At 34.5% G+C, this 60,948-nt stretch overlaps 1 protein-coding gene and 2 pseudogenes across 1 annotated transcript; all 3 read left to right on the top strand.

The window, feature by feature from the left end:
* The first annotated feature begins 1,413 nt into the window (after positions 1–1,413).
* On the top strand, positions 1,414–3,286 carry LOC131939080 (uncharacterized). The gene is made up of 3 exons (XM_059297311.1): positions 1,414–1,706; positions 1,803–2,067; positions 3,283–3,286. Exons 1-3 carry the CDS (start codon positions 1,610–1,612, stop codon positions 3,284–3,286), a joined length of 366 nt encoding a protein of 121 aa, XP_059153294.1. The 5' UTR covers positions 1,414–1,609.
* A 25,034-nt stretch (positions 3,287–28,320) lies between these two features.
* LOC131939032 (tRNA methyltransferase 10 homolog A-like) lies at positions 28,321–29,430 on the top strand (annotated as a pseudogene).
* Positions 29,431–43,256: 13,826 nt separating this feature from the next.
* Positions 43,257–44,115, top strand: LOC131939033 (large ribosomal subunit protein uL15m-like; annotated as a pseudogene).
* The last annotated feature ends 16,833 nt before the right edge of the window (positions 44,116–60,948 follow it).

Raw genomic sequence — 60,948 nt, 5'->3', positions numbered from 1 at the left:
TAATAAACAAAAAAAAAAGTTATTTCACAACCCCACCCCCTCCTTGAACAATTCCCCCCCCCCCCACTTCTCAACCGGACCCCTGTCATTTGCATTTGACCTTCACCCCCTTTACTGTTATGCCTTTCAATTTTGTAAAATCACATACATCACATCATGTAAATATTTATTATGTAGGCCTACATTTGCAAAACCTTTCGTTTTCGTTTGATGTTCGAAATGATGTAAAGAATTTGATGTTGATGTACTTGTTTTAAATTGCAAATAAAAGTATTTAAAAAAAAAATAAAAAAAAGTAAAATCTGTGGATCGCAAAAAAAAAAAAAAAAAAAAAAAAAAAAAAAAAAAATTATAACAATAATACATTCGTATAAGCTTTTATTCTAATATTCTCAGCCACTACCCCCCCCCCCTTCACTTGGGCAGGGTTTGTCATATACACCGCATATGAATGACACACGACAAACACATAATACATTACAAGACACAAGAAGGAAATGATAAGTACTAGTAATTCACGACACGGTATATAATTCAAACTTATTATTGATATATTCGAGTACACTATTTCCAAATTATAAGACGCTTCTCAATTGCTTGTATTAAATCTATTAAGAGGTCATCCAACCAGTAATGGCGATCTCAAAAGATTAAAATGTTACAACCTCCCCCCCCCCCCCGCTCAGTCCTCACCCAGTCCACACGTGTCACGTGTCATCAACCAACACCACCCCGCACATCTGATGCTAACGTCCACAAAAAACTTGTTAGACCACTTAAAAATTACTTATGATTAACTAATTCGTAACAGACTGTATTTGGTGAATTATGTTTGGAGTGAAACGTGTGTGATAGTTGAATACCTGGCCATCGGGAGTGAATGTTATGTATAACTTTAAAATCATGTTATTTTTATTGTATTTTTGTGATGTACATGTTTATTCATGTTCATATAAGAGGGTGTGTGAGAGTGGCCTCCCCTCGTAAGTGGTGTGCCAGCGAGAAAAAGACGTGTGTAAGCAGTGTGTGATATCGTCAGCAGAGCGTAACCTGAGTTTGTCTTAAGAAGGAGGAGTGTTTTGTAGTTGAAGGTTATCTATGTTTCTCGGTTGTACTAAAAAGATTATATTTTATTGTGATCAATGAACGTTGGACTTTGTTTTTAATTGTGTTATGGCTAGTTCCCAACATTAAATAGCCCACTGACCATAACAAGTGAGGGCTTAAGTCCGGGATTTGAAACAACAAGATTTTTGACAAGTTTTTACCCCTAGACAAAAAGGACAATGTCTAGTATCAACAGCAGCGTCACAACCGACTAGAAACTTTCTAGTATTAACGGCATCGTTACAGCCGACTAGAAAACATCTAGTATTAACGGCATCGTTACAGCCGACTGGAAAGTGTCTAGTATCAACGGCAGTGTCACAACCGACGGGAAAATTTCTAGTATTAACGGCATCGTTACAGCCGACTAGAAACTATCTCGTATCAACGGCATCGTTACAGCCGACTAGAAAACATCTAGTATTAACGGCAGCAGTCATCGCCGACGTGAAAAGACTTCGTATCAACAGCCACAAAACTTGTGAACAGTGCTGCAGACATCATGGCCATAAATAATGACATTAAAAATACAGTGATAAAGCTAGGAGAGAAGTTGAGAGAACTTGCTAGCTACAAAGTGGACTACATTAGCATAGCAAGTAAGTTATCAAATTTTAGAGCTACAATATTAGCATCTCAGTCCTTGATCACATCAGAAGCAAATCATTGCGTCGCCACCAACATGAAAGCTCTAGCTACTGTCCCACTTACAGAAGACCTAATCAACCAGAGACGCAATCTAGGCAACAAGTCAACAGAGTGGAGAACTAGGTCAAGGGCAGCTGAGCAGAAGGTAACTTTAATCCAGTATCAAGTTCATAGTCTTTTTAAAGATACTAATGAGACTTTAATTATAGTTAAAGACTGTGATGTCAAGATAGCAGGATCGAAACAAAAATGTTTGGACGCCAGAGCTGAGCAGAAGAGCCAGAGCCAAGGTCAGAGCCAGTGCCAGAGCCAGTGCCAGTGCCAGAGCCAGTGCCAGAGCCAAAGTCAGAGCCAGAGCCCGTGCCAGAGCCAAAACCAGAGCCAGAGCCAAAACCAGAGCCAGAGCCAGAGCCAAAACCAGAGCCAGAGCCAAAACCAGAGCCAGAGCCAGAGCCAAAACCAGAGCCAGAGCCAAAACCAGAGCCAGAGCCGAAACCAGAGCCAGAGCCAGAGCCGGAGCCAAAACCAGAGCCAAAGCCAAAACCAGAGCCAAAGCCAGAGCCAAAACCAAAGCCAGAGCGAGAGCCAAAGCCAGAGCGAGATCCAGATCGACATCCAGAGCCAGAATACTGTACCAAAATTAGAGTGGTGTACGAACTTGTGTTATCTGAATAGCTTCTAGTTTTCATTGTCATCATTGACTAGATTTATTTCAACATATCTAACTTCATAAAACGAAAGGAAAGTAACATTGTTCTGATGTATTGTAATTCAATTCAAATGCTTTATTGATGACAAATGTTTTTTAAAAACCTTGTTGACTTATAGACTAGACGTATAAAGCTATAAGTAGTTAATTCATGCTTACGTCCAACATTTTATTGTAGAGATATAATTTTTACCCGCCATCATTTATTTATAGGGAGATTTAAAGCATGTAAAAGGTCAGATAAATATTGTATTAAAATTTTTACTGTACATGTTAAGTAGTTGTGCAGGATAGACCTTAGAAATGCTGTTTAATTTTAGTAAAAATAAGAAACCTCTTTTTTTTAGGGGGGAGGTGTGACGTGGCCTAGATGTTCATAGCGAAAGCGTGTAGGCACGGAGAGATTGGGTGTGAGAGTCGCCTCCCCTGACAAGTGTGTGAACTCTAGTGTGTAGGCAGTGTGTGGTTTCGTCAACTTAGGGTAGCATGTAGTCAGTGTTTTCGTGAATGTTCACTGTTTCTCTGTTGTATTTGGAAAATTATATTGGATTATTACATTTGAACTGTGTTTTAAATTGTGTTATACCTTGTTCCACTATGAAATGGAAAGCTAAGCATAACAATGTATAAGATAAACATGTATTATGTTAGTTCCCCAACTTTCTTTGGAACCCCAACATGACTCAATCATTGACTTCCAACTAGCAGAGCAGATACATAATAAACAACAGATAGTTTTATTTCTAATCAAACAAGAAAATCAGGAATACGTGTAACGGCATTTTTATTTATTTATCTTTTTTTTTAAATTTTATCAGATGATGAGCTACACGTTTTTTTAAACTTCCCTAGACATGGGTAGCTACACGGGGAAATGTATGGCTGAGGTTGTGTACAACTACCTTTATAATGTGGAGAAAATATGTTTTAGTGAGTGTTGGATGCTATTGCTGCCAGTGTCATTATTCTCTAAATCAGGAATCTCCAAACTTTTCAGACCGAGGGACGCATTGACTATCAAATATCAGTTCGGGGGCCAGAGTTTCTTCGGTGTCATGGAGCGGCCCCCCTTCCCCCCTTCAAAAAAAAAAAAAACAACCTCCACTGCCCCGCCCCCCCCCCCACCCCACTAAAATGTATAATGTATATAGAAATATATACGAATTTCACAATGTTTTCACCAATGTCTGCAACACTGTATGCAAAGGTATTTGCGCCCAAAGCTACATTTTCAAAATGTTTTGAATTTTCTGGGCAAAGTTCCTCAGCCACCTCTAACAAACATTTTTTTCCGTGGACAAAAAGATCTCCGCTGGCCGGATGAGAGGACCTCGCAGGCCGCATCCGGCCCGCGGGCTGTAGTTTGGAGACCCCTGCTCTACATGATAGCTAATTATTTTAATAGAATATACTTTATTATCAGAATCTTAAAGTTCTAAACTGAAAGATAAAAACATGTTGATTAAAATACACATTGACCAACAACTGTGGTTTAAACAATATAATGAACTCTTTCTGTGCATCGATTCAGTTCTGTCAAATTAGTAGACACAACTTAATAACGTGCTTTAATTTATATTGTATTTCTTTAAAAATTAAAAGTCTTGAAGTAGAAAATGTTGAAGAATTTAAAAAAAAATATATTATCTTTGCCTCACAATATTGTTTGGTTAATTTTCTAATTACGAGCAATTGCAAAATACATACAAACATACACAGTATTTGAAATTGTACATTAAACAAATATTGCTCACAATATTTTACTTAACTTTGTAGCTATGTTTCATTTAAATGGTACTTGATAACTGACAGTATCATTTAATGAGGTTGAAAAAAATTACTCTAATGTGTCCGTCCAAACAAATATATTTTCCCTTACACTAAAATGTGATCCCACAAATTGAAACCGAACATTTCATTTTACAAAAAAAAAAAGAAAAATATACTTAAAGGAAATAACACTGACATGCGATAAGTAACTAAATTATCCGACCAAATCGGTTGTCTTTGAAAAATTTATAACGCTTGGCCACTGTTTTGTAATTAATTTATTCACCTCGTATTTTAAGAAACATTAAAGAACAATGAAAACCCTGATTGAGTATATTAACAAATTATTTAGTTAATTTACATTTGGGCAATTATCAGCTCTTTTTAGCATATAAAAAGAAAATGTATTGCTATAAATATTTGTTAAAGTTTTTTTTTAAGTTATTGCCCTTGATCTGTTTTTGGAATAAGACCTGTAGTATTTTGGAAACATTACTTTTTATTGCAATTTTAAAATTACAAAACTCTAACCTAATTGCGTATCTACTTAATATATATAGGAATATTTTCACTGAATGCAAAACGGTATCAGATTTATCACGTTAGTAATCCACGTCATTTCTACTGTTATGTTTTAACTAGGAATGCCGCCCAGCTTCGCTTAGGCTTTCAAAAACATTGAGAATTTGAATGCTTAATTAATTCGCCCGAGTGTCAGTCTACGACCTCAGAAGTTATGAAGAGGCTCCTACGTGGACACATTTTTGTCGATTTATAGCTCTTATAAGGCGCCGGTCAGTCGAGGTCTGTTTTGACCCCCTCATCGTAGACCTTTAGGCCAACCGGCACCGGCCCCCGTGTTCTGTCACCCCAAGGCAAGATCCTGCAAAATTTGAAGCGCCTGCGGCGCCGGGAAGTGCCCGATGTCGGGCACCCGACAACTTTGCTTCATATATTATAGAGATTAGCAAATTGCATAGATAAACAAAGATTTCCAAAGTAGTTCCTTTCTTTATAGTCTAAAATAGGAAGATTCACATATATATAAAAAAAAAATAGGTTTGTCTTGATGTGTCTCGATCCGGCACCACCTGTGTGGTATCAAGTACACTATCATCTCAGCAAATTATGTACCTTTTAAATTATGGAGAATAAAAGACGTGTTTGAAAAAATAATTTACACGAATATGCCTATTTTTTCAAATTATTTTTTTTACCCAAAATGGACACAAGCGAGAAAAGTCTCAAAGGTATTTGAGAGGTGCATAAATTAATTTAAAATTCTTGCACGGCGTAGTTACAATTAATATGGTTATAAAATCCTGTCTGTCTGGTTTTTTTTGGACTTTACTAAAGATTGGACGTATTTGATGTTTTTAATATTTTCGGTAACTAAATAAAAATTTAAAAAAAAGCAAAAACAATTTGGTTTTCACGTGTAATGGCGACATAAACAATGGCATCCTGCTATTGGATAAGCCGACAAAATTTTTATTGTACACATTGTAAGCTAAAAATAGAAAACTAGGTCATGGGGTTTTAAATTTGCATTGTTATTTAAAAACGTGATCTGCAAAGTTTTGTAAACAAATAGTTATCGATCACTAAGTTACTGTACAGCCAATCAATATTTGTCTTACGAAAGTGAAACATCCGGTTATAACTTAGGCTTGATGAAAATAAATAGAAATGTAGCCTTAAACTCAACAAATTATTTTCTAGTTCTCTGGATTTGCAACTTTTATAGCATTTATTCTAAAAATATAAAATTTCTAAATTAATTTTAGGCTTAAGTTTTTATTTTTTATTTTTTTTTTACGGTCTAAATCTAAAAAGCACGTTTTTATTCCATGTCAACAACACTATGGAAGGAATCTCGTCAACTCGCTTGTCTCCATTAGCCAGTTTCATTGCTAAACAAACAAAGATTTCTATAAAATATTTAAGTCCCGAAAAAGTTTATTATAGAAATTTATTTTTGGAATAGATTCTACAGTAGATAGAGTCTAAATCTAGATCTAGAATAGATCTTAGCGACGTAGCGTCTACGTCAAGTTTTTGCGTAGTTCTAGATCTAGTCTAGATCTAGAATCCAAATAGATAAAATAATTTTTTTAAGTTTAGGCCGAGAATATCGTATTGTATAGTCTACATTTCATAGCGTACATAGCTCTAAATCATATATGAATGAAATAGTTCATTTCTTTTTTTCTAAACTCGGAAGATGACGTCAACAGTTTCTTTTTTGTGTTTGCATTTATATTTTAATTTTAAAATGATCACACAATGATACATCACATATTCAACTACGTCAGGATAATCAAAGGCTTTTGTTTCAGGAAGAACATAGATTTTAAACAACTATATTTACAAATCGCAAGTTAAACAATGATAAAGTAAAATTAGATTTTTTGCATTATTTTCATGCAATGTAAAAATGTTTTTTTTTTAAAATATAAGCCAAGCAGTGATCATCATTTAATCTTGCTACATTCCTATTAATAAAAATGTTAAAGAAAAGTGTTTATTTTATAAGATGAATAGCAAAATTTTAGTGCATAAAAACACATAATAAAAGTAGTGATGCTGAGTTAGAATAAATCAACACCAAAACAGATTCCATGTACAAATTTAAACTCTACAAGCTAAAGATTCTACCCAAAAGGATGACAAGAGGGTTTTCTTGACAAACTTATCGTCATGGTACTAAATTTATGTTACATTTTTCAGAAAACTACCTCCAACTCTCATTTGCAGTATAAATTTTAATTAACAATTATTACATCGAAAAAGTCACGAATTTTTTAATACTACCACATGTGGTTGTAAAGGAACTTTTCTTAAGTCTTGTCCTGTCTTAGTGGCCAGCATCTGGTCATTGATAAATTGGGATAAAATTGGTATACTTGCTCTTGGATCATTTGCTGGTAGTTTGGGACATTTTATTTGATTTCTCCATGTCTCAGCCTTAGGCAGTAGAAAATCAATCTTCTCTGCTCTTTTTAAACTAAAATTGTTATTCAACATTCGAATACGCCTTTATTTTTTATTTTTCTTCTTTAAATAAAATTGTGGTTATACATATTTTAAAACATCTAACATATTCTTTTCAACAAAAGTCCGTATAAAGTTCTCGATATATCGCTGTAGATTCTGATTTGATGTCCGGCGAAAATATTTTGCGGACAGAGAGAGAGAGAGAGAGAGAGAGAGAGAGAGAGAGAGAGAGAGAGAGAGAGAGAGAGAGAGAGAGAGAGAGAGAGAGAGAGAGAGAAGTGCGCACTGGGGGTTTTATATATTAGGATTGTATTGAAATCCTACAAGTACCAGGCCAGAGACGCGGAAAGTCCTTACATAATCTCTTAGGAAGTTGATAACATATTACATTAATACAATTGTGTTTTAAAAACACGTTTAAATCATGTATATGTTTAATATATCTTATACTCAAAATGTTGTAATGCGTCTTCAAAGTGCTTCAATGGTGCCTTAAATGTGTTTTAAAAGTGTTTTACACACCGATTTCAAGTTTTTTTATAAATGCACTAAAAAGAAGAAAATAATACAGTTTTTATATAATATAATAAATCTGCGGTTACTTTATATATAAAAAAATTACTTCCTTTAAATATATTAAGGCACTACTATTTATATCATTATAATTAAAAGCGTGGGCCGCTTGTTGAAATTGTTATTATTATAGCGACCCACGTGATCTAGACAGACAGACAGACAGATGAAGCGAGTGTAATTAAAGCTTGTAAAACCAGTGTTAGTTATATAAATTGTGTCTGTGTTAGGGCCCTTATTGTATGCAACTTGCATTGGCCAATCATGTATCTGTCGCCCATCCACCCATCAATCGCGCCTAATAAATTACGCTGTTTATGATTTGAGTAAATTTTAAAAACCATATAACCTTTGAAACATACCCTGCGCCTCCTGCTGATGTATCTATCACCCATCCACCCATCACCCCGCACCTACCACTAATGTATCTATCACCCATCCACCCATCACCCCACACCTACCACTCATGTATCTATCACCCATCCACCCATCACCCCACACCTACCACTCATCTTTCTATCACCCATCCACCCATCACCCCGCACCTACCACTCATCTTTCTATCACCCATCCACCCATCACCCCACCCCTACCACTCATGTATCTATCACCCATCCACCCATCACCCCGCACCTACCACTCATCTTTCTATCACCCATCCACCCATCACCCCACCCCTACCACTTATGTATCTATCACCCATCCAACCATCCCGCACCTACCACCCATATACCATCTGATGTCAGTACAGTCCTGATGAGATTACACTGATGTAACATTATGAACGGAAATCTTGTTTAATAAGAGACGTATACAATCTATGGGTCTTTAGTTTTACTTGCAAATACTCTAGCAAGACATGCGCACTAGCCAATCGTGAATGTTGTTATAAGACTAATATATTCTGACAGACTGAAGTTAAATTTAGGCCTACACATAGCGTGTCGTCGGCGTTATAGAAAGCCGAATACATATGTTGTAGTTGATGCGAACATAGTTTCATGGGGGAATATTTATACCAGTGTCCGATAATAGAATCTTCTTTAAAAACGTTGCATGTAACCCTAACCCCAACCCTAGTCCCACCATACGAATAACCCTAATATCCATGTCAGCGTGTGATTGGATAATTATGTCACGTGGTTCGCCCAATCTGTCAAAACGATTTCACGGTCAGTGTAAGCAAAGAAAGTGCTTATGTCGGTAAATGAAATAAACGTGCATTCGCCGCTCAAAATTAATTTTGTTTTTGCTGCTATTTAATGATATACTTACTTTTGAGAAAAGCTGAAAGCTGACTTACTAATTGTAAATCTATATTATTTATCCCAGTTACATAGCGAATAAAAACTTTAGTAAGGTCTATATATCCACCATATATACTCACATTATTGTTTGTGATGTGTTACTAAAAATAGATCTAATAACTGCACTAGACTATAAGAATAAACAGACAGGAGTAACACATGAAACACATAAGACAGAAACACATCTAGTACAAAACAAATCCAACACGGGTCTAATCCCATACGTTTAAAGCGATTAAGGAAGTTTCGAATCCGCTAAATTCACACAATTCTGTACAGGCTGTAAATTCCACAGCTCTACCATACGTTGTGGTGCGAGAATGTTTATATTTACTGTTTGTATATGTGTATGGGCATTTACTTTCTTTTGTGATGGCTGACAGTTTATTATGAAATAAAGCAACACTGACACTGTTCCAAGTTCAATAATATAATGTTTTTATTTTAATTTTATTATAATTTCTAACTCTACTGATATATACTTATACATTACTAATTCCTAAAATCTATTTTATTCTTATTTGCTTAAATCCGATACATTGTCCTTTTTTGAAAATACTCTAAAATGTATTAACTGTATACTCAATCAGGCTAGATTTGTGTAATGTTTATAATGCAGTAAAAATGAATGTGTCAAGATAACTACCGTCTTATTCCTAGATAAATTAAACAAGAGTTATCATTTATTTTTATTTTTAAATTCCAAAAAAGTGCCGATCATTGCAAGAAAAAAGAATCAAAATAAATTATTACGAAAGGGGAAAGGCTTAGCTTTATGTTTATACGTGTCTTAAAATAATCGATGACTAAACAATCACAAAAACAGTGCGAAGGTTTATGCTTGTATAAAAAACAAGCGATTAGTTTGGTTGAATTGATATGATAGTAGATACATTTTTAAAATATTGAATAATTTAGTTCTTATGACAAAAAATCACTCTCATGAAGGTCTCTTGTAACGGTCATTACAAGTATTTTGACCAATATGTCTTTTTGGGAGTATCATACATAACCTGTTGTCTACACTCGACACATAACCTGTTGTCGACACTCGACACATAACCTGTTGTCTACACTCGACACATAACCTGTTGTCTACACTCGACACATAACCTGTTGTCTACACTCTACACATAACCTGTTGTCTACACTCGACACATAACCTGTTGTTTACACTCGACACATAACCTGTTGTCTACACTCGACACATAACCTGTTGTCTACACTCAACACATAACCTGTTGTCTACACTCGACACATAACATGTTGACTACACTCAACACATAACCTGTTGTCTACACTCGACACATAACCTGTTGTCTACACTCGACACATAACCTGTTGTCTACACTCGACACATAACCTGTTGTCTATACTCGACACATAACATGTTGTCTACACTCGACACATAACCTGTTGTCTACACTCGACACATAACCTGTTGTCTACACTCGACACATAACCTGTTGTCTACACTCGACACATAACCTGTTGCCTACACTCGACACATAACCTGTTGTCTACACTCGACACATAACCTGTTCAGACATAAGTCATCATTATACACCCTTGGGGGGGGGGAGTAACATGTTGATGTGAGGGGTCATATTTCAGTGTACTGTGTCAAATGTAATTTTTAGTATCATTGTGTGAGTTCACATTTTAGTGTGATGGGAAATATATTAATAGAGGGCCCGCATTTTAGACATAATGTGTTGAAATGTGTTGATTTTCTGCGTTTGACAATTTTTTATCACAAACTACTACATTGTTTACTTCTGACTATTGCTTTAAACATGCATTAATACAACTGGATATATGAATCAATGTGCTATCTCCAAATTGCACCCTGCCCCTGCGAAATTGAAACGTTTTTTTTTTCCAGTAACCTCCCCAGGAGTATTCTCAACAACTCCCCAAAGATTCATGGCGATCGAATGAACGTTGTAGGAATGCATAAACAACAAAAACAGTCTGACAAAATATATTACGAGGATTTCGTCAATGTTTTGTCGATCCTATGTTCTTATACCCTTGAACTTGTTTTCTAAAACATAGTTATTTAAATGTAAACAATGTCTGAGATTAGATCATATTTATCGGGACACAGGTTTACCTACACTACCATTCTCCGTATATCAACGTTAATCAGTCACAGCCTAACTGTCGGCGGCATAGAGGGGCGCTCTCATGAGACCCTGGGGGGAAGGGGGCGCCGCGTACAGAACATGGCTCTGTTTTCTTGTCAATATTGAAGGATTATCCTTAAAACTAACGTTTGCGTCCTAAAACTCACAGGAAAGCGTCGGGCGCAAAATCGTACCCTGGCAGACAAGCCTGATTATATTTAATGAACTACTCTAAATTCTCATCTTATGCATAGTCTAAGAACGTCTAAGACCCCCCCCCTCAAAAGAAATGACGTCATTGATACTCTAAGATTATTTCATTGGCACTTGCTGGTAATTTGTTTTGCATTAACTCAACATCTGATTGTGTCACAGATTATGTTACATCACATTACCATCTGGTCTTGGCCTACTTATCTAATTATAATTTACAATGTTGAAATATGAAAAATTGTTAGAATTTTTTCATGCTCCTACTATTTTGGTAAAAGTGTTTTAATATTTAAATATGTCTGTATAAACTCATATGTTAAGCTTACAATACGATTACCGATTATGTTATGGTTATTTATAGTTTGAACGAGGTCTAGCCAATGCGGCTATGTATAAATATATCACTGGCGTAATACCATTCATAGATACTATAAATCTATGACGTTTGATGTATAACCATAGACTTTACCACAACAACTTTGGTTTAATTATCTCTTAATTTACTTCTGACATGATCAGTGTTCTCTTTTTAAGTTCAGCAAAAAAAAAAAAAAAAAAAAAAAAAAAAAAAAAAAAAAGTTGCAGCTTAACCTGAGCTAATTTTCTTCTCCATGGACTCGATAGAACACTGTTTTTGTTGTGTCGTACGACATGTGCCGGAATACGACACACTCCTTCTTTAGCGTTGTAGTGTGTTTTACAGTAAAACAGAAACAAACAAAAAATTAACGTTATAATTATCACACAATGTTTTATCTGGAAATTAAAAGTTTTATTCTGTATTGATGAGAGTTCTCAAACAGTTTAGATACTGTCTAGAACTAAATGTCTTTTTTCATAACTTAAAATACATATTATTATTGCCATTTCTTAGTTTATAGAAAAGGTGAAGGGAGGCATTTCAGTCAAACTAACAGAGCTATTTGTTATAAAAACTTTAATAACATATTCTTCAAAAATAGGCATTTTACTAACAAAAAATAAATATGTAAAATTAACACATTTTAGAAAATTTTAAATAATTAAGCAAGAAAACTAACTTTTGTATAAAAAGATTGTAGGTTACATAATTTTAAAAAACTTCGACTTGAATGCATGTCGTCTTTAAACAATTCGGATCCAACCCGTTCTCACAATGCTAGCAAATGATTGAATATTCGTTTGTGAATAATTTTTAATTTTCATACAATAAAATTGAGTAAACTCTCATTGATCAATCAGAAACAATATAATAACAGTACAACGAACTGACCTGTCACGTGGGACGGTCAGCTGACCAAGAGATGGTCAATCTGATCTGAAAGATAAACGATGCTTTTAATTATAAAGTAAAACAATGAGATATAAAAAATGTAAATGTCCATATAAGACAATATTTGATACACTTAAATGGTCAAATAATAAGATATAACCATCGTGTGATATACTGGTAAGTAAACCGTCTAGTAGAGGTTCATTAGTAAATGTTGATGTTACATCTGTTACATCGTCTAGTAGAGGTTCATTTAGTAAATGTTGATGTTACATCTGTTACATCGTCTAGTAGAGGTTCATTTAGTAAATGTTGATGTTACATCTGTTACATCGTCTAGTAGAGGTTCATTTAGTAAATGTTGATGTTACATCTGTTACATCGTCTAGTAGAGGTTCATTTAGTAAATGTTGATGTTACATCTGTTACATCGTCTAGTAGAGGTTCATTTAGTAAATGTTGATGTTACATCTGTTACATCGTCTAGTAGAGGTTCATTTAGTAAATGTTGATGTTACATCTGTTACATCGTCTAGTAGAGGTTCATTTAGTAAATGTTGATGTTACATCTGTTACATCGTCTAGTAGAGGTTCATTTAGTAAATGTTGATGTTACATCTGTTACATCGTCTAGTAGAGGTTCATTTAGTAAATGTTGATGTTACATCTGTTACATCGTCTAGTAGAGGTTCATTTAGTAAATGTTGATGTTACATCTGTTACATCGTCTAGTAGAGGTTCATTTAGTAAATGTTGATGTTACATCTGTTACATCGTCTAGTAGAGGTTCATTTAGTAAATGTTGATGTTACATCTGTTACATCGTCTAGTAGAGGTTCATTTAGTAAATGTTGATGTTACATCTGTTACATCGTCTAGTAGAGGTTCATTTAGTAAATGTTGATGTTACATCTGTTACATCGTCTAGTAGAGGTTCATTTAGTAAATGTTGATGTTACATCTGTTACATCGTCTAGTAGAGGTTCATTTAGTAAATGTTGATGTTACATCTGTTACATCGTCTAGTAGAGGTTCATTTAGTAAATGTTGATGTTACATCTGTTACATCGTCTAGTAGAGGTTCATTTAGTAAATGTTGATGTTACATCTGTTACATCGTCTAGTAGAGGTTCATTTAGTAAATGTTGATGTTACATCTGTTACATCGTCACCATCAAGTCGGTCAACTTGCTGTTTGATTTTTTTTTTATAATTTGACAACGAAATATGACAAATACTAATTTACATAACCGTTAAAGATGCTGTTAAAATCTTTAAAAACTCCAATCTACTTCTGAGTTATAGAAATCTGAAAGAAGATTTTACAATATTGTAGTTGATGGTACGATAGTTGTATGTAACAAGGACAATTTTTGTTATAACATCAGATGTAAGTATATACACTATGTTGTAATATAAGCTGTTGAAATATATTGTATCAGTCACTCACAATTTATATTTTTCCAATTAAAAATACATTATAAACGAAACAAACACATTTTGTGTTTTTTTTTTCTTTTTTTTTTTTTTTTTTTTTTTTTTTTTTTTTTTTTTATAACAAGTAACTTGGAAATTGTGAGCTACCTACATGTTTTTTTATTAAAAGTTGAATGTTGATATAAACAATAAAAACAGTGACTTTATAATAATCATGTTTTAAACACAAATGAACATTTCGGTTTAATTAATTTATATTATTCAGTTTTGAAGTTTTATTTGAATGCATTCAAAGTTGCCATGTAAAAGAACTGTTTCTATTTTATGAGAAGATATTTAAATGAATGAAATTGATAGCTCTACTTTGCGAATGCGTGTTCTACACAATCAGTAACGCGTATATTTGAAACAGTGTTGTGTTTTTAGAGTTGTGTCCCTTTTAGCGGTCACAGAAACAAGTGAACCCTACTTCACTTGCCCCATAGACCGTCAGGTTTGAAAGGAAACTTTACCTCCCCTTTAAGTCAGACTTCTATTGTCAAACATGCACATTCCACAGTTAGGATAGACTATGTTCTCTAAGGTGACCCGTCAAAAGAGCGCACGACAAAAGAGCGCCGACATAAGAGCGCAGACAAAAGAGCGCCGACATAAGAGCGCCGACAAAAGAGCGCAGACAAAAGAGCGCCGACATAAGAGCGCAGTCAATTAAAAAAAACACATGTTGTACGCTAAACGAATAGGACATGGTTAACACCTGTTTTAATTAAACAATCGGCGAGAGAACAACGTCTTAATTTATATATTATGGTTAATATGTTATGAATGCTGTTTGACAATATTTCTAACCCAAGTAACATGGAGAAGATCGAATCACACAAAATGAAGGTCATTATATTGGTCGAAGACTACAGATATAGACAGGACAGAGCAAATGCTGATGGAACTTATTTTTATTTTGTTACATTTCATTTCAGTTTATATTCTCACTTTAGGCCTAACATTTAAAATCTTTGTATGTGTTATTAGATTGAGTTTTGAATAATTGGACTTCACGTTGATTGTACCAGTTTTTTAGTTAAAGAAACTGAACAATTAGTTTTTTAATGAAACAATAAAGAGTTAACATCAAACGATGCCTTCTGATCTGAATTAATTTTCTTGTTTTTATTTATTAAATATGGTTTTTCGATTTTTAGTTTGCGCTCTTATGTCGGCGCTCTTTTGTCTGCGCTCTTATGTCGGCGCTCTTTTGTCGTGCGCTCTTTTGACGGGGTGCCGTTCTCTAACAAGATGATGCATAATACACAAATATCCGAACGACAAACTTGAATACATTGAACATACATTTTCAAATCTGAGTAGAGAGATAAGTATATTCCCGTATATTTTACTGTTCAAACGTTAATAATGTACCTCATGTTACGATAAAGTGTATATTTTATTCTGTCAGAGATAAGTACATAAACTCCTCTCCTACATAATCTCATCTCCTATATAAACCATGTTCTATATTAACTCCTCTCCTACATAATCTCATCTCCTACATAAACTCCTCTCATAAATAAACTCCCTCCTACATAAACTCCCTCCTACATAAACGCCTCTCCTATATAAACCCTCTCTTATTTTAACCTTCTCCTCTCCTACATAATCATTTCTTCTACATGCACCCCTCTCCAACACCAGCCCTTCCTTACATAAAGTTCTCACCTACATAAACCCTCTCCTACATAACCCCTCTCCAACATTAAACCTCTCCTACAAAAGCCCATCTCCTAAATTAAACCCTCTCCTTCATAAACTCTCTCCTACATTAAACCTATCCTACATAAGCCCATCTCCTACATTAAACTTCTCCTACATAACCCCTCTCCTACATTAAACCTCTCCTACATAAGCCCATCTCCTACATTAAACAGCTCATATATACACCCTCTCTTACATACATCTATTGGTCTTCGTCAGTGTTTCTTCCAGACTTTTTTCTCCGGGGGGGCACTTGAAATTTTCGGGGGGGGCGGTAAACTTTCTTCGGGGGGGGGCGGACACTGTTAAAAGTATATATTTTCTATATAAATTATATAAATTTCATTTCGTTCGGGGGGGCGGTAAAAAATTTTCGGGGGGGCTTCGCCCCCCCCCCCCCGAAGAGATGCCTGAAAGAAACTCTGGTCTTCGTGTAAGGCTCTGAGTTATATATGGCTAAACGATTGTTGATTAAATACTTTCTTATAGTATTACTTAACCTATTGATTTATTATTAGTCAGCATACAATGTTACCTTTTGTGCCTAAGACACATGTAATAGATGCAGTAGAGTCCCTCTGTTTTTATAACTTCGGCCAACAAGGGGATAGTGTGATCAACATTATGCTCAGCCACCTTTCTTTCTCTAACTTAAGTCAGGTACCCATTATATACGGGTGGACTCAAGAACATCATAAGCCACAATACCTAACCTAATATCAACAGAAAGTGATATTTTAACGCCAAGGGTAGACAAAGGTTCATAAAATAGTCAAAGTAAAGACTATCTGTATCAGATCTGTGCAGCCTAAGTACCTAAGGGCCGCCTGAGAGTACTGAGCATAGTTGCTCATTAGTTTATGATAGTTGCTTTTTAGTTCATAGAAGCGTCCATGTACTGTGGTCACTCCATCTATCTATATACTACTAAAACTCAACTTTGTTTACATGTTTGAATATTTATTTGTTTGTTTGTTTGCCTGATCGACTATTGCTCATGGTTACACTCATCGTGGAAAGCTGTAAAATAGTATGTAGGTAGAGAAAAAAATTTGTTTTAAGACAGACTGTTAATCACAAATTTATTTAAAGACGTTAATTAATTTATTGATTTATTCATAGTTAAATTAACCGTATTTTTTTAAAAATGTTAATACTTTGAATAAACTTTGTGGGGATAGTGACGTCCCTTGATGTGTTTACATTTTTGGTACAATAAAAATGGCGGACCCCATCATAGACTTTGTGGCCCATTCAAAAGTTTAACGCGTTACAAAGCTAATTTTCTGCCGGCTATAACTTAAACAATACGTCCGTTTGCTGTATTTATTACGTTCCAACACTTATATCAATTTTCAACTGTCTTTTTCATTTAGTTTTACGATAAATTTCTCTAGATCTAAAGATCAGCTGTCGAGAATCTAGCCTAGGGCCTAGATTCTAGATCTAGGTCACTAGAGTTGACTAGAGTCATAGATCTAGACTTAATGTAAATTCTACATCTAGAATCTATTTCGGGCCTTAATTATTTTATATAAATCTTTGTTTAGCTTCAATGATCATCTAATTCGAGAATACATGGGATTTTTTTTGTTATCTAGGTTTTATATCTAGATATAGTAGGATTACTCACTAACTTGGAGGCGTGGTCGGCTGCTAACAACAATATGGCGTACGGACCGGACGAATGACTTCCTACCATTTTTAGGCCATGTTTACCACGAGCAAAATGGCGGGTGTTCACATTATTTAAACATGGTATAGGTGGCCAGGGCTAGATATGCCAGAAAAGCATTTTAAAATTTGCTTTGGAGAATGAAGGCTAAATTAGCCAGTGTCATAAACATTAATAGAACTTTTTTTTTTTTTTACGTTTTCAATTATTTTTTCTTAAGCCCTATATGTGAATGATAAGGTTGACTATCAGGACCTCGCGGGGCACAGGGCAGGTGAAGTAGGGTTCATCTGTTTCTTTGTCCTAAGCAAATGAAGGGATAGTGTGGTCAGAGACATGCTTGGCTGGAATCGTTTTTGTTGTCTGAGACTTGGCGGGACACTGGGCAGGTGAAGTAGAGTTGAGTAGGTCACCTTTGACGTCAATATATGAAGGGATAGTCCGAAATCGGTGTTTTCGGTGTTTTTAAAAGATAAAAAACATATTTTTGAATGTGGGTTCTGTTTTTTGTGACGATAAGTGACACTGCAGTAGCGTAGCGAGGAGGGGGGGGGGCGGGGGGAGGTGGAGGGGCGGTGGGGGGGTGGGGGCGGGGGGAGGTGGAGGGGGGGTGGGGGGGGGGGACATATGTTGGGGCGCCAAAATGGTTTGGAAAAATAAATTGAAAGGTTGAGGGGGGTTCAAATGGAAAGTTTGAGTGGGGGGGGGGGGGGGGGTGCACATCAAAAGTTTGAAGGGGGTGGGGGGGGGGTTGAAAATCGAAATCTTGGGGGGGGGGGGGGGGGGGTTCAAATCGAAAAGTTTGTCCCCGGGCGCCGGGAAGGGTCGCTATGCCTCTGAGTGACAGACGTGATGTTTTTTGATGGATGACCCCCGAAACCCACAGTTATCCAACGGATGACGGGTATTCTAGTATCATTTAAAATCTTCTCTCACTCTTCCATTAGGGCCTTTATGTGATTACAATGTCTGGTTTGTTTCTATGTAGTGCGTTTTATTATTGTTAGGAAGATATTTAGAGATATGATAGAATGCACACTTTATACTTTTTTGATACAACACTTTTATTTTTAAAATTTATCTTTTTTACACCTACATATCTGATAGGGTTAGCAAAACGAGTATGTTATGGTTACTTATAGTTTGTACGAGGCCTAGACACAACGAGTATGCATAAACATATAACTGATACTGTAGGATTGCTCTAATACTTGAGGAATAACTAGAGATTTTACCACTAAATTTTTGAATCATATCATTGTTCATACCATTGTTCAGTCTCGATTACATTGTGTAATGATTGATTTTTCCATCTTACGCAATTCAAAAAGGAAAAAAAAAAATGCTTCTTTAGGTGGTCATCCATAAAAAACCAAACGATTCTTTTCCAATTTTTTACCCCCCCCCCCCCCAGGCCCCCGCTCGCCACTCCCCTTAGCCATATATAGTCACAAAAAGCCAGACCCCCCCCCCCCCCCAAAAAAAAATGACGTCACACCTCAACCTACACTCCCCACCCCTCAAAATGACAGTTGAATGTTCCTTAAAACAGTGATATTCTTTCATTTCTTGTCTCAACTCTGTCAACATTTAGTGTTTTAATTAATGTTTATTTATTAAAACGGTTTTTTAAACGCGAAATAAAGGCTAAAATTCGTTTTATAGCATTGCTGTTTATAATGCAAAACAACCCCATCCCCCTCATCACACACGAATCTCGTTTGCCCAAACGTCATTTTCCGGAAGGCCGTTTTACCAAAACATGTTTGCGACAATCTCCTTCATAAGCGTTGCGGTGTTTCTCAGTTAAAAAAAAAATAATAATAATTAATAACGCAATTTAAACGTTATACAAATATTTTACAGTTATACAATTACAATTAATATTTTATACTGTATTAGTTAGAGTTCTAAATCAGTAAAGATACTGTCTGGAACAAAATGTGCGTGTTTTTTTTTTGTTTTTTTTTTAATTTAAATGCATATCTGCCAAAGACCTTTGCCATTTTTTATATGGTAAAAATTACAAGGGAGACAAGGCAAAGCAAATTACTGAGCTGTCGGTTTTAGTAAATTTTAGAATGATATATTAAAATAAAATTGTCAAAATATGAATTATGAGAGAAAACTATTTATATGTTTCAGAAAATATTAAAAATTAGTAGTCAAGTTGATATGCATTAAGAATCTTTCGGGTTATAAAATTAAAATAAAAACAGTAACTTTAATGTATACCTTTTTCAAAGACAAGTAATTTATTCACCTTGATCCATGATCGTTTGTGCCTTCCTATTGTCCGAAAACAATTATAGTGTTTATTTGCGATTAGCACTAGAGCTCTGGGAAGATTTTAAATATATGGTACGGGAATACTTTATCAAAATAGCAAGGCAAATAAACACAGATAGGAAAATTATGGAAGAACTACTAGACAGACAACTAGATACGTTAATCAGTCATAATGCATCGCAGGGCAAAATTGAAAAAGTAGAATCAGAATTAAACAAAATACAAACACATAGACACAAGGGAGCGCTAATACGTAGTAGAATAGACATGATAGGCAACGAAGACCCCTCCCATTACTACACAAATTTGGAAAAAATACACTGCAACAGTAAACAGATATGTAGCATAACAGATGACGACGGGACTATAACAAATGACCTGGAAAGTATAAAACGTCAGTTTACTTTATACTATCAAAACCTCTTCAATAAGGAAGATACAGACTATGAAATACAAGAACATTATCTTAAGTACACAACAAGGCTAGACAACAATGACTGTACCAAAATCAACGCGCCAATTACTAAAGAGGAAATATCCAAGACTATAGACGGACTAAAACTAAATAAAGCTCCAGGACCAGACGGACTAACCAATGAATTTTATAAAACCTTCAAAAATGACTTAATACTCCTTTTACACGCTACATTTCAGGACCTACATGAAAGAGAGGATTGTGCTACAGATTTTAACAGGGCATATATAACACTCATTCCCAAAAATGATACGGACAGGACAAAAATTATAAATTACAGACATATATCTTTACTTAACAGTGATTATAAAATATTGACAAAAACTTTAGTTAAGAAACTCGAACCTTTCATATCTAAATTAATACACCCCGATCAGCAGTATAGCATTCCAGGTAGAAACATACACAACCACACGCACAATCAGAGACATCACCATCTTAAATGAATGAAAGCAGGCTACAAGTAAGAAAGAAATATTACTATTGTAAATCTGTATCAGTCCTCACAAGCCGATGATGAAAACTGTAATACTGGAAAAAAAGAAAGTAAACATTAATTAAAAAAAAATAATTAAGCCCAAAAACCAAAAACCAAAAAAAAAAAAAAAAAAAAAAAATTAACAATAATAGATAATAACCCCTCTAGGGCAGGGGTCGGCAACCTCTTGCGACGGAAGAGCCAAAAGCTACAATTTACAAAATTCCCAGTTTTTAAAGAGCCACTATTGAATAGTTATACAATTCGTCAGATAAATACAATACGAAAGTACTTTTGATAAGATGTGGAATTCATAATTACTAAGTTATATAATGTTTATCTTTCAGATCAGACTGACCATCTCTTAGCGCTTGGTCAGCTGACCATCACACGTGACAGGTCAATGGGGGTTATTGTTTTATAACTAGTGTTTAATAAATGTACTAACGTTAAAATGTATTTCATAATCGACCACTATATACCATGCACAATAAAATAAATCAGAATTAATCACTTGTCTTTCCGTAATAGATTTTATAATGTTAATTACTTTTCGTGCTTTATTATTTTGATATTTTCAAAAACACAAAAGTAACTTTTACAATGTATTTGTAATTCAGAGGCGTAGCGACTCTTCCCGGCGACAAACTTTTCGATTTGCATCCCCCCTCAACCTATCAATTTATTTTTCCAACCCATTTTGGCGCCCCCTAAGGTCGGCGCCCGGGGACATATGTCCTCCCCCCTCCCCCCCCCCCTCGCTACGCTACTGTTGTAATTCGCTCTTTTTTTAATTTATAATTTTTTAAATTTAATAAAATAAATAGCTCTGTTTGTTTAAATGACTTATCTCCTTTCACATTTTTTTTTCGAAATAAGAAATGGCAATAATAATATATATTTAAAGCTTAAAAAATAGACATTAGAAGATTAGAACACATTGGTTCACTATCCGATTTCAAAGGTAAGCCATGATGTGACTGAGTAATTAGGAATGCCACAATTATCTCATGAACAGTTTATACGTAAACTATGCACTGCATACACCCAGTGGCGTAGCTAGGATTTTTGGGCCCTTATGCAAAAATTATAAGTGGGCCCCTCCATCCATATAAGTATTATATCAAAATCGTAGATCCTTATGACAGGTTATGTGTATCTCTCACTGTGGCTTGTTATAGTATAGTAGTCTACTAATGTCATAAACTTTAAAAGAAATGGGCGTAACCACATGTAAGGAATATCGAAACAGTTTATTGTTGCTTTGACATTTTACATTAACCATTTTATTTTGCCTTTTTTTCAACGTAATAAAATGTTGACTCCATACATAAAATGAAGGTAGTACAGATTAAACCGTAATTATCGCGTGTGTTAAAAATAAAATTAATGTTAAGTTTTCTTAGTTTTGTTTATATATATCACATATTTGATATGTGTATATTGGTCATGTCATTATATAAAAGTATTTATTAATGGCGCTACAAGGTACACCATACGTGCTATTGAATTATGTAACCATCTCCTTTTTTAGTGACAACTAGTTGTTATTGTGAGTTCTTCCTTCTTTAAAGACAGACGATAAACTGATGGTTCATTTCACAACTTTATTTAGAGTAGTTAAATCCACAATGAATACAGTTAATTTCACAACTTTACTTAGAGTAGTTAAATACACAATAAATACAGTTTATTTTACAACTTTATTTAGAGTAGTTAAATCCACAATGAATACAGTTCATTTCAGTAATCAAACATCCACAGCTTGATACAGTACTCATACTTAAAGTGTATGAATACAAAAGATAAAAATCATAGGAATAATACTGGATACATTTGAAGTTCTAACAGTCAAAACACACAGCTTCCCCCTGCATTCATCTAGGTGGCCTCTCGAACATCTCATTTACCCCGATTATATAGCAGTACATTCACCCCTTCAGTCAGTGAGTGATCTCCAAAAAGGCAAACAAAATACAGTGATTGATCACTCACGCATTCACTCCCGATGGTCAGGTATCACACACATTGTACCCCAAATACATTTCATTGAATACAGTCTGTTACGAATTAGTTAATCATAAGCATTTGTTTTAAGTGGTCTAACAAGTTTTTGTGGAGGTTATCATCAGATGTGCGGGGTGGTGTTGGTTGATGACACGTGACACGTGTGGACTGGGTGAGGACTGAGCGGGGGGGGGGGGGGTTAAAAATGTTAATTGTTTGCGATCGCCATTCCTGATTGGATTACCTCTTAGTAGATTTAATACAATTTATCGAGAAGCGTCTTATAATTTGCAAATAGCGTATTAAGTTTTAAATGTATCTCTCGTGTCATGAATTGCTAGTACTTAACATTATGCCACTTGTAATGTATTACGTGCCTGTCGTGTGTTATTCATGTGTAATGTGTATGTGACAAACAATGTTATTTGATTTGGACATTGATTTATTTAAACATTATATTAATCACACCTAATTTAAATCCACTGTATTTTAATATTAATATTTTTAATAGTTTAAATAACATATTAACTCGTAATTTGCTATTCTATGGGCTAAAAATCGAACCAGGCTTATCAATGTATTTTGTGGATTTGGCTTTAGTAGTATGAACTAATAACTGTTTCTAAAATGAATTTGGAAATAAAATAAAGTAATATAAATAACAGTGGTGTTATATAGTGTAAACTGAGACCATTTTTATCGTTTTCTAAATTGTCAATCATATTAATTTTTGCAACTTTAAAATCATCTAAAAATCAGCTACAATGTAAACGCCGTGATTACATTGTCGAACATCACTTAGTTGTTAATAAAGTAAAATGTATGTCCATTAAAACATTTTTTTAAAAATCACATTCCGTTTTGTTTTATAGTTTGGTAAGGGCAATAACTTTTAAAGAAGTCTCTTAGTCAAAATCGGTTAAACAATTTACTACACTTATAGGCAGAAACAACTAAATTCGTTACTGTTTTAAAATGATTATGCTTAAAGCTATAATTTTATAGAAAAAAAGTGTATTTATGTTTGCAGAACTTTTCTAAATCATGACCTTTACAATAATCATCCGTAGGAAAGTGTCCAGTTTTTCTAGACTTTGATGTGGCTGGATTTGGGTTGAGTGATATGGACAAATAATTATTATTCAATAACATTTGGGAATAAAAAATAGGCTAAAATTTAAAAAAAAATCGCTACCGTTTTTTTTATTATACAAAGTATGTTTAAAAACAATAAAACGTAAAAAAAACTCGAAGTTCTTTAAAATAAATATAATGTTTCTTCGTATTTTAACAAAAGTAGCCTACTATTTTACACTAAATTTGTAGTGACGATACATCTTTAAATAAATATCCGAGTCTTCAATGTCTTGTTCATGTAGATAAAGTGATAGTTTTAAAACTAAAACAAATTAGATGACCTGATTACTAATTTCAAAGTAACAAATATGCATGGTCTAACACTACCCACATTTCAACTCTCCTACATGCTTTACTGACCAACTCTAACACTACCAACATCTCAACTGTCCTACACGCTCTACTGACCAACTCTAACACTACCCACATTTCAACTGTCCTACATACTATACTGACAAACTCTAACACTACCAACATCTCAACTGTACAACATGCTCTACTGACAAACTGTGACTGAACTAAAACGTATGACCGCTGCACCCTCTACTGACCAACTCTACAGCTGGCCGCTACACACTATATTGACCAACTCTACAACTGACCGCTACACCCTCTACTGACCAACTCTACAACTGACCGCTAAACCCTCTACTGACTAACTTTACAACTGACCGATACACCCTCTACTGACCAACTCTACAACTGACCACTACACCATCTACTGACCAACTCTACAACTGACCGCTACACCCTCTACTGACCAACTCTACAACTGACCGCTACACCCTCTACTGACCAACTCTACAACTGACCGCTACACCCTCTACTGACCAACTCTACAACTGACCGCTACACCCTCAACTGACCAACTCTACAACTGACCACTACACCCTCTACTGACCAACTCTACAACTTACCACTACGCCATCGATATCCAACTGCTAACAGTACCACACGCTTCAGTGGTCATCTGGGGTCGGCGTGGTCGAGTCGGTAAAGCTCATGGTTGCTAAACCGAAAAGTCTCGAGTTCGAACCCTCGTGAAGATGAGGCTCGTTAGCTGGGGACAGCCACTCTTCTATGAGAGACAACTCCAAAATTAAACAACTGCTTCCTTGTAGTTTGTTCTTGGTTGGACAAAGGCTATTGAAGCAAATAAAAAAAAAAGCAGGCTGTAATCGGAGTCAATGGCGCATAACCAGTTGACACGTGGAGGCGTGGTCGAGTCGGCAAAAAGCTCATGGTTCATAAATTCGAACAAAGTCTCGAGTTCAAACCCACTGGCAGATAAATATCGATCCCCTTCAACACTAATAATTAAAAACGAAGAAGAAGAAGAAGACCCTTGCCAGACATATGCTGGGCCCGTTAGAGACATGTAGAACATACCTACTGGACACATGTTGCAATAATTCGTGTCACTCCAATGTATACATTTTAAAGTCCCGGCGTAATTAGGTATGGTTATACTGTATATAGACCTATGACATATCATATATAGTGCTATATTTTATTAGTTGTCCTTTTTATATATTGCAAATGTGGTTACATCGTATTATATGACCATTTAATTTTAAATGTATAAAATATTGTCTTATATGGACATTTACATTTTTAATATCTCACTGTTTTATTTTGTAAGTAAAAGCATAGTTTACCTTTCAAATTAGACTGACGAACTCTTGGTCAGTTCGTTGTACTGTTATTATATTGTTTCTGTCTGATCAATGAGAGTTTTATACATTTTATTATATGAAAGTTAAAAATTATTCACAATTAGATAAGATATTCCAGGCAACAATACTTAAACGGGTTGGATCTTAATTCTTTAAAAACGATATACATTCAAGTCACGGTTTTTAGTTGTAAAACCTAATGCGTTTATATATAAAATTTAGCATTCTTGCTTAATTTTTTAAATATTTTCTAAAACGTGTTAATTTTACATATGTATTTTATCAGCAATATGCATATTTCTTAAGCATAAGTTTTTAAAGGTTTTATAATATATAGCTCTGTTAGTTTGATTGATTGGTCTCCCTTTACCTTTCAATGTAATAAGAAATTGCTATAGTAATATGCATTTTAAGTTTTAAAAAAAAGACATTTAGTTCTAGACACTATCTAAACTGTTTGAAACTTTAATCAACACAGAATAAAACTTTTAATTTCCAGATGAAACAGTTTGTGATATTTATAACCTTAGAAGTGTTAATTTTTTGTTTGTTTTTGTTTTACTGTGAAACACACTACAACGCTAAAGAAGGAGTTTGTCGTATTCGGGCACATGTTCTACGACACAACGAACACGGGATTCGATCAAGTCCATTGAGAAGAAAATTAGCTCAGGTTATGCTGCAAACTTTTTGTTTTTTTGCTTAACTGAAAAAGGGAACAATGATCACGACAGAAGTAGATTAAGAGACAATTAAACCAAAGTTGTTGTGGTAAAGTCTATAGTTATACATCAAACGTCACATATTTACAGTATCTGTGATTGTTATAACGCCAGTGATATATTTATACATAGCCGTATTGGCTAGACCTCTCTCAAACTATAAATAACCATAACATAATCGTATTGTTAACTTTAACATTAAAACGCTTTTTATCAAAATAATAAAAGAATAATTATAGGCTAACTATGTTTCGTATTTCAGCAATAGACTTTATAATTGGATAAGTAGGTCAAGAGAAGATGGTAATGTGATGTAACATTATCTGTGACACAATCAGATGTTGAATTAACACAAAACAAATTATCAGCAAGTTGACAGACCTGATGGTGATGATGTAACTAATGTGATGATTCCACATGATGTTTGGCTATCATTTAAATGTAAAAATTCCACATACACCATCAACGGATACTACGTCAAATATAAGTTCTGCTTTTAAAGTACGTTTAAGTTTTGTTGCAAGAAAACATAATGACATCATGTGATAACGGGAACGGCAATACATTTAACCGAATGTTTTGCTGGTCTTTAAAATATATAAAGCAACATCACCGTTTTTAACAATTTAACATTTTTTTTTCTAATTGAAACGTATACAACTAAAATGGCATGTAGGTTTAAACAAAATAATCAACACGATTGTTAACTCGATAGTCTGCATTTTGTTAGTAAATAAAGTGCGATCATTTAAAAAAAAGTTCTCTATGGGTGTCAATGTTCGATTGCCTCTCTTTTATTCCTTATATTTAAAAAAATGGGAAACAATGTGTGATCTACTTCTATATGTACATCGTATACAACGCACATAGTAATTTTCAGCTTGAAATAAAAAGCTACATATATAATAAAACCAGATGACAACCCAAGTGTGTCAGATATTCTAAAATTACAATTTAACGTACGATCACTGTTACCGTTTCTTCATGAACTTATGATTTCTATTTTTTTTTATTTTTAGCCTGAACAAAGTCGACCATAGACTGTTGTCCCAACTTCCTTGACAAAACCTTTAGTTTATTAGTATTTTTTTTTAAAAATAACTATTGAATAGTGTCGTCTAAAGTACCATAGCAGTTATCCTTTATCAACACTAGCATCATCTGAGCTGAGGTTGTAGTATATGAACATTTGAACACATTAATTTTACCTGGGTTTGTTTTGTATGATCAGAACTCCGTGACCCTAACATAACTATGTAGTGTGTGGTCAGCACGTTTTATCTATACAACTCAAGCAAATGTAAGCGTTTATAAAATGTTACACATTTTTAAAGAAAATACTTTTTAACAATTTTAACAGGATGTTTAAAAAGTAACATGGGCAGAGTAAAATGATACGCCTTAAATCGTCGTCTATAGTGTGAATCATTTCAATCTTTTGCAGCTGTAAAATCACATAAAACACAGGATGTAAACGCCGTTGTTTCATCGCTGAATCATTTAGTTGTTAATAATGTAAAATGTATATCAATTAAAGCAAGTGTTGTTATCACTTCCCATATTGTTATACGCACTATATTAAGGGAAGTAACTGGCAAGGAATTCCCTTAGTCAAAACAAAACAAAAATGCAACACTGATAGGCAAAAATAACTAAATACGCTACAGTATCTAGATGTCATATGTTTGAAAAACTGCGTCTTTAGAAAACAAATCGTGTGTATTTTTGCTTGACTTTTAAATACATATAATTTTGCACCGTATTATACAATTCGTAGCGGTATTATTCATTTACATACATTTTGTATTTAGCGTAATTCTTTGGGAGTTGCAGAGCTACTTTATCAAATTCTTTTGCGTATTAAGTGATATTTTATTAACTAAATGTCTCTATCTGTACCTAAAAAGGCATTGCTTACAGGCGGTTTTAAAATACAAGTTAACAATTGGTTTTGGATAATCATTGATAACGATCAAAGTATTTACTTTATAAAAAGTTTAAAATGGAACATGAAGATGTGACACCACAGTCGCCTATCACTAATCCAATAGACCTAAACGATGATAGTAATGATACGATCATAAAACCAAGTAAAAACCAGCTGAAAAAACAACGAAAACGAGAAAAGTGGCTTGCAATTAAAAAAGAAAAAAGACATGAGGCAAAGCAGAAAAGAAAACGTCGTCTAGCAGAGTTGAGAGAAAAGGGAGAAGACATAGGACCAAATAGAAAAAGATTGAAGTCAAATACAATGAAAAATTCATCATGTAAAATTCGGGTTGTGATTGACCTTTCTTTTGATGATCATATGACAGAAAAGGATGTGAATTCCTTGACGTGTCAACTACAACACAGTTATTCTGCCAATCGAAGAGCTCAAAATCCATTGCAGTTATATGTGTGTGGATTAAGTGGAAAAACTAAAGAACGCATGGACAGCATAGGAGACTATAAAGGATGGGATGTCCACAAAGAAATCCAGCATTATGAAAAAGTTTTTCCCAAATCTAGTCTGGTTTACTTGTCAAGTGAGTCACCTAATGTTTTGACATCACTATCTGATGACAAAGTCTACATCATTGGTGGCTTGGTAGATCACAACAAACTCAAGGGTTTATGTCTTAAGATTGCTGAAGAGAAAGGCATAGCACATGCACAGCTTCCCATTTCTGACTATCTTAATATGAAGACCCGCAAAGTTCTTGCTATAAACCATGTTTTTTTTCTATCTTATTGCGGTACACAGAGAGTAATGACTGGAAGGAAGCTTTTCTTGCTGAAATGCCTCAAAGAAAACAAGCGTATCTAAAGGACGGAAGTTCACCAGAGCAGGAATGCCATGCATCTTCATCTACTGAAGAGAAACCTGCCGACATAATACAAGAAGACCCAATTGAAAATAAAGGGAATGAAGAAATATCTGGTCATTCAAGGGATGTAACAGACATTGAAAAAAAGGAGGTGGATTCTTGTGAATGTTTAAAAGACAATAGTATTGATATTAACTCTAAAACAGAAGAGCTTGAAATGGGAGAGAATACAACTAGATGATCTGAGTAATGGCAATAGATGTTAGTATTTGTAAATAATGTGTTTCATTTGTTCATTTTAATCTATGAAGTAATTTTAAACTATCAATATTCATTTTTTAACTTGAATCTAATTAGCTATGAATCAAAACACAAACACTTGAAATATGTTATCCAAACTTTTGTTTTTAAATAACAAACAACAAGCTTGATACAGAGTTTTTATTTTTATTCACTGTTTTAATAAAATTGATGATAAAGCAAAGAAAAACATATATAAAGGTCAAGTTTTAATACTGGCATTTGTTGATAAACTTAGTTGATATACATTTTTTTAACACAGAAGGATATCACAGATACTGGTAACTCTCTAATTAAAAAAAAAACACATGTATATTATTTTTTTATTTGAAAAAAATACATTTTTGAGACAGTTAAAAAAAAATATTAACTAAATGTTGTTTCACTTAAACACCACACTACAGCAGAGCTTACGATAGCTCAGAAAGGCTAGACAGAATATTCACTCATGAAAGTATAACGGTAATCAAAGTAAAACATCTTACACAGACACATATACCAACCACAAAATAATTATTGCTCAGTTACTAATCAATTCCACTCACAGTAAAAATATCACACATTGATATATTAGATGTTCTAAAGTCAAAATATCACACATGTTACTATTAGACGTTATAAAGTCAAAGTATCGAGTATTAGACGTTCTAAAATCAATACACTCATAAAAATATTATACTGTAAAAAACAACTTGAAACAATATGAAATCACTAAGAACTGGTGGAGTAGAGCATATACAGACATCTACTTGGGCTCTCACTAAGGACTGGTGGAGTAGAGCGTATACAGACAGCTACTTGGGCTCTCACTAAGGACTGGTGGAGTAGAGCATATACATACATCTACTTGGGCTCTCACTAAGGACTGGTGGAGTAGAGCATATACATACATCTACTTGGGCTCTCACTAAGAACTGGTGGAGTAGAGCGTATACAGAGAGCTACTTGGGCTCTCACTAAGGACTGGTGGAGTAGAGCGTAAACAGACAGCTACTTAGGCACAGCCCCACAACTGTGATGTGGCCAGCAACTTGCACATTTTTTTTTCGAATATTTTCAATAATAAGTGTTATTTTATTCAGAAGACATTTGTTTATATGCGTCAGTGTGCATTAATTTGAGTGACATATTTCTTTAGTTATTAGTTTCTAAATTGGGTTGGCGGTGTTTTATAGTTATAAATTTTATTTTATTATCATAACAAAGCTAGCTAAAATACTTTATTTTATTATGTGCAAAACACGTGTATGCTTTTGTATGAATAAATATTTTTTTTATACTCAAATACATTTATTTTAAATCTATTTACCTAATCGTACTCAAATACCATAATATTGAAAAAGAATAGTTAGTGGCTCTTTAAAAACTGGGACATTTTGTTAATTTTTACTTCTGGCTCTTCCGTCTCAAAAGGTTGCCAACCCCTATACAAATAGAAACAGGTAAGTACATTTTAATGTGATGCTAAATAAAAGTCACCATGATGTTGCTCATAATCCAGCATAAGAATGAGAGAAGCATCAACATATTGGGGATTTGGGTCTATGGGGGGGGGGGGTTATGACTCCCCCCCCCAAACCCCCCCCCCTGCCCACGCCACTGCGCAATGGACTCTCTAGCGACCCAAAAGACTTACATGTAACATCCTAAACTAAGGACGCCAAAGGTTGTGTGTTGTGGTACCACCCATATTCGTTTTCCTAACCCCAATTAGCAGATTTTATGTGAACAAAATGCATGTCGGTTTAGAGTAGCATTACTTTTCTACACGGCAATTAAAATACTGTTCAGCTGAAGCAAAATGTCGACACCAAACAGTTATGACGTAAGGGTGTGTACATGTTGATGTTAGCTCTGTAACATTGGCCCCACACAGATGGTCAACTTGATGTCCAGACTTTGGCACCATCCCGATGGTCAGCTTGATTTCCAGACATTGGCAAAATCCATATGGTCAGCTTGATGTCTATACATTGAGAACATAAATGTTGGTCCTGCTGCAATTAATGGCGCTACAAGGTTAACCATACTTGTTATTGAATTATTTAATTAGGATTATTATTTTTTTGGATTGGTCTATTAGATTTTTTGGAACCAAATCATGCTCCGCTTACTAAAAGATGTCCACAGCAATTATTCTATCTCAGTGGTTCTTAAACTAGGGTCGATCGAAACCCATGGGTTTTATGAGTTATTCTATCTCAGTGGTTCTTAAACTAGGGTCGATCGAAACCCATGGGTTTTATGAGTCCGTCTAAAGGGCTCGGCTGCTGTCTAGACACACACCAATCTCATATGTTTCACATTAAGATTGTTCTTAGTTGGTACGATATTAAAATTAAGAAGGTTTCGATGATTGCGCACATGACATTAGTGGGGGTCGGTACCTTTACAAATGTTAAGAACCACGATGTATGTGTGTTAATCTACTAGAGATTTTTGTGCACGGTTTCAATATATTATATTAACTGAATCGATAGTAATACCATTTTATTTTTAATAAACATCAAATTACTGTAACTGCATTGTAACCAAAAAAAATAAAAAAAATACACACATTTAAATATAGCATGTCACAGTTTATAGATACTGTATTGTATTTTGTGTGGAAATAAAATAACCTATTTACAATTGTTAGTAGCCAACATGATAAAAACAAATATATGCAGTGGCTTATACGGTTTACTTAGCATTGTGAAGGCCTGTAATATTGCTCCAGTTTACAAACACACCAACACAATGACAAAATCAAATAATATTTATTTTTATAAAATATAGGCACACATCAAATGATACCTAACTGTAATCTCCAACAGTTTTCTGACATCATGATGTGTCCTACACAGGGGCGTAGCGAGGGGGGGGGGCGGGGGTGCGGACCGCATCGGATGACACCATTTAGGGGGGTGACACCAAGGCAAAAATAGCAAAATATATAGAGAAAAACTCGAGGGGGGGGGTGCAAATCGAAAACTTGGGGGGGGGGGGGGGGGGGGGTGGAAATCGAAAATTAGAAAGTTTGTCCCTTGAAAGGGTCTCTTTGCCTCTGGGGGGTGACACCATTAAGTGCCGCACCGGGTGACACCCGACCTCGCTACGCCACTGGTCCTACACGTTCAATAGACTAACCGACACAAATGTGCTAACCTTGACCAATGGTCAGCTGATTGTTCCACGGGACCAGTCATTACGTTTTAATGTTATCATGTTGTATTTGTTTTTGTCCATTGGGGCTTATTGTCTGAGAATTGGTTACAATTATTTATATCCGGAGAATGACATAAGTGCACTGTTTCGTTCCGGGTTAGTTTCAACTCAAGAGACGATTCGTGTTGACCTCAATACTTTTATTCGGTCTCAATTCTTTACACAAAACTGAACAGCCCTCGTCCTAACCGCTACCAACTAACCGCTGCCTGACCCCCCCCCCCCCCCCCCACAATCACTCACTCGCCCTTTTATACCCGCATTCGACCTTGGGATTACAATACATAAACATACCGGGGCTACTACACAGTAGGGTGAACTCAACTCAAACACGCACTCCCCGCTAAGTTTGAGACTATTCTACCCTATTCTAACCTGACCTCAAACTGACCCGTAACATATACGAACGTCCATTCAGACGAATTAACCCCTTGTCCTAGAAAAGTGTATACATTAATGTTACTGTTTTCTAAATGTACATTATAAGCAATTTGTAATGTTTATTAGTTATTAGCTATAAAAATTATTTCTTTTAATTTTGTCTGAAACTGAAATTGTGTTAGGTACGTTTTTTTTTCAAAACTAACACTTTTATTTTTAATTGTATTGTATTTTAATTTATTAAAACTGATAGCTCTGTATTTTTCTCTGCGTTGTTTCACTTGGGTTTTTTTTTTTTTTTTTTTTTTTTTTTTTTTTTTTTTTTTTTTTTTTTTTTTTTTTTCAAAATAAGAAACGGCAAAAGTGTATATTAATTGTGTACAACTACATTTTTTTCAGGCAGTAGGCCGATATTTGCTGATTTAGAACTCTAACCAATACATTACTGTTCAGCATTTTGTAACATAGAGAAACATTTTAATTGTTTAAATGTCCTACACAAATATGTACGATATTTTTTCTAAAAAACTTAATGTCTGATTCAAACTTTATGTAGAAACAGTTGCGTATTTAGTTGCCAATTAGTATTGTAATTTATTTTTGTTTTAACTAAGGGAATACCTTTTAAGCTACTTCCCTTAATCTAATTCAAATAACAAAATGGGAAGTGACAAAAACAATTGTTTTAATATATATACGTTTTACATTATTAACAACTAAATGATTAAACGATGTAATTACTGCGTTTACATCCTAACTGTGTTTTAGGTGGTTTTACAGCTGCAAAAGATTTATATGATTCACACTATAGACGACAATTTAAGGTGTATCATTTTACTCTACATACACCTATGTTACTTTTTTAAAAAAATATGCTATTTCAAAATGTATTTCAGCAAGAGTTATTATTCCATACCACTTAACCCAAAGCCACACAATACATGTATAAGCCATGTTCTATTTTTGTAACTTTTTGGCCCATTCCCTCTGTCCATAGAAAAGTAAATTAGTAATTAATACATTCTTTAAAATAATTATAATTATTTGTATAATGTTTAAATAAACAATAGCCCAAATCAAATATAGACAACATGTATTCCACACACGTCATAGTTATGTTTGAAACACGGAGTTCTGAACACACAAAACAAACGTTGGTAACATTTCTGTGTTCAGATTTTTATAAGGAACAACCTTAGCTCAGACGAATCCGCTGACAAAGAGGCTGATAATTGTTGCATTGGGCCCAAAAATCCTAGCTACGCCACTGTGTATCGTCTTTGGCCTGTTAGAGTATTGTAGTCTAGTGGCAGATTATGTGTCTCCCACTTTGGTCTATTAGAGTATGGTAGTCTAGTGACAGATTATGTGTCTCTCTCACTTTGGTCTGTTAGAGTATGGTAGTCTAGTGAAAGGTTATGTGTCTCTCTCACTTTGGTCTATTAGAGTATGGTAGTCTAGTGACAGATTATGTATCTCTCACTTTGGTCTGTTAGAGTATGGTAGTCTAGTGACAGATTATGTGTCTCTCTCACTTTGGTCTGTTAGAGTATGGTAGTCTAGTGAAAGGTTATGTGTCTCTCTCACTTTGGTCTGTTAGAGTATGGCAGTCTAGTGACAGGTTATGTGTCTCTCACTTTGGTCTGTTATAATATGGTAGTCTAGTGACAGGTTATGTGTCTCCCACTTTGGTCTGTTAGATTATGGTAGTCTAGCGGCAAGTTATGTGTCTCCCACTTTAGCCTGTTAGAGTATGGTAGTCTAGCGGCAAGTTATGTGTCTCCCACTTTGGTCTGTTAGAGTATGGCAGGGGTCGGCAACCTTTTGAAGCGGAAGAGCCAAAAGTTACAATTTTCAAAATGTCCTTGGTTTTAAAGAGCCACTAACATTTTTCTATTTCAAATATTTTTTTTTATTACGATTATTAGTATTGTGCAAGGAGCTGGAGGGCCGCATCTTGATATCAAAGGAGCCGCATGTGGCTCGCGAGCCGCAGGTTGCCGACCCCTGCCTTACACTAAAGCGTGACCCACCAATTGAAACTGAACATTTCAATTGACAGAAAGAAAATTCTCATAGGCAATAATTATTTTTGGATTTAGGGAACACTTTACAATTTACCAAATCGGTTGTCTTTGAAAAATGTATAACGCTTGGCCACTGTTTTGTAACTAATTTATTTACATCATATTAAAAAAAAAACATTAAAGTACAATGAAAACCCTGTTTGACTATATAAACAGATTATGTACAAAATTTTAATGTGGCAACTATTAGCCCTTTTTAGTATTTAAAAACAAAATGTAATGATATAAATATTTATTAAAGTTATTTTTTAAGTTATTTCCCTTTATTTGATTTTGGAATAAGACATGTAGTATTTTGGAAACATTCATTTTTTATTGCAGTTTTAAAATTACAAAACTCTAACCTAATTTCGTATCTACTTAATATATATATATATATATATATATATGTATGTATATATATATATATATATATATATATATATATATATATATATATATATATATATATATATATATATATATATATAGGAATATTTTCACTGAATGCAACGCCGTATCAGATATATCACGTTAGTAATCCACGTCATTTCTATTGTTATTTCATAATCTATATATATAAGTCTCTTCTGGGAGCCGCTAGAAAACAAGCTGTAAACGCCCTCCCTACCTCCCCACCCCTACATAGTCTTAGTGAGCTGTGTTCACTCTAAATGTTTACAAGCAGAGCCAACGATTTTAAACGTAGGGGGGGGGGGGGAGAGAGGGGGGGGGAGGAGGGGCGGGGGGTTATGGTCCTTAACGAGCTACTTATAGTGTTTTAAAGAAATATTTTCAGTGGCAGCGTTGCTACTGTCGAATTCACAAATTATGAATTACTGAAAAGTAGAAAATAAAACAACTAAATAGCGGCGTATGATATGCCGCGGGCCGGCTCGTTAAATTAAAATCCTTTAGGTACCTGGCCAGAGACGCGGACAGTTATAGCAGCTTGTTATTTTCTGACATAATCTCTTAGGAAAGTTGATAAAATATTACATTAATACAACTGTTTTTTTTTAACACATACGTTTTAAATCATGTATGTGTTTAATATATCTTACAATCGAAATGTGGAAGCGCGTCTTCAAAGTCCCGTAAATGTGCCTTAAATGTGTTTTAAATGTGTTTTACATACTGATTTCAGTCGACAGTGGGACTACCATATATCTGATACAAGAGTTTAAAAGTGTTAGTTCCATAAAGCGAGTTTGTGTTGTATGCAGCCGTCATTGACCACACATGTGATCATGTTGTCTCTTGTGTTCTTTTGCAATCGGAAATGGTTCGAGGTGAGGATGATGTTGTAACTTACGGGGAATATAAAATTATGTTTTTGAAGTACTCATGTTTTAATCAACTTAAAAAGAAAGGACAAACATTTCGCTACCAGCAATCAGTAGGTTGAGAACTAAGGGTAAGGACGCTGAGGTCTACACAAAGAGCTTCTTTTTTTTTCTTTTTTTTTTTTTTTCTAAACTCAGGTTATCTTTATGACAAATTTTTATGCAAAACGAAAATTTTAATTATTCAATTTGCTTAAAAGAATTGAAATATGTCTAACAACATAATCACATCAATGGTTACAAGATCAGCAATCAATAAAATATAAACAATATCAAAATAATACCAGTTCAATAAACATACCGTAAAAAGAAATTATTTTTTTTTTTTTTTTTTTTTTTTTTACAAAATCATCAAAACAAATTATTATTAGTTTATGTGTAGGTCTTTTGATTATTTTCTCCTAAATGTATTTCAATAAAAATTTACAATACTAAATTCAAATGTGATATCTAAGGTATAAAACGTATCAAAGTAATCATTAAACTAAACTAAAACAAAATTACAGACTATTTAAGTAGATTAGATGCTACATGGATAGTGATGTTACTTAAAACTCCATGTCAAGTTTAAAATATAATTGAATACTTAATGAAATAAAGTAATTGATGTGTAATGTTTAGTACCATAGAATTAAGCATTCATGATTTATATTTAGTACACAATTATTAAGCATTTGGTTTACATTATGTGCAGCACTATATAGCAAATGCACACTCTGTACGACATGTTAAAGCACTTATAATGTACACTACATAACATATAATTATAATCAAGGATTATTGATTCGATAACAGACAGCACACTGGGATTTCCATAGATGACAAGAAATGTATAAATTTAAAAAAAAAAAGCAAAGACTCTATGTCTGGCATGTGTGATCCGATAATTACCACAACAAATAGACACATGTTTTTATTGCAAACACAAATAATATCTACTCAAACAGATCAGTATTGTATGCAGGCTAGGATTCATGTTAACGATATAGACAAAAAAGAGAATTATAACAAGCAATGTGCGGCAGCCAGTGTTGATATAATACTCTATAAACATATGACTTAGAGTAGATATCTGGATTTACATAGATTCAAATGCGCTCGTAAAACAGCATGTAAGCCTCAGAAGATAGAACCTGTTGCTGGGACACCCTGGACACTGTGCTGTCTGACGTGTACCACCACTTGGACCCTAGGTCACCCGCACCTTTCAGAGACTGACCTCCACTGGACACTGTGCTGTCTGACGTGTACCACCACTTGGACTCTAGGTCACCCACACCTTTCAGAGACTGACCACCACTGGACACAGAGCTGTCTGACGTGTACCACCACTTGGAGCCCAGGTCACCCGCACCTTTCAGAGACTGACCACCACTGGACACTGTGCTGTCTGACGTGTACCACCACTTGGACCCTAGGTCACCCGCACCTTTCAGAGACTGACCACCACTGGACACTGTGCTGACTGACGTGTACCACCACTTGGACCCTAGGTCACCCGCACCTTTCAGAGACTGACCACCACTGGACACTGTGCTGTCTGACGTGTACCACCACTTGGACCCTAGGTCACCCGCACCTTTCAGAGACTGACCACCACTGGACACTGTGCTGTCTGACGTGTACCACCACTTGGACCCTAGGTCACCCACACCTTTCAGAGACTGACCACCACTGGACACTGTGCTGTCTGACGTGTACCACCACTTGGACCCTAGGTCACCCGCACCTTTCAGAGACTGACCACCACTGGACACTGTGCTGTCTGACGTGTACCACCACTTGGACCCTAGGTCACCCGCACCTTTCAGAGACTGACCACCACTGGACACTGTGCTGTCTGACGTGTACCACCACTTGGACCCTAGATCACCCACACCTTTCAGAGACTGACCACCACTGGACACTGTGCTGTCTGACGTGTACCACCACTTGGACCCTAGGTCACCCGCACCTTTCAGAGACTGACCACCACTGGACACTGTGCTGTCTGACGTGTACCACCACTTGGAGCCTAGGTCACCCGCACCTTTCAGAGACTGACCACCACTGGACACTGTGCTGTCTGACGTGTACCACCACTTGGACCCTAGGTCACCCGCACCTTTCAGAGACTGACCACCACTGGACACTGTGCTGTCTGTCATGTACCACTACTTGGACCCTAGGTCATCCGCACCTTTCAGAGACTGACCACCACTGGACACTGTGCTGTCTGACGTGTACCACCACTTGGACCCTAGGTCACCCGCACCTTTCAGAGACTGACCACCACTGGACACTGTGCTGTCTGACGTGTACCACCACTTGGACTCTAGGTCACCCACACCTTTCAGAGACTGACCACCACTGGACACTGTGCTGTCTGACGTGTACCACCACTTGGACCCTAGGTCACCCACACCTTTCAGAGACTGACCACCACTGGACACTGTGCTGTCTGACGTGTACCACCACTTGGACCCTAGGTCACCCACACCTTTCAGAGACTGACCTCCGCTGTGGATGCCGCGGCGGTAAGCCACAAAATGTCCGAGCTGGTTGTCCCCGATGTGGCAGACCACAGCGGTCAGCTTGTAGGGGAAGTCTGAGCTCCCGACTTTGTACAGCTCAGGGGGGGGGCGTTATGGTTGACGTCACTGAATTCCCTGGGGATATCCGGGGAAGCTTTGGGGTCAACGAATAAACCTGTCCTGGTGAACTGCTGGTCAAAGTTCAACGTTCTTAAAAGGTTGACCGGTGCAGATGTTGGTGTAGTCGCCGCTTTGGCTGATTGGTTTAACATTTGCATTGTGATATCCACACCACCAAGCAGACGACTGTCGCCTTGGTTACAATACAGGTATGGATCCATGTGAAGTGTTTCAGGGAAACTCACATGGTCAAATCTCTTCACTGGAATCCCATTATCCAGCCACTGTGTGCGAGGCGGGTGTACACACAGAACTTGGGGAAGTTTCCCTATTGATATTCTCTTCCTAAAATTTGACCTGAAGACTTTCCTCTGAGAAATCCTAGCACAGCCATGACACTCAACATCTTGTACCACCTCAGGAGTGACAAACTGGTGCAGTAAACTGTCCAGACTCAAAGGTCCCCAGTAATTTCTTGAAAAAAAGAAAGATTCAAGCTGTCAAAGACATTTTATTTGACAGGAGACCTGGCTCCACAGGTAGCTGACTGGCTAGTAAACCTCGGGTCGGCTGTTCCATCTGTTTATTAGGCAGCACAGGTAAAGGGACTTGACTTCTAGTCCGCGCATGTTTATCAGATTGATAAGCATTCCGAGAATCCTGTAAATGAAATATATCAAATCAAATAAGGATATAACACTGGGATAACACGAAGCTTCTTCATCAAGTGTCTTTGTCAGTACATGAAACAAAACATATATATATATATATATATATATATATATATATATATATATATATATATACATATATATATATATATATATATATATATATATATATATATATTCACCACAAAAAGGTTTCATTTATCATAATTCAGAAAGTCAATAATTTTCGACAATTGGCTGATGTATAAGTATAAATAAAAATGGGAATACGGTGTATGTTTGGTTGTCTGTTTGTCAGTGTGTCTGGTGTAGATTAAATAGTGTCACTCAGTTTAAATTCATTTCAATTTGATGAATGTCTTCAAACTTCACTGGTACTTGATAACTGACATTATCATTTTATACAGTTAAAAAAAGTCAAATTTGTCCGTCCAAACAAATATATCTTCCCTTACACTATAATGTGACCAGCACATTGAAACTAAACATTTCATTTGACAGATAGAAGAACATTATTTAAGGCAATACCTAGAAGTAAGGTGTAAAGTGGCAGTTGAACAGAACTAATCGCTTGTCTTTGATAAATGTATAACGTTTGCCCACTGTTTTGTAATTAATTTATTCACCCCTTTTCTTAAGACACATAAAAGAACAATAAAAAATATGTTTATGTGTATCAAGATATTATTTAGGTAATGTAATGTGATGCAATTATCAGCCCTTTTTAGTATTTAAGAAGAAAATGTAATAATATAAATATTTATTAAGGTTATTTGTTAAGTTATTGCCCTTGAAATGTTTTTGAAATAAGACGGTAGTATTTTGGAAACATTCATTTTTATTGCAATTTTAAAATTACACAACTCTAACCTACTTGCGTATCTCCTTAATATATATTTAGGAATATTTTTACTAAATGTAAAACTGTATCAGATTTATCACGTTAGTAATCCACGTCTTGTCAACTGTTATTTCATAATTGAATTGAAATCCTACAAGTACCTGGCCAGAGACGCGGAAAGTTATAGCAGCTTCCCATTTTCCTGACATAATCTCTTAGGAGGTTGATAAAATATTACATTAATACAATTGTGTTTTAAACACACGTTTAAATCATGTATATGTTTAATATATCTTATGCTCAAAATGTTGAAATGCGTCTTCAACGTGCCTTAATTATGTCTCAAATGTGTTTTACATGTGTCGTAAAAGTGTCTTAATTTCTTTCAGTCTACAGCGGGACTAGCATATATCTGATACAATAGTTTAAAAAGGCAGTGTTAGTTTTATAATGTGTGTCTGTGTTGTATACAGCAGCATTGGCCAATCATGTATATATCGCCCATCCATTTTGTCGAGCGATTATAATCTGTATTATTGTGATGTGTAACGGCTGTTTATGACAGTGAATTGAGTTGCATGTTAGTGGAAGGCTTTACATGGCACTGACAGGCTTTACATTGTAGTGGCAGGCTTTACATGATAGTGACCAGATTTTCTTCTAGGCATCTCTTCCGGGGGACAGACTTTACATGGTAGAAGAAACTACAGTAGCAGACCATCTCACAGCCCTAACTATAACTATGGCAATCGTGGTGGTAAAATGATGGTAATGGTTGTGATGGTGGTGATGACGACGAGGAGAATGATGATGCCATATTCACTGAAGAATGAAGCTCTAATACAATACAAAAAATGCAGTTTGTAGTCTGCAGTTAACACAATAGTATGTGTTCAATGATGGGGGAATTCTATAAACATGCGCATGTGCCTAACACATTAACATTAGCTTACTACTAGGAGATGTTCTATAAACTAGCTTAGTTTTAAAAAACCAGAAATGCATGTTTAATGTCATGATGAGTTTTATAATTACCTATGCCTTATGTCAAGTCCCCCAATCCTATAAACGCAAGCATTGTTTTAGAAATAGCCACTCCAAAATTGACGTGTACATCGAAAGCAAGTCTAGCAAGACTCTTTTAAATTGAATCATTGTATGCTGTATATTAAATAAAAAATAAAAATTCTTGACATACATTTAAAAACATGTTAAAAGGTCTTACAGTTGTGTTTTATTGTTATTTTTCATTCTCTGTTTTACCACGCTTTGGTATCTATAAAAAATCATGTGTTTAGTATCATGTGGTCAGTGTGGCCTTGGCGAAAGACCAGAAAAACAGCACTTGACATTATTAGATGTGACAATGTTTTAGTACGTCCAAAGCCCAGCATATGTCTGGCAAGGGTCTAACATAGACGTTGTCAGGATCGTGTGATATACTGGAAGGTAAAACCGTCTAGTAGAGGTTCATTTAGTATATGTTGATGTTACATATGTTTCATCGTCACCATCAGGTCGGACAACTTGCTGTTAATTTGTTTTGTATTAACTCAACATCTGATTGTGTCACAGATTATGTTATATCACATTACCATCTGGTCTTGGCTTACTTATCTAATTATAAAGTCTATTGCTGAAATATGAAAAATAGTTAGCCATATCTATTTGTATTCTATTTTGATAAAAGTGTTAAAATACTTAAATGGGTCTGCTTAAACTTGCATGTTAAATTTAACAATACAATTATGTAATGTTTATAGTTTTAATGAGGTCTAGCCAATACAGTCATGCATAAATATAAAAATAGCGTAATACCATTCACAAATACTGTACATATTTGACGTTTGATGTATAACCATAGACTTTTCCACAACAACGTTGGTTTAATTGTCTCTTAATTTACTTCTGACATGATCGTTGTTCCCTTTTTGAGTTCTGCAAAAAAAAAAAAAAAAGTTTGCAGCATAACCTGAGCTAATTTTCTTCTCAATGGACTTGATCAAACCCCGTTTTAGTTGTGTCGTAAGACATGTGCCCGAATACGACAAACTCCTTCTTTAGCGTTGCAGTGTGTTTCCCAGTAAAACAAAAAAAAACAAAAAAAAACACGAATTTAACATTATAATACTTACAAACTGTTTTATCTGGAAATTAAAAGTTTCATACTGTATTGATGAGAGTTATCAAACAGTTTAGATAATGTCTAGAACTAAATGTCTTTTTTTTTTTAAACTTAAAATACATATTACTATAGCCATTTCTTATTACATAGAAAAGGTGAAGGGAGACCAATCGAATAAACTAACACAGCTATATATTATAAAAACTTTAATAACATATTTTACAGAAATAGGCATATTACTTATAAAGTAAATATGTAAAATAAATACGTTTTAAAAAATATAAAAAATGTAAGCAAGAAAGCTAACTCTTATATAAAAATGTACTAGGTTATACAATTTAAAAAACTGTGCTGTAAATGTATATTGTTTTTAAATAATTAGGATCCAACATGTTCGGACAATGCTATCCCAATACATATAATGTGATTGTGAATAATTTTTAAGTTTCATACATTATTATGTATAAAAAAAAATTTAAAAAAATACATTATTATGTAGAAAATAAAACTGTTTTATTAAGAAAAGATGGCTTACAAAGTGACAGAAAGGGCACTGAATTTAATTATGTCTATTCCGCGAGTTGCAAAAAACAATATCCAGGATCTTCCTAAAACAGCATTCAAAAAGCAACTTGATAGAAGTAGGAGAAGCAAGCAAAAAGGTAGAGGAGACAAGGTGCTCGTGAAATTTGGGATCCCCTTGGCTATGAGGGAGGACAAAATCCATTAATAGATACAGCTCCGTCAGAGAAATATCACGGACAATATGCCATTGGACGGCAGTATCCACCAATCAGTCTCCTGGAAATGCAAATATTAATTGTCCTAAATGGGGTTGATACATCCCGCCCCATAGACCTAACATCAATCAGCAATACAAGGTTTTTCAAGTTTTTTCTTTCAAAAAATCATTTTGGTGTCAATTTGACAGAGGAGGGTTGTGATAATTTTTGTGCGCAAGTGAACCTAGAAGTCCAGTGGACAATTGAGCTAGTGATAGCTGCTGTTGAAAGGAATGGAGGAACTATCACAACACGTTATTATAATCTCCAGTCTCTGGCTGCGCTCTATAATCCACAAGCATTTTTTGAAAAGGGTCTACCAATACCTAAGTGCTAGCTTCCACCACAGGATGCACTAGAAGATTATTCAGAGGTTACCTAGCGGACCCAGAGAAAATTCTATAGGCCCGTGAAAAACTATCTGAGAAATTTGGGTATAAACTGTCAGAGCCTGGTCCTCTGCAGTCTATGTTGCTGATGCGAAAAGATCCGCTGCAAATATTGTATGGATTAGAGCATGGCTGGATAGTCAACTTGGCTGAAAAATGTGTACTGAAACCTAAAGATGAGGACTACTTAAGATATTACAATAAACTTTTCTAGGATAATACAGTGTTTACTTTGGTGAATACATTTAAAAAGGTTTTATTTATCATTACCAGATTATGTTGTTAATAAATGCTTCTATCACAACTCTTAAAAAATATATTCTGTAGTAAACTAACTCGCATTGATCAGGCAGAAACAATATAATAACAGTAAAACAAACTGACCTGTCACGTGGGACGGTCAGCTGACCAAGAGTTGGTCAGTCTGATTTGAAAGGTAAACGATGCTTTTAATTATAAAATAATACAGTGAGATATTAAAAATGTAAATGTCCATATAAGACAATGTAACTATATTTGATACATTTAGATGGCCATATAATACCATGTAACCATATTTGCAACATTTAAAAGGTTACATAATAAAATATAACACTATCTAGTATATGTTTTTCGTCCCATTTACAATATAATCATACCTAAGTACGCCGGGACTTTAAAATGTATACACTGGAGTGCTATGAATTAATGCAACATGTGTCCAGTAGGTATGTTCCACATGTTTCTAACGGGCCCAGCATATTAAATTAAGTAATTCACTAATAATGCCAAATATTATCTTACACTTTCTTTTCGTCAAATCCTGAACTACCTGCATAATCATAGTTTATGGCTGCTGAAATCTGAAGAAAACCACTCTACATCTATTCCACTACTATTATCAGGCAATCCCAAATGTCGCTATATGACTAATATAAACTTACAGACTGGAAGAAATTTACATAAGCATGTCGTTTGAGTTATAGAAAGCTGAAATAATATTTAACAATGTTGTAGTTGATGCACATAAAGTGTTATGTAACAACGATACATATTTTTATAACAAACAGCTGTAAGCATATAATAGTTAGGACAAGTCTAAATAAATCATACTACATTTTTGAAAAAAAATAATATAGAAAGCGTTAACATTTTAATTACATTTGTAAAATTAAAGCCGTTTGGGAACCATCGATTACCATCTAAGGGAAACAACACAAATAAAATAAAGTTCATTACCATCAATATACTAGTGTTGTTTTAAAAATACTCATAAATAAATATATATAAGACATAAAATAAACAAACTTTTACATTGTGATGACAAGTAACTTGGTAATTGTGAGCTATCTACGTTTTTATTATTAAAAGTTGCCAGTGGCGGAACTAGAAAAAAATGGGCCACCCCGCAAAAAATTTGTTTGGGCACCATATATATATATATATATATATATATATATATATATATATATATATATATATATATATATATATATATATATATATATATATATATATATATATATATATATATATAATGGGATCCTTTATACAAAAATACGAAATACGTCCATAGAATACTCAATTCGGGCTTGACCGAAATTCGAAAAATAGTAAAAATTATTTCTTTGTATTTTAACTTAAAATCTGTTAAAGCATCACATAATTTGTGTGTGTGCTATTGGCCTGCTTTGAAATTCTCTGTTTTAATGTCTGACATAGTGCTTCCTAATATATAAGTCGGTCAAAAGAATATGAAGCAGAAAAGCTTTGTATGTGTAATGGTTTCTCGCCTTATGATTATTTTTATGTTTTTAGTATATATATTATTAGTTTTTAATACATTTCCTTTTTATACTATGTCATTTTTATTAGGTGTTTAAAAAAATAATTAAGAGAAGTAATTGCTTTTTAATTTGTTTAGTGCAAATCTATTAAAAATTTCTTAAAAGCACACATATTTAACTATTTAAAAAAGGGAAATAAGTCATGGGAGTGGTTAGAACGTTTGCCTATCTTTCACACTACCAGTCATGTAGCCTATATATTTTTTTCCTTTACGAAATAGCATGTGTTAGCTACTGTAGAACATGAAAAACAGTGACTTTACACTAATCATATTTTAAAGACAAATGAGCATGTCGGTCAAACATTGCGTAGGCCTACATTATTATCTTTTTTTCTTAAAGTTTTTATTTTGAATTTACTCAAAGCTGACATGTATAAGAACATAGGGCAGGGGTCGGCAACCTGCTGCTCTTTTGATATTGAGATGCGGCTCACCAGTTCCTTGCACACATGTTAAGTCATATTATTTCATTTTCAAAACTCATAACAATAATTATACTGTTAAGAAAAAACGTTTAATCAGAAGAAAAAAACACATCAGAGAACAGTGAGAATATATGCAGTAGAAAGTATACGGACAGCCGCCTTGGCACCAGGCCCAGCCCCACCTTCGTGTTGTGGCCAGCCCCGTGGCGACGGTCCCAGATAGGTCAGAAGCGACCGATACACGGTAATCAAACTGATACCCAAGCCAGTTAGTCGGAGTTTGCCGTGTTGTGGATTGCCTGGCTAATGGGAGGCTAATCCTGAGCCGTTGATTTACGTAAAGAAAGAGAAAAAAAAGTTAACTGCTTCTAAAGTGGATTGGGATAATCCGATAGTTTTATTTTTTGATTGCTAATTTCATTATGCTGGAGAAAGAAGTGTATGTTTTTATATGAATAAATAATATTTCATATTTATGGACAGCCCTAACCTCAGATAATTTTCTTATCAATGGGCTGATGATAAATTCACAAAAAAAACGTGGATGAATCTCGTTTGCCCGACTGTTGTTTGCCGGAAGGCCGTTTTATAAAGGTCAGCACACGTCAAACTCATACTTAAGCGTTGTGGCGTTTCAAAGTTTAAAAAAAAAAAGTAATAACCGAATGTAAACGTTATACACATATTTTATAGTTATACCACTACAATAAATATGTTATACTGTATTGGTTAGAATTCTTAATCAGTAAAGATATTTTCTGGAACAAACTATGTTTTTTTTTAAATTTAAATCTGCCAAAGATTTTTGCATTTTTTTATATGAGAAAAAATACAAGGGAGATAACGCAAACTTAATTTCTGAGATGTCGTTTTAATACATTTAAAAACATAATTTTTTAAAACAAAATGGTCAAATTACAAAATATTAAATTAAACTATTTATATATTTTAGAAAATATTCAAAAATTAGTAGTCACGCTAATATGCATTAACATTTTCTCAGGTTATAAAACTTGAAAACATTGACTTTAATGCGTACATTTTTATAAGACAAGCAATTAATTCAGTTTACACTACGTTCATCATCGTCGCTGTTTCTTCCGAATAAAATTGTTTTCAACAATAATACATTCATCTAAGTTATCACTCTAATTCTCAACCAATAGCTCACTAGGAACAAGTAGATGCAATATGATAGCTTTGGTTATTGGGTATGTTTCAGCAAAAAGATAAGTTGTAACAAAATGGTTTTTGTTCCCACTGTTGGTGTATGGCTTGCAGGAAAATGATCCCATGTTGCTACAAGTTCGAGTAATTCAATGAAATAGCCATTAAGAGTAGAACACACTGGTTCATTATCTGATCTGAAACGTAACGTTTGCTGTTATTTGGTTATTATGGCTGCAACAATTCGTTTAAAAACACTATAGAATTTTATTTATCTATAGCTAAAGATTATTGAAGTTTTAGTCATATAAAACAATCTCTATATACCGACATAGGTTGTATTTATAAGAACAATGTAATTATTGTGAGCTGGACACTATCCTGACTGTCAATATGACTTGTAAAGGAATATATTTGCAAGCATCAGGGACTTTATTGAAAATATGGTTGCCATGACATTTGAATGAATAAGACGAACGATCAATCCGGTTGAATTAAAGTTGTTCCGATGATACTATTCCATGACATTTTGTTTTTAACGATAATACTTAAATGTACGCTATAATGACCAGATAATAACCAAACATTAGTCAAGCAGAAACAATCTAATAACAGTGGAACGAACTGACATGTCACGTGTGACGGTCAGCTGACCAAGCGTTAGGAGTTGGTCAGTCTAACGTGTAGGACATAGTCGCATATTATAAAGTAGTTGGAGATTGAGTACAGTTAGAAATAGTCTGATATGCGCCTATATATAAATAAACGGTAATATTATTTTGCTCTTGGAACTTTGGAAACGAAGGAAAATACAACTAACAAATACCGGAGAGATTCTATATGATGGCGGATATCCAATTATTTTAATTTGTTCTATTATTTGTCTTAAAAATAGGTAAATAAATTAATTACAAAACAGTGGCCATAAGTTATACTTTTATCAAAGACAACCGATTAGGTCGATTTTAAATTGATGAATGACACCTGTCCAAGGTTTATTGACAAAAAATTATCTTCTTTATGTCAAATGAAATTGTTAGTTTAAATTTGAGGGGTCACATTTTAGTGTAAGGGAAAATATATTTGTTTGGACGGATACATTTTTTTTTTCAACTGTTAAATGATACTGTCAGTTATCAAGTACCACTGAAGTTTGAAGACATTCATCAAATAAAAAAAAATTTAAACTGAGTGACACTATTTAATCTACACCAGACACACAGACAGACAAGCAGACAACCAAACATACACCGTATTTCCATCTTTATTTATACTTATACATCAGACAATTGTCGAAAATTATTAACTTTTTGAATTATGATGAATGAAACAAAGTTAACCAAAATATTGAGTACAATATTTGTTAAGTGCACAATTTCATATGCATTGAATGTTTGTTCTTACATTTTGTAATTGCTCGAAATTAGAAAATTAACCAAACACTTTTGTAATGAAAATATACTTTTTTTTTAAATTATTCAACTGTTTCTACTTCAAGGCGTTTAATTTTAAAGAAATACAATATAAATAATAGCACACAATTAAGTTGTGTCTCCTAATTTATTTGACTGAACTGAATCGATGCACCGAAAGAGTTCATTATATAGTTTAAACCACAGTTGTTGGTCAATGCGTTTTTTAATGAACAGGTTTTTATCTTTCAGTTTAGAACTTTAAGATTATGATGATAAAGCATATTTTATTAAAATAATTAGCCATCATGTAAAGAATAGTGGCACTGGCAGCAATATCATCCACTTTCTAAAACTTACTTTGTCCACATTATAAAGGTAGTTGTACACAACCTCAGCCATACATTCCCCCGTGTAGCTACACATGTCTAGGGAAGTTAAAAAAAAAAAACGGGTAACGGGTAGCTCATCATCTGGTGAAACATACCTCACAATCACAGTCAGTTGATCAATTTTAATCCGTTTTACGGTTCTGTAATCACCCATGGTTTATTCTTAATTAGTCAAACTGTAATTAAAAAAAAAAAAAAACATACAGTAACGTCTATATTCTCTTGTTTGGCTAGAAAGAAAATTATTTGCTGTTTGTTATTTATCTGCTCTGCTTGTTGGCAGTCAATTGTTGAGTCATTTTGGGGCTTGTTTTTGCTTTCTCGTATATACGAAGTATAGAGAAAGTATTGTAATCGTGCACAAAAATCACTTGAAATTTTAACAATTTTCACCGTATTACACCTCAGTCCTTCATCACATCCGAAGCATTGAGGACTTATTTTAATCGGGCAAAAATTATCAATCCAGATTTATCAAAATTAAGAGGTTTTATGCGTAATCCAGTCTGAAAAACTGGGCTTTGCAATTCTGTCCGTATGTCTGTGTGTCTGTGTGTGTGTCTGTCCGTGTGTAAACACGATTACTTGAGTACCGTTACAGCTAGGTTGATGAAATTTCATATATAAGTATTTTATCAAAATCGTAGATCCGTATCAACTTTTGAGCGATTTCCGATAACCGGAAGTGGTACTTTTTCTACTTTGAATTTTTCAAAAGCCTATAACTTGAGTACTATTTCAGATAGATAAATGAAATTTCACATGTAAGTGAAAGATCTAATTCTCTACCTTCTGTTTAGTTTTGAGTAATTTCCGTTGACCGGAAGTAGTAATTTACGCTACTTCCGATTTCGCAAAAAACTAATGTAAATTTTTAAAGTACTAATAATATTGCGCACTATTCTGCGCTTTTTTATTTGGCGTTCACTTGGTGTGCAATTCTTTTGTCTACGAGATTTTATTCTATTTTTAAACTTTTAAGTATTTAAAATGGATTAAAAATCATGTCTGTAGTTCGAGTTCCCATCCCCTGTTGTTTTAAATAAGAATATTCGAGAAAGTTTAGGGGAGATCACTCCCGGTTTATTTTCATTATTACTTTTTAATACAAATCTAAGCTTGCGTATCAGTGGCAATTTCTTTAACTTAAACTTTACAAGGGAGATAACATTAAGGAACGTGCATAATAATCGCTATCTAATTCGTCATAATAAAGAATTAAAACGATTTACGAAAAATACGGGGTAAATATGAGTAATCTACTTTCTATCTTTAAAACCGTGAAGATCATGAAGCAGCATGCTTATTTAAAATTAAAAAAGTATATAATATTATATTTTAAAACAGTGATCTGTGTGCATACATATTTCTAAAAAAAAAAATACATGCCAATCAGTGACGGTTTTTTGGTGCAATTGCATGGAAACAATTTTTTTTTGAGAGAAAATATTAACCTTTACAATGTATAGATATGATTATGCCCAAATCCAGGGGTCGGCAACCTTTTGAGACAAAAGAGCCAAAAGTTACAATTTACAACATTACCCGGTTTTTAAAGAGCCACTAACATTTGTATGTCAATAGGATATTTGTTTAGGATCATATACATATACATATATATATATATATATATATATATATATATATATATATATATATATATATATATATATATATATATATATATATATATATATATATATATATATATATATATATATAATCCTAAACAAATATATTATATATGTAATTTTAAATAAATAACTTTGAATATATGAAATAATCTCATTTGAATTTGTGCTGAGAGGATCTACTATGTAAGTCAGATTATTTGCATTTGTTTTGAATTGCTCAAATCTCTCAGTGAAAACATCCTTCATTATGTTTATATTAATGCTGAAGTGATTGAATAGTAGCATTGGTTTCATAACGATATTTTTTTCAGATTTTTCGTAATTTAGTAATTTACCGCTCACCATGTATTCAACAAAAAGTTTTTTTTTTCGAAACAAACCACTTCTTCAAGCAAGACATAGTCCGGGTTTTCCTTCCAGTTTTACACTAATTATTAGCTGGTTTAGTTTCTTTGTGATATCCACTATGAAGTTGAATGTTTCAATTCGGAATGGTCAATGTAATAGGAAGTACATTGAGATAGGGAGTAACTAAATATTATAATATAATAGTGAATGTTTATATCTATTGTTATATCGTTTATTACCGAGTGTTGCAGACTAATATTTTTATGAGTTTTGAAAATAAAATAAAAAAATTATTAATGTTTGTGCATGGAGCTAAAGAGCCGCAACTGGACACCAAAAGAGCCGCATGCGGCTCGCGAGCCGCAGGTTGCCGACCCCTGCCCTAATCATATCAAGGAAAGCAAGGGTCTCACATAGACGTTGTCAGGATCGTGTGATATGCTGGTAGTTAAACCGTACACTAGAGGTTCAATTTAGTAAATGTTGATGTTACATTTGTTATATCGTCACCATCAAGTCGGCCAGCTTGCTATTTTTTTTTCGGATCCCAATGGGATCCGAACCTACCATTCCACACGGCACCGATTCGCCTCGCCCTCCATGCATCAAGCCAGACGTGTAACCACTTCTGCCAATCAGCTCTACTGTTCTGTCTGACTGTTCTGTCTTTACTTGGACTATATTCTGTACCTTTGTCTACCCTTGGCGTTGAAATATCATTTTCTGTTTACATTGCTATTTCAGTTACAACGCCTGCTTCCACCCCTCACCATGTTTACACTATACCCATTTAAATAAGGAAGCTACTATTTGTCTGTGTCGTCGTCCCTGTACTTGTGTCGCCTGTGTGGTCAAATAATGGTCATTGTTGTGTTTATGAGGCTAGCGGTCTGACCCTTTATTTTTAAGGTGATTAAAACATTAATACTTTAATCACATATTTTTATTTCCCCCGTAAGTTACAACATCATCCTCACATCGAACCGTTTCCGATTGGAAAATAACACAATAGACAGCATGTTAACTTTATTCTGTGGGCCTCATAGATCTCACATCGAACCTAATCATGACCCGCTTAATATTAGACGTCCACAGCAATTAGTATTCTAGCTCAGTGGTTATTAAACTAGGGCTAGGGTTAGGGTTAAACTAATAAATAAATAAAATAATTAAATCTAGCATGTCGCCGGGGGGGGGGGCACTGCTAATAGTATATGATTTCAATATACATTTCATTTCGTTCGGTGGGGGGGGGTAGACTTGTGGAGTGGTAAGTTCAAGAGCAAATAAAAAAAGAGTTGGAGATCCAGAAAAGCACAAGAAAACTCTCCTCCCCCTCCCCGAGGCTCTCGGTCAAAACCCGCCTGGACATAAACCCCCTGGACATAAACCTCCTGGACATAAACGCCCCGACATAAACCCCCCGACATAAACCCCCTGGACATAAACCTCCTGGACATAAACGCCCCGACATAAACCCCCCCGACATAAACCCCCTTTAAGAATATCAACTAAACCTTGAAATGACAACTATTTATAATAATGCATTATTATTTTTCCTTTCAATATTTTTTTTAACAGGGGTCGGCAACCTTTTGAGACGGAAGAGCCAAAAGTTACAATATACAAAATGCCCTAGCTTTTAAAGAGCCACTAACATTTTTATTTCAATTTTTTGTTTTTGTTTAAGATTAGGTAAATACATTTGATTTTATTATTTGAAATAGCTTTTATTATAAAATAATATTTATTCAAATAAAAACACACAACTTTCTCGCACTAAACCTATAACATTTTTTTTACTAGTTCTGCTTTGGTAATGTAATTAGAAATCACATAATCTAACTATAATTATTGAACTACTTAAAGTAGTTACATTAATGGAAGCATTGACCTTCCATGACTTTTGAAAGTGTGGTTAAATCTGGCTCATAACTTTTTAGGCCGCTGGCTCCAATTTCAGCCTGATTTTCTTTTTGGATTTCCTTCCAGAGCTGTTGTCCAACCAAGAATAAACTACAAGGCAGCAGTTGTTTTAATTTTGGAGTTGTCTCTCCTAGAAGAGTTGCTTTCCATAGCAATCGAGCGATATCTGTCTTGGGGTTCGAACTCGAGACTTTTCGGTTTACGAGCTTTACTTACTCCTGGTCAACATATTGTCCTACATTCCCATTTTTTATGAGTTTTGAAAATAAAATAATTTGATCATTATTTGCTCATCGAACTGGAGAACTTGACATCAAAAGAGCGGCTCTACAGTCTCATGCACAAATATTAATAATTATCTAATTTCGTTTTAAAAATTCATAAAAAAATATTATTCAGTAAAAAAAAACAACTTAAAAAACATAAACAGGATAAAAACACTCATCAGAGAACAGAGGGATTAGGTGAGGCAGATAGTATACGGACAGCGGACAGCCGCTTGGCAGCAAGTCCATGCTTGCCATAGTCCAAGTGCCGATTGTTTAAATATTGTCGAAGGGGGAATGTTATTTTATTCCAAATGCATTCATATACCTGTCCGTATGCATTAATTTGACCGGAGTGACGTATTTTAGTTATTATTTTCCTACGGTTGAGCCTTTTACTGGACTCTTGGTACAGGTAGGGTGGAAGATAAGCCATGTGAGAACCGACGGACAGAAGCGACCGATGCACTCTAATCAAACCGATATACAAACCAGTTAGTCAAAGTAGGCCGTGTTGAAACACATTCTAGGGCAGTGGTGTCCGTAAAGAAAAAAAAATATATTGGCTTCTAAAGTGTATTGGAATAGTTATATAGTTATATTATTTGATTACTAATATTATCATAGTAGAGCTAGCAAAAACACTTTTTGTGCGTAACATATGTATGTTTTTATATGAATCAATAGCACTTCATTTTTATCGCTATTTATTTTAAATTATAAATCAAATGTATTTACCTAATTCTTTAAATTTAAAGAATGTTAGTGGCTCTTTTAAAAACTGTTAATTTAAAAAAAAATGTAGCTTTTGGCTCTTCCGTAGCAAAAAAGGTTGCCGACACCGTCATTAAGGGGGTTATTGGGTGAGAATTAGAATTATAGCTTACGAGTCGACCCGCGGCATATCAAACACCGCTATTTAGTTGTTGTTTTTTCTACTATTCAGTAATTCATAATTTGTGAATTCGACAGTACCAACGCTGCCACTGAAAATATTTCTTTAAAACACTATACGTAGCTCGTTAAGGACGATACCCCCCACCCCCCTTTCTTCCCCCCCCCCCCACTCCGTTAAAGTAAACTACACTTAGGCCCCCCCCCCTACGTTTAAAATCGTTTAAAACTAAATTATCTGCCCCTAATAGTCGTCGCTAAACGCGGCTCTACTTTTAAACATTTAGCGTGAACCACAGCTCACCAGACCATGTAGGGGTGGGTGTGGTAGGGAGCGCGCTTTCAGTTCGTTTTCTAGGGTCTCCCAGAAGAGAATTATATATATATATATATATATATATATATATATATATATATATATATATATATATATATATATATATATCGATATTAATGTATTATTGTTAATTTTTTTTTTTTGCCTCAGACATGTAATTTACATCGTCAGTTGTGTGTTAAAGATACATTTAAAAACAAAAGAATTATGTAATTTACTTATGATGCAAACTGCCTATATCAATGTATTAGTGTTAAAATAATTGTTTTCGGATCAGACTATAGTTCAGAAATGTTGTTTATGCTAAATAAATTGCTTGTTTTAGAAAAATGTATACATTAATGTCACTGTTTTCAAATTTTATAACCTGAGACATTTTTAATGCATTTTAGCGTAACTACTAACCTTTTTATATTTTATGAAACCTTTAAATAATTTTGTCAGATAATTCATACTGTAAACACAATTCTTTTTTAAATATATCTTTCTAAAATTTACTAAAACCGATAGCTCAGTAATTAGTTTGCGTTGTCTCCCTTTTAATTTTTCCCATTTTAAAAAAATGGCTACGGTCTTTGGCAGATATGTATTTAAATTAAAAAACAAAACAAAAAACAGCACAGTTTGTTCCAGACATTATCTTTACGGATTTAGAACTCTAACCAATACAGTATGAAATATTACTTGTAATGGTATTACTGTAAAATATGCGTATAATGTTTTACATTGCGTTATTTTTTATTTTTATATTTTTTAAACTGTGACTCACGCAGGGGCGGAACTACAATGCCGCAGTGCGGGAGAGGGGCGGGGGGACGCCATTTAGGGGCCCACAGCCGACCATAATAATTTTTTATTGTTATTTTTAATTTTTTTTTTTTTTTTTGACTTGATAGTTGTTTTGTAAAAAAAATATACTGTAGCTGCGGCTTGATTATCTTTATTCTATAGACACCACCCCATGCTATTGTATATTATTTTTCCCTTTTGTTTTTAATTTAACTACCCAAAAACGTGAGAGAGACACATGAACACGATTTTAAAATACGCAGCTGATGCTAACTAAAAGCCGGCTAATTGCACTTCATATTACTGGACTATTGGGAGAAAAGTGACAACAGATGGAGAATGTGATTAACAAACTCTCTAACGACCCAAAGCTTTCACGTGCCACTGTTGTTACTCGAGACTCAGCTGATCTGATGTATCTAAACTAGTGTGATATTTTAGCAGGACCAACATTTATTTCCTCAATGTCTAGACATCAAGTTGACCATCTGTATGGTGCCAATGTCTAGACATCAAGTTGACCATCTGAATGGTGACAATGTTACAGAGCTAACATCAAAATGTACACGCCCTTACGTCATAACTGTTTGGTGTCGACATTTTGCTTCAGCTAAACAGTTTTTTTTAAATATCGATGTAAAAAAGTAATGCTACTCTTCACCGACATGCATTTAGTTCACCTAAAACCATCTAGGAAAACGAATATGGGTGGTACAACAACACACACCCTTTGGTTTCCTTGTTTACGGAGGTTACATGTAAGTGTTTTGGGTTGCTAGAGAGTCCGTTGCTGGCAGTGATATGATGCAGGAATGTTTAAGGCACCGTTTTGTTGAAGTTTGTGTCAATCCTTGTATTAGGTGTTTTATGAATTAGACAAAACAATCTTGGGCTTATTCTCATTGTGGATTCAGAATAAAATGATAGCCTAAGTAATAACTAACCCTGCTCTGGTAACTTGAAAAAATCACGTGTTTGGGTCAGTGTGGTTTAGGTTAAAAGTCCAGAATAACACTTATTTATAATTGTATGTGGTTTACCTTTACAGAATACGATATGACAATATGTTAGCTGGTCCAAATAAATATTGCACAATTTCATGAGTGAGTTTTTGGTTATTTCAACCCCTGTCAGAAAATGTTATTGCTGGCATTTATTGCGTACTTGTTTGGAATATTCTTCGCACAGAAACTGATCGCAATCATTACAGACTAAACATTGATTCCTGGGAACCTGGGCAGGGCTAGACTAGATTTAGTATGAAAATATTTTCTGCAAAAAATATTTTTTTTTAAAGTTTAATAGTGTTCCTCTCTTGCTGCTTCCCATTCAAGCCAGGGTTGACAGCAATAGTAGGTTTTCATGAAAACATATATGATACATATTATACAAGTTATTTTATGTGGCTAATACAAAACGTTTAACAGGTGGTAGTTTACCAGTGCTTTATATTGTCCATGTTGCTTGTTGTCTAAGATATGTCTTTATACAAAACGTCTAATTTTAAAACACGTAATTATTATTTCTTCGTTTTTGACTGTTGAGCGTTCGGATGGTGGTTTTTTGCATGCAGCCGTATACCCTCTAATGGGAGGGTTACGCTACAAATGTTGCAGTTGTACATTCTTTCGCTGGAGTGTGCTTCTTCGTAGTGTTTGCATATGTCAGGGTAGGTTGCACTATAATAGTATCCATTTCTGTCGCCACACAGAGTGAACTGTTTGAATTTTTTATGCTCTTCCTTTTCGTGCAGTACCGCTTCCGGGATTGTTTTGAAACGCAGGGTGCAGAATTGGCATTGTGTTTTGTCATAAATTAGTTTTTCCGTTTTTAAGACTCTTTGTTTGTTTTGTCTCTGTGGGGCTGTCCTTTTTTTTTTCTTTTTTAAATCTGTAGTGGTGTTCATATCTAATTCCGGTCTTAGGTTGTTTGGGCTTCTTGTTGTAGATGGTGGCTTATCTGCATTTTTGGTTGGAGTTTTTTGTTGGTTGCTCGGTGTTGGAGCCTGCAGTGTAGGGGGCGCTGGTTTGTGTGTTGGCGGTTGCTCTTTCGGTGTTGTACCTGGGTTTTTCACTGCATCCTTTGTTGGAGAGTTTTTTTTTTGTTTGCTTGGTATTGGGGCTTGTGTAGCAGGTGGTACAGTATTTTGTGCTGAAAGTTGGTCCATGGGCGTTGACTCTGGGATGAAAGCTTGGCAGTGATTGGTCCAATTTAAGATTGAGGCGCAGATCTGGCAAGTTTGTTTCCTTCCGTTGATTGCAATAAGGATGTTGAGAGATTTGTTTTTGTAATTTATTTGAATGTAATGGGAGATGATTGCTGGGTTGTCGATGTAAATGGAGAAGCTGCGGTTGTGTGAGGAATGGTGGTTATGGCTGGTTCTTTGTTGCTGTAGGGCAGTAGTGCTTGTATGAGTGTGATATCGTTGAGTGGGGGGGGGGGTACCCATCTAAGGGTTCCGTTTATTCTGTCTTTTTCGTGTAGTGTGAAGTGTAATGTGTATGGACCGTGTATTTTGTGTGGATTGTGCAGAGTGGTGACATCGAATGCTGTTGAGGTAAAGTACCAACTGTCTGCTCCTCCGTAATTGAGGAGGAGGATTTGTTGATTGCTTATGAAGTGTCGTAAGACGTGTCCCCTCAGGTTGGGTTGGCCTCTTGAGTTGATGGTAACTTGGATAGTGGGTGAGTCAGCAGAGTAGAGGTCCGGGCATTCTTCTTCAGGTAGATTCAGGATGGCAGTTGTGGCTGAAAAGGGTTGACAATTTTTGCGTAAGTCATCGTGCTGGGAGATAATATCATTGGATGTTGAGTTTAGGTTATCGCTTTGATCTTAGCCAAGGCCGCGAAGCGATATTTAATGAAATCTAAAAATATTTTTTTTTTTGAGTGTTAAGTCTCTTTTATTATTGATTTTTCTTCTGCTTTCACCTGGTAATATTTATATCTACTATCCATGGATTAATATTTTAACGCCTGTCTGTTTTCCCAGCCTTTCTTTTACCAGAAAACAAGTGTTTAGGCTTCATATTGAGTATAACTCTGTCCCCTCTCCATTTTTGGCTTGGTGATTACGAGGTTTCTCAGCTTTCTTGGCTATCTTTTTCACTTTCTTTATCATAGTATTATCTCTTAAACCAGATCTGTCCCTTGGAGTCCTTGATTTGCTTCTGGCTTAAGCTGCCTCGTACTCTGTACCATTTCTCTTCAATGGGGGCCGGCTGCTGGACCTGCTTTTTGGCTCTCAAATAGTGGCTAGATTTATCATTGGGTATGTCTACTCCCAAGTATTCGAATTCTGTTATCTAAATAAACCGGGAGTGATCTCCCCTAAACTTTCACGAATATTCTTATATAAAATAACAGGGGATGGGAACTCGGGCTATAGACATGATTTTTAATCCATTTTAAATACTTAAAGTTTTAAAAATAGAATAAAATCTCGTAGACAAATTAATTGCACACCAAGTGAACGCCAAATAAAAAAGCGCATAATAGTGCGCAATATTATTAGTACTTTTAAAATTTACATTAGTTTTTTGAGAAATCGGAAGTAGCGTAGAGTACTACTTCCAGTCAACGGAAATTACTCAAAATTTAACAGAAGGTAGAGAATTAGATCTTTTACTTACATGTGAAATTTCATTTATCTATCTGAAATAGTACTCAAGTTATAGGCTTTTGAAAAATTCAAAGTAGAAAAAGTACCACTTCCGGTTATCGGAAATCACTCAAAAGTTGATACGGATCTACGATTTTGATAAAATACTTATATATGAAATTTCATCAACCTAGCTGTAACGGTACTCAAGTTATCGTGTTTACACACGGACAGACAGACATACACACAGACAGACACACAGACATACGGACAAGATTGCAAAATTACGTTTTTCCGTATCAGTGAGGTGTAAAACGTCGAGATTTGTAAAAATCTCAAAGTTTTTTTTTGCACGATTACTAGACTTTCTCTATACTTCGTATGTACGAGAAAGTAAAAATGTAAAATAATAATAATAAAATATTGCAACAAAAACGTGGAAGACCAATGACGTTAAAAGATATGTTTCGTATTTTAAAGCAAACTGTGTGCAGGTAGGTTACTGTTTCACAATATATAAATATAGGCAATTAAAATTTTAGAATAAAAAAGTTTGCTTAAAATCATTGTCAATTTTTTAAAATAAGAATATTCCTTTAAAATTTATTGCGTTTTGTTCCTATTACGTTAAACATAGATTTGTTCGATGAACTTGCTATCGATATTTATGCATATTTGTTAATGTTGTCTCCCTTCTATAGTTTAAATTGAAGCAAAGGCAACTGTTAAGCATTTTTAGTTTTGTTTAAAAAATTGATTGACAATTTTTATTTAAAATTATTTAATCGTTAAGTTTAAATACAACACTATATAGTCCTACACTGTAGGATTTACGTATCAGATACACAGGCATTAGGTTAGTTTCCCAACTTTCTTTGGGGCCCAAACATGACTCAATAATTGACGGCCTAAAATTGATCAGCTGACTGATTGTGAGGTATGTTTCACCAGATGATGAGCTACCTGTTACACGTTTTTTTTAACTTCCCTAGACATGGGTAGCTACACGGGGGAATGTATGGCTGAGGTTGTGTACAACTACCTTTATAATGTGGAGAAAATATGTTTTAGTTAGTGCTGGATGATATTGCTGCCAGTGCCACTATTCTCTACATGATGGATAATGATTTTAATACAATTCAATTTGTTAAAATTAATATAATCTAAAAGTCCTTCACACAAAGATCACATTTTGTCGATTAAAACAGCGAATTAACCAACAACTGTTGGTTCAAACTATTTAATGAATTATTTCGGTGTATCGGTTTAGTTCAGCAAAATAAATCAATAAACACAACTTAATTTTGTGTTTGTTTTTGTGTTTTGTTTGTTTGAAAGTCAAAGTCTTGAAGTAAAAAAAAATTAAATAATTTTTTAAAATGTTTTTTTTATGTACTTAACGTGTGGTTCATTATCTACTTTCTATCAACTACAACGTGTAAGAACAAACAAAACAATTTATATGAAATTGTGTATTCGACAAATATTGCACTCAATATTTCACTAAACGTTCGAGCTATCTTTCATGTATCATAATTCAGAAAGTCAATATTTTCTAAAACAAATATCGTATCTATAGTTATAAATACAGACGTGAATACGGTGTATGTGTGTTTGTCTGTATGTCTGACAGTGTGTCAGCTGTGGATTAAATAGCGTCACTCAGTTTAAATTTATTTCTATTTGATGAATGTCTCCAAACTTCACTCGTACTTGATTACTTGCAGTATATTGTAATACAGTTGGAAAAAAAAAATTTTCCGTCCAAAATAAATTATTTCAATCACACTAAAATCTGCGACCATATTTTTTAAAAAATATAAACATGAGAGATCTTTTCATTACAATGGTGAACGTTCATCAGATTCTTATAGCACAAGGAGCTTAGACATAAATAAATGAAAAATTCAACTACTATCCAGCATATAAAATAAATGATTGTGATACTTTGCTGGTAAAGAACTCGAAAGTGGTTAACATTGTTACAGGATGGTTAATGATTACCACATAGCAATCGGTGTATCGATGG

This window comes from Physella acuta, unplaced genomic scaffold (assembly GCF_028476545.2).
Source record: "Physella acuta isolate Inbredline_101_S28 unplaced genomic scaffold, ASM2847654v3 ptg000264l, whole genome shotgun sequence".
In the NCBI taxonomy this organism is placed as follows: domain Eukaryota; kingdom Metazoa; phylum Mollusca; class Gastropoda; family Physidae; genus Physella; species Physella acuta.
The sequence above is the reverse complement of the archived record's forward strand: the minus strand, read 5'-3'. Positions and strand labels throughout refer to the sequence as shown.

Excerpts from the sequence above, each read along its gene's own strand:
- LOC131939080 (XM_059297311.1), top strand. The coding sequence starts at position 1,610 with ATGGCCATAAATAATGACATTAAAAATACAGTGATAAAGCTAGGAGAG. Across the intron at positions 1,707-1,802 it reads GGACTACATTAGCATAGCAA|CTACTGTCCCACTTACAGAA; the intron begins GTAAGTTATCAA and ends TGAAAGCTCTAG.